The 72,089-nt window shown below is 38.6% G+C and overlaps 1 long non-coding RNA gene across 1 annotated transcript; it reads left to right on the top strand.

Annotated features, from left to right (window-relative positions):
* The first annotated feature begins 29,821 nt into the window (after nt 1-29,821).
* Nucleotides 29,822-61,055, top strand: LOC126085352 (uncharacterized). The gene is made up of 3 exons (XR_007519258.1): nt 29,822-29,863; nt 52,131-52,312; nt 60,989-61,055. It is a non-coding gene; the product is annotated as an uncharacterized LOC126085352 (long non-coding RNA).
* Nucleotides 61,056-72,089: the final 11,034 nt, after the last annotated feature.

The following is a 72,089-nucleotide window of genomic DNA, read 5'->3' as shown; positions in this document are numbered from 1 at the left end:
CGGTCTATAATTTAATGCAATTCCAATCCAAATCCCAATGACATTCTTTAATGAGATGGAAAAACAAATCACCAACTTTATATGGAAGGGAAAGAGGCCCTGGATAAATAAAGCATTACTGAAAAAGAAGAACAAAGTGGGAGGGCTTACTTTACCTGATTTTAGAACCTATTATACCACCACAGTAGTCAAAACAGCCTGGTACTGGTACAACAACACATACATGGACCAATGGAACAGAATTGAGAATCCAGACATAAATCCATCCACATATGAGCAGCTGATATTTGACAAAGGCCCAAAAACAGTTAAATGGGGAAAAGACAGTCTTTTTAACAAATGGTGCTGGCGTAACTGGATATCCATCTGCAAAAAAATGAAACAAGACCTATACCTCACCCCAGGCACAAAAGCTAACTCAAAATGGATCAAAGACCTAAATATAAAATCTAAAACAATAAAGATCATGGAAGAAAAAATACGAACAGCGTTAGGAGCCCTAATGCATGGCATAAACAATATACAAAATATTATAAAGAATGTAGAAGAAAAACTAGATAACTGGGAGCTCCTAAAAATCAAACACCTATGCTCATCCAAAGACTTCACCAAAAGAATAAAAAGACTACCTACAGACTGGGGAAAAGGTTTTTAGCTATGACATTTCTGATCAGCGCCTGATCTCTAAAATCTACATGATACTGCAAAAAGACAAATAACCCAACTAAAAAATGGGCAAAAGATATGAATAGACACTTCACTAAAGAAGACATTCAGGTAGCTAACAGATATATGAGGAAATGTTCATGATCATTAGCCATTAGAGAAATGCAGATCAAAACTACAATGAGAGTTCATCTCACTCCAACAAGGCTGGCATTAATCCAAAAAACATGAAAGAATAAATGTTGGGGAGATTGGAACACTTTACACTGCTGGTGGGAATGTCAAATGGTACAACCACTTTGGAAATTGATTTGGCACTTCCTTAAAAAGCTAGAAATAGAACTACCATACGATCCGGCAATCCCACTCCTTGGGATATATCCTAGAGAAATAAGAGCCTTTACATGAACAGATATATGCACACTCATGTTTGTTGCAGCACTGTTTACAATAGCAAAAAGATGGAAGCAAGCAAGGTGCCCATCAACGGATGAATCAATAAATAAATTATGGTATATTCACACAATGGAATACTATGCATCGATAAAGAACAGTGAGGAATCTGTGAAATATTGCATAGCATGGAGGAACCTGGAAGGCATTATGCTGAGTGAAATTAGTTGCAAAAGGACAAATGTTGTATAAGACCACTATTATAAGAACTTGAGAAATAGTTTAAACTGAGAAGAGAACATTCTTTTGTGGTTACGAGAGGGGGGAGGGAAGGAGGGGACAGAGGGGTATTCACTAATTAGATAGTAGATAAAAACTACTTTAGGTGAAGGGAAAGACGGCACACAATACAGGGGAGGTCAGCACAATTGGACTAAACCAAAAGCAAAGAAGTTTCCTGAATAAACTGCATGTTTTGAAGGCCAGTGTAGCAGGGGCAGGGGTCTGGGGACCATAGTTTCAGGGGACATCTAAGTCAATTGGTGTAATAAAATCTATTAAGAAAACATTCTGCATCCCACTTTGAAGAGTGGCGTCTGGGGTCTTAAACGCTAGCAAGCAGCCATCTAAGATGCATCAATTGGTCTCAACTCACCTGGATCAAAGGAGAATGAAGAACCCCAAGGACACAAGGTGATTATGAGCCCATGAGACAGAAAGGGCCACATGAACCAGAGACCTACATCATCCTGAAACCAGAAGAACTAGATGGTGCCCGGCCACAACCGATGGCTGCCCTGACAGGGAGCACAACAGAGAACCCCTGAGGGAGCAGGAGATCAGTGGGATGCAGACCCCAAATTCTCACAAAAAGACCATACTTAATGGTCTGACTGAGACTAGAGGAATCCCGGCGGTCATGGTCCCCAAACCTTCTGTTGGCCCAGGACAGGAACTGTTTCTGAAGCCAACTCTTCAGACATGGATTGGACTGGACAATAGGTTGGAGAGGGATGTTGGTGAGAAGTGAGCTTCTTGGATCAGGTGGACACTTGAGACTATGTTGGCATCTCCCGCCTGGATGGGAGATGAGAGGATGGAGGGGGTTAGAAGCTGGCGAAATGGACGGGAAAAGAGAGAGTGGAGGGAAAAGAGGGCTGTCTCATTAGGGGGAGAGTAATTGGGAGTGTGTAGCAAGGTTAGCAAGGTGTATATGGGTTTTTGTGTGAGAGACTGACTTGATTTGTAAACTTTCACTTAAAGCACAATAAAAATTTTAAAAAAGTTAATAGTAATAATCAAAGCGGAAAATATCAGACTGCATTTCAGGTAGTAAATGTTAGCCTCATTTCATAAAATCTCTGTTTCAATGCATATGTTTATTGAAATTATTCTGGCCCTCTACAATATGTTTATTAAAGTTTTAAAAGTGAAACTATGTTAGGAGGCAAATGTCAGAAGCAATTACAAACAAACCTCAATTTTTAACAATTTTTGAAAAATGTACAAAATCGACTTCCTTTTTGCTGGCAAGTAATATATATTTTTTGTACTGGGCTATGTGGTAGAATGTATTTCTTACTAGGCATTGTGTTTTAAAAGTTTGAAGGCTGCTCCTCCTCTAAGTTTCTGGCCAGCTCTGTATTTTATGGTTCTCGGGAACAGAAGGGACATGCCGGCTAACCCCATGCCCATAATACTCATATGCAGCATGTCTTAGCACTTACGGATTCCAGGCACCCTGGTAAATACTTTCCATGGATCATCACATTGAACATTCCCAGCAAGCCTATGTGTTAGGTTAATCTTGGTGCCATTTTTACAAGACTAAGGAAATTAAGCAATTTTGGAGAGGTTCATTTCATATAGTTGGCAGGAGAATCAAATCAAGATTTGAAACCAGGTAGCAACCCTTCTTAAATTTTCTTATAGTTTGCTGCCAAAACCATGTTGGCTTCCGAGCATCACATATGGTATATGTGGGAGCAGGCCTTTTGCCTGGATTTCCATATGAAGGATGGTGACCAGCCATCCCCCTCCCTCTTGACTAGGACAAGGTACATTGTGCCCTCAAAAGCCTGCCTAGCCCTGGGGGTCAAGGGAGGGACGTTATTGCTATGAATTTAATTTTACTCATCTATAAACTGGGGTCCCTGAATCTCCATGAGTATCAGAGAAAGCAAAAGCTAGAAGCAAAAAAAAAAAGCACAATATAAAGCCTTGTTATTCTCACAAGTGTCCCCACCCTGTCTGAGGCTGAGAAGAGGAGGGTAACTATATTCATTGCAGTGAGAAGAAAACTTTAGCCCAAAGGGACATGCAAGGTTTCCACAGATGCACTTACAAACCCTGGGTGAAATCTTCCTTCTCTTCTAGCCAATCCTCACTTACCCACTCCCCTACCACCACCACCTCCACAAATGCATGAATGCTGGCCTGACCTTACAATAAGTCAAAATAGGCCTCTGTGTGTAGCCTTGATTAAAAGGGGAAGAAATATTTCCCTTCTAGAGTTAGTAAGTCTCATTGCTCTATATGAAATTTCACTATCAGTCATTCCTTTGCTGTAAGACATCGTATCTGCAGAAATTCCTGATTAAAAATGAAACCTTTCTATGGTTTACATACAATGTAATTAATAGCCTAAGTCACAATTAGGTTATCCTATAATCTACGAAATTTCCAGCGGTACACAAAAAGGTAAGTTCAGTTGAGGGTTGGGAGGAAGAGTGATATTATAGGGCCTAGCTTGTAGAGTCAAGCTTCGGTGGTGGCCTAAGTGGAATAAGAAACCCAGAGTGGGAAGGGTCATAAAAAAGCATTAAAGACAACCAACACTTAGTCTTGTTTACAGTTTGGGGAGAGACTGTAATACTTTAGGATCATCACGATCCCTTCATATAGAACATTCCAGTTTACAAAGTGTTTTACATGTGTTATCCCATTTGATCCTCATCGTATCCATTTGAGGTAGCTATTTCCTGAGGAGGAAACTAAGGATCAGAGGGAGGTGACTTGCCCAAGGTCACCCAACTGTTAGATGGTAGGTCTCATAACTCCAGAGCCCTCTACCTCAGGCACAACTCTTTCCTGAGGAGGGGGACTCTACCTCAGTTGTCCACATCTGTGCCTGAGCAATTCTCCTTCTGAGTAAAGGCAACTCATGCTACTTTCGACATACGTCAGAAAACACAGAGATGTAGCAAAGAAAATAGAATTCTGGCTTGGATCCCTACTGATTAAGTAAAAGATCAGGGATGTGTATGTGTGTGGCATGGACACACACACACACACTCACACACTCACTCATACAACACACATAGGGAACCACTGAGTATTGGTCGTAGGTCCATAATTCAACGAAGAGTTATCAGAGATTAAAACAATTGAGCTTGTTCCCATCTCGGATTTCGTCTTGACATTCAGTTCTCCATTTCTTTCTCCTTTCCTCCCCGCCCACTTTTTAGTGGCCTTTGTTCTTCATTCCTGAGCCATCTGGTTGCAAAGTACGGTAGGCACACAGTGCAGCAGGCACATGAAAAAGCAGTGCAAAAAATAGTAGGAGTAAAAACAAAAGACAAGAAAATCCTGAATTTTTTATTTCTCTTTTCAGATTGAAATATTACTGCTCGTAGTTCTGCTGCAAAAGTGGAAAGAGTGCCTTGGGTCTTCAAACAGGAGATTGACGTGTGTAAGTGAAAAGGACTGCCCCAGGCCACCCTGGGGGTCAAGGCTGGGCTCAGGCATCTCTGCAAAACCAAGCGCGTCACTCCTAGGCCTGGGACGTGTCTCAGAGGAGGCACAAGAGAAGCCACAGTTGGCACACTTGTTTCAAAAGGTCCCCACGCCACTGTATACAGCCTTTCACACCACAGAACTTTTTTCTTCTTGGAAGCTGAGGCTTTGAATATCTACTTGCCTATAGAGAGCATATATGTTTATGTCCATATTCTCCACCATGTGAAAGCATGCAGCCACAACCTCAAATATCATAAATCCTCTCTCTCCCCCTTTCTGTCTGCCTGTTTATCTACAATCTGTCTATTTAAATTCTTTTTAAACAAGAAGGGAATATCTTTATGCCTGTTTGTAGGAATATTCTACATCCATCTGTTATTTACATCATTCGTTTTCCTGAGGTGTCTCCAACAAATCCTGGCTGGATGCACTGTATGTGTTATTAATAAAACAGCTGTAAAAATATTAACTGTACGGCCTAATTGTCAGCCCTGATTAAGAGCCAAGTTTATCCCCGGACGGATGCGGAGACTCAGAATATGGGCTTCCATCCAGATCTGACCCTTGCAGTTCACTTTACATTTGATTCTTTGACCATCGAAGCTGCTCTGGCTTCTTTTTTTCCCAGGGATCTGTGCGCATCTGGCCCACAGGCCTCCTGGCTCCTTCAGGTGGCTCTACTCCAGCTTCCTGACCAGTCATGACTGTGACCTCTGCCCTACCCCTTTGTTAAACCTAGCCACATGCATAGGGGCTGTATAGTAACTTAAATAGAAGTTTTGCATGGCTTCTCTGTGTACACTAGTAGGAAGTTGCATTTGGAAAATCTGCATTAGAAAATACACATCCCGATTAAAAGTCATTGGGTTAAAATATCAGAAAACCCAGAGGGATTGTCTGTAAAAGGCATTCCCTTAGTACCTGGAACTAGATCAATCTTTCAGCCAAGCCTTTTGGATATGAAAAGTAAATGAAGAAATGATACTACATTTTCTTATTAATAAAAAAGTTCAAAAAAAAACAAAAACAAAAAGGGCAGAAGTTGGCGAATGAGACACTTTTTGTTAAGGTTCCCTCATCATACTTGGATTAGCCCTGGCTGGCAAGTTACTTAAGGGAGTAGCTGGGTGATGCAAATGGTTAAAGCCTTTGAGTACTAACCAAAAAATTGGCAGTTCATGTCCTCTTGGAGGTGCTTCAAAAGAAAGGCCTAGTGACCCTCTTTCAAAAAATCAACCCATTGAAAAATCCATGGAGCACTTCTACTCTGACACACGTGGGGTCTCCATGAGTCAGTGCCAACTCAACAGGAACTGGTCCTGCTTGGCTAGTGCCTAAATGGAACCAAGGTGTTTACTGAGGGGCAAGAGAAAATTGTGGAGGAAAAAACGTGATTTCACTGGTGCCCAAAAATCCTTGGCAACGTCTGTGTCATCTAGTTCTTAGCTTGACGGGAAAGCAATGGGAGAAGACTGTTAGATAGGCTGGTATGATGGTTTGCTTCATTGCATATGAAATACAGAGATTATCTGCCAATATTCTATAGAGTGAAGGATTAATGATACTATTAAAGTTTACTGTACAAGTAACACTTAGCTGTTATTAACTGTTAAAAAGTTGTATATGATACGATGTTTTGCTTGTAAGGTGTCACTCTTTTATTAACAGGTGATTAACCAGTAAGCACTGGGATGCCCTGGCCTACAGGAAACGAGGTTTCACATCAAAGCTGTGGTGAAAACCAGCTGAAATTGTGTACTACAGATTAGTAAGTAAGCACAATTAAGCCCGTGCATACTTTACTTATTGGATAATCCGTCCCTGCTTCTATAGGGGATTTTCTTTATGATTGTAATACTCTACTTCATTGGAGTGCTTTGTCAATTCTATAGGAATGACCTTTGATTTTATTTATTTTTTCCAGGAAGATTTTAAGCTGGTTTTCCAGCCATATCAGATTACTGCCTAGTTTATCTTTAACCAAACCCTGGTGGTGTAGTGGTTAAGTGCTACAGCTGCTAACCAAAGGGTCGGCAGTTTGAACCCGCCAGGCGTCCCTTGGAAACTCTATGGGGCAGTTCTACTCTGTCCTATAGAGTCGCTATGAGTCAGAATCGACTTGACGGCACTGGGTTTGGTTTTTGGGTTTGGTTATTTTTAACCTCACAAGCTCCAGCACATCCCTACAAATGTTTCCAAAAGACAGCACGTGCTGGGGTCACCATCCTGCTTCAGATCTCATGATCATTACTATAGACAGTCTGGAAGGATGCTAAAGGTTTGCTTGACTTTTACATTTTCAAACAATTACTTGTAAGGAGAAACCATATTTTTGTCTCTAACAGAGGTGTTGAAAATTTAAGAAACTAAAAACTTCTCATTACCATTTCTTAAAAGAAATCATGGCAGGACAGTAATGGAATCATGAAATGCACTACTGGAATGCTGACTGCAAGAGGACGTTCAACACTCCACTGTCTTTGCTTTAAAATATATATATATTTTAAGACATGGTCAATTGCCTCCCAAGAGTGTCTGCATTGTAAAATGTTTCTAACAACTGGCCTTGATTATAATGACTTTGTGGAGACAAACTGTTTTTAGCCTTGAAAGAATTAGTGGTTGCTAGATGTTTTAATGGAAGCGAGCTTCTTTTTCTCCTCTGTTTACTACAAGGTTACATAAGTTTAAATATGTTGACGTTTCATGTCCCACATTTATAAATGTGTGACAAATAGGGTGCCTTTTCAATAAAGCAAGAGGAAAATATCAACCTTAACTTTTATGAGAGTCAGATCACGCCTTATCTTCCATGTGAATCTCCCACAGCTTCTAACAGACAACTGTATACCAATGGGACTCCATATTCATTGACTAGTGACCAGGTTGTCTCTGGATGGTACAAACAGTTAAGTGCTTGACTACTAGCCAAAAGGTTGCTGGTTCAAACCCACCTAGACGCATCTTGGGAAACATGCCTGATGATCTGCTTCCAAAAGGTCACAACCTTGAAAACCCTAGGGAGCACTTCTGTCCTTGCACACATGGGGTCGCCATGAGTTGAAATCAATGCAAAGCAACTAACGACAACAACAATGACCAGGTTAACCAAATTCCCTGCTTGCCACAGCATGGAGAACTAAATTCCCCCATCTTTCAGCTTCTATATCTCACTCTCAAATGATAAAAATGCTTTCAGCGAGACTTTATTTTGCTCAGATGCTCTACAGTATTTATTGAGTACCTCCTATGGTGCTTAGCACGATGCTATGTACCAGGGTGGGTTTATAATAAGCCCAAGACATGCTTCCTGCCAGTAAAAATCTTACAATTTGTTTGAAGAGCATTATTACATGAGGGAGGCATTGTATAAACTGATGGCAAAGGTAGATACAGCATTTAATCTTAGGGAAAAAAAGTGCTGTGGAATTAGTTACAAGAAAAAATGTCATGTGAAAGACAAATTTTGAGCTGGGCCATGAAGAAAGCAGAAAATAGAAATGTAGTTTAAGATTGAATACTTGGTAGGCTCCACACATACATTGCAGAGTTTCTTGTCCTACAGGCCTAAACCTATTAAATAACATATTTCTTCTCCTTAATTTTTTTTTTTTTTTCCAATAGGTAGAGGCTGGCTGGTGAGTTCAAACTATGGCAATGAAACAGGATTTTCTAATAATCGATGCTTGTAATACAAAAAAGTCTACACTCAAGCGTCTGTTATGCATTAGTAACTTACTGAACATGTTTACAACAGACCAAACTTCATGTTATCATTAATATCTATTCAACCTCAGGATTCAGAGAAGGTGAGAAGTTAATTTTTTTTATGGTGGCTCCTGGAGATGGATAGAATATATGGCCCTCGGGGTGTTTGGAAAGGAGCCCTGGTGGTACAGTGGTTAAAGTGCTTGGCTGCTAACAAAAAGGTCAGCAGTCTGAACCCACCAGCCACCTGCATGAGAAAGATGTGGCAGTCTGCTTTTGTAACATTACAGCCTTGGAAACCCTATGGGGCAGTTCTACTCTGCTCTATAGGGTCACTGTGAGTTGGAATCGACTCACTGGCAATGGATATGGGTTTTTTTTGGATTTTGGGTGTTTGGCTACCAGAGAGAAGGATGCTGAGGGGAAAAGTTTAACCAGTACCATTCTGGAAATCTCAAGTGAAAGAGTTTTTAAAATGACATATACAGGACATGCAAGTAATTGAAAACAACACACTGACTTTTCATTATTCTGCCTGGTAAAGAAACGGAATTATTAATCTCAGAGAAGTTAGTATTTCTTTTAGGAAAATATCTTGATGGGCCTTTTGTCATATAATAGTGTTCCTGCGGAAGGCATTGTCTTAAAAGATAGGATGAAGAAAGGGAGAGCTAAGCTGCACTATATAAGATGTTTTTGGAATCTGGGAATTAGTCACTGGTGGTAGGAGAAAACCAAGAAACTTGGCAAGAGGCTAGGAGCCTGAGAAGAAAAGACAGCCAATGAGAATGTCCAGGGAGAGTGGACAGCTGAGGGATTTTTAAGAATATTGGTGATTAATGTTCAGTTTTCAGTTATTTCCTATTCTATGCTGGGCTGAAACCACTCTTTCCTACCATGAACCTTTCAGTAAAGGTCTGCTACACATAGATCTGCCTAGAAGTTTGTCCAAAGTGTTGGAAGAGAATGGCAGAAATGGAGAATTATCCAGCCTGGGTCATGGCAGTGCAGAAGAACAGTGGCTATGGGAGCTAAGAGATGGTTTGAAGGCTGACCCACGAGAACATAAGCCTTCCCTTGGGAATCCTCAGAGATTTCAGCAAGGAGGTGGAGGACTTCCCACTGGACATGAGATGGAAGCTTGAGTTCTTTCATTTGGACAGTGAAGAAAAGGGAAATGTCAGGCTTCTGATATCTAGGTTACTTTTTGTCATTCTGAATCACCTGACAGAGCAGAACAATAAAAATATATCCATCCATCCATCCGTCCATCCGTCCATCCATCCATCAATCCATTCACAAATCCATCCATCCATCCACCCAGTAAGTATCAAGATCTTACTATCTGTGGAGTACTATGCTATAGGAGACACAGTTTCTTCCAGATTTTTATTTTTCCCCGTTGGGAATTAACACACATAGCACACCAAAAAAATAAAAACTATTTGAATACTAGAGTGGGTAGCATGCAACATATGTGGCTAGAACACAGAGGAGAAAGAAAAGTTATTGGCTGGTGTAGTCGTGAAACGCATCAAGGAGAAGGTTGAGCTTTAGATGGGCTTGGTCACTTGGTCAGTCGGTGATTGGTGGCCACTTGATCAGTGACTTGAATTTGGATAAAAATTAAAGTAACATAATATTCGTAATAATTCTTCATATTTACATGCCAGTTTACAATTAACCATGTAATTTCATGTATCTTATCTGTTTTATCGTCACAACTACTCTTTGAAGTGGGTATTATTATTCCCATCTTTCAGATGAAGAAACCAAGGCTTCTGGTTTAAAGGACACATACAAAATCATAAAGTTAGACCATATGGTTTGGAGCACTTTGAGATGAAGTAAGAACAACTGAGTCCACAGGAAAGGTAGGAAATTCCTTAGATGGCAGAAGAGAAGAGTGATGAATTTTCAGCAATAGCCTGACAGCAGTTCACGTTCCCGTGAAGAATCGCTGTGGCATGCTGTGAGAGAGAGACTGGAAACCACGTACCACACTGGTCATGAAGGCAGCAATGATCTTCCCGTGGGTGTGACTGTGGTCAGTTTGGTTGATTGCTGAGAAGGATCCTCTGCATTTTCCTGGAGTAGAGGCCTGGGTGATGCATAGGGATAATGCAATAATGGTGTCCACCATGGGCCAAGGAGGGGATCTTCCCTCTCCTTTCTCATAGCATACAAGCAAATAATAATAATAATGCTTTTTTAATAAGCTAATGGAATTTTTCACTAGTCAGGTGTGTGTGGGTACTCAGAGTAGATTTAATTTTATAATGTCTACAAACTTTATATATGCTATTTCTTGCTTTTTTTTAATTGTGCTTGAGGTGAAATTTACAGAGCAAATTGGTTTCTCATTAAACAGTTAATACACGAGTTGTTTTGTGACACTGGTTGTCACTGCCTGCATGTGTCAACACTCTCCCCTTTTCCACTCCGGATTCCATTTCCATTTGTCCAGCTTTCCTGCTCCTTCCTGCCTTCTCTTCTTTCCTTTTGGGCTGGTGTGCCCATTAGGCTCATATACATAATTGAACTGTGAAACACATTTCTCACATGTTATTGTTGGCCTTATAGACCTTTCTAATGTTTGGCTGAAGGGTGAACCTCAGAAGTGACTTCAGTACTGAGTTAAAAGGATGTCCAGGGGCCATACTCTTGGGGTTTCTCCAGTCTCTGTTAGACCAGCAAGCCTGATCTGTGTTTTGTTTTGTTTTTGTGAATTTGAATTTTGTTCTATGTCTTTCTTCCACCCTGTCCAAGACCCTCTATTGTGATCCCTGCCAGAGCAGTTGGTGGGGTAACTGGGTACCATCTAGTTATTCTGGGCTCAGTCTGGTGGAGGCTGTGGTAGTTGTGGTCCATTAGTCCCTTGGACTAATCTTTCCCTGTGTCTTTGGTTTTCCTCATTCTGCTTTGCTCTAGCCAGGATGGGGTCAGTAGATTTATCTTAGATTGCCACTCCCAGGCTTTCAAGACCCCAGACTCTACTCACCACAGTCAGCTATAGAACATTTTCTTTATAGAATATGTTATGCCAATTGAGCTAAATGTCCCCCGAGACCATGGTCCCCAGCTCTTAGCCCAGTAGCTCAGCCCCTCAGGGCGTTCGAATGTGTCTGTGAAGCTTCTATGACTTTGCCTTGTCAAGTTGTGCTGACATCACCCGTATTGTCTTACCCTTCACCAAAGTCACCAGTTATCTACTATCTAGTTAGTGTTTTTCCCTCCCGACCTGTCCCCTCCCTCATACCTATCAAAGATTGTTTCTTTCTGTGTGGAAACATTTTCATATGTTTTTATAATAGTGATCTCATACAGTGTTTGTCCTTTTGTGATTGACTTATTTCACTCAACGTAATGCCCTCCAGATTCATCCATGGTGTGAGACGTTTCACAGATTCATCATTGTTCTCTATCCTTGCATAGTATTCTACTGTGTGTATGTACCATAGTTTGTTTACCCATTCATCTCTTGACAGGCACTTAGGTTGTTTCCATCTTTTTGCTATTGTAAATAATGCTGCAATGAACATGGGTGTGCATAGGTCTATTTGTGTGATGGTTCTTATTTCTCTAGGGTATAGTCCTGGGAGTGGGATAGCTGGATTATACAGTATTTCTATTTGTAGCTTTTTAAGGAAGCACCATATCATTTTCCAAATTGTTTGTACCATTTTGCATTCAGCAGTGCCTGAGTTCCAAACTCCTAGCAACCTCTTCAATATTTGTTATTTTCTATTTTTTTTTTTTGATTCGTGCCAGTGCTGTCAGGGTGAGATGACATCTCATTTAGTTTTGATTTGCATTTTTCTAATGGCTAGCAATTGCCAGCATTTTCTTATGTGTCTGTTAGCTGTCTGAATGTCTTCTTTGGTGAAATGTCTATTCACCAAATTTTTAATTTGTCTTTTTATTGTAGAAGTGTTGGATTTTCCTATAGATTTTACAGATTAGAACTTTGTTGGATATATGATAGCCAAAAATTTGTTCCCAGTCCGTGAGTTCTCTTTTTACTCTTTTAGTAAAGTCTTTTGATGAACATAATTGCTTAATTTTTAGAAAAGCCCAGAAGCTTATCCTGTGGTGTTTGTGTATTGTTAATTATGATTTGTATCCTGTCTATGCTGTATATTAGGGCCCCTAGTGTTGGCCTTATTTTTTCTTCCATGATTTTTATAGTTTTTGGTTTTATATTTAGGTATTTGATCCATTTTGAATTAGTTTTTGTGTATGGTGTGAGGTATTTCATTTTTTTATAGATGGACATCCAGTTTTGCCAGGACCATTTTTTAAGGCTGTCTTTTCTCCATTTAATGGGCCTTGGGCCTTTGTCAAAGATCAGGTGGCTGTGGATAGATGGATTTACATCCGGTTTTCAATTCTGTCCCGTTGGTCAATGAGTCAGTTGTACTAGTACCAGGCCATTTTGAATACCATAGCTGTATAGCAGGTTCTGAGGTCAAGTGCTGTGAAGCCTCCTACTTTGTTCTTCTTTCATAATGGTTTACTTATCTAGGGCCTCTTTCCTTTCCGTATAAAGTTAATTATTAGTTTTTCCATCTTGTTAAAGAATGCTGTTGGTATTTGGAAAAGAATTGCATTATATTTGCAGATTGCTTTGAGTAGAATTGACACTTTCACAATATTGAGTCTACCTAGTTTTTTTTTGTTTTTTTTTTAATCCATGAGCATGGTATGTTCTTCCATTTATGTAGGTCTCTTCTCATTTCTTGTAGTAGTGTTTTGCAGTTTTCTTTGCATATGTCTTTTACGTCCTGGTTAGATTTATTCCTTAGTATTTTAATTTTTGGGGGGCTATTATTATAAATAGTATTGCTTTTCTGATTTCTTTTTCATAATTCTCTTTACTGGTGTATAGGAATCTAACTGATTTTTGTATGTTTATCTGGTATCTTGCCACTCTGCCGAATCTTTCTATTAGTTCCAGTAGTTTTCTTATGGAATCTTTTGGGTTCTCTATGTATGGTGTGGAAACCCTGGTGGCATAGTGGTTAAATGCTACAGCTGCTAACCAAGAGGTCAGCAGTTCATATCTGCCAGGTGCTCCTTGGAAACTCTATGGAGCAGTTCTACTCTGTCTTGTAGGGTCGCTATGAGTTGGAATCAACTCGACAGCAGTGGATTTGTTTTTTTTTTTAATTTTGATGTATGGTATTATATCATCCATGAATATGGATAGTTTTTCTTCTTCCTTACCAATTTGGATGCCTTTTTTTTTTCTTTTTCTTACCTCATTAATCTAGCTCAGACTTCCAGCACAATGTTAAATAGAAATGTTTATAAAGGGCATCTTGTCTTGTTCCCATTCTCGGGGGAATGCTTTCAGCCTCTCTCTGTTGAAAATGATGCTGGCTGTTGATTTTGTATAAAAAAAAAAAAAATAGATACCCTTTATTATGTTGAGGAATTTCCCTTCTATTCCTATTTTATTGAGAGTTTTTATCACAAATAGTTGTTGGACTTTATTGAATGCTTTTTCTGTGTTAATTGAGATGATCATGTGATTCTTTTCTTTCGTTTTATTTATGTGGTGGATTACCTTGATTGATTTTCTAATGTTGAGCCATCCTTGCATACTTGGTAGGAATCCCAACTTGGTCGTGGTTTTTTGTTTGTTTGTTTGTTTAGTATGGTGCTGAATTGAATTGGCTAGAATTTTGTTGAGAATTTTCAAATCTATATTCATGAGAGATTGGTCTCTAATTTTCTCTTTTTTGTGATATCTTTGCCTGGTTTTGGTATCAGGGTTATACCAGCTTCATAGAATGAATTCAGAAGTATCCCTTCCTTTTCTATGTTCTGGTGCGAACTCTTCTCTGAATGGTACAATTCTCCATTGTAGCCATCTGGGCCATGACTTTTTTTGTTGGGAATTTTTCTTTTTTTTTTTAATTACCTTTTTAATCTCTTCTCTTGTTACGGTTCTGTTCAGATTTTCTACCTCAGTTTGTGTTAGTTTAGGTAGGTAATATATTTCTAGAAATTTGTCCATTTACTTAGGTTTTCATATTTGTTGGAGTAGTTTTTCATAGTACTCTTTTATGATCCTTTTTAGTTTGGTTGTGTCTGTTGTATTGTCCCCCATTTCACTTCTTATTTGGGTTATTTGCTTCCTCTCCTGTTTTTCTTTTGTCAGTTTGGCCAATGGTTTGTCAACTTTCTTGACCCTTTCGAAGAACCAGTGTTTGATTTTGTTGATTCTATTGTTTTTCTATTCCTTATTTCATTTATTTCTGCTGTGATCTTTATTATTTCCTTTCTTCTGGTGGCTGTGGGCTTCTGTTCTCTTTCTATATGTTCAAGTTATAGGGCTAACATTTTGATTTTGTCCCTTTCTCCTTTTTCGATGTGTGCACCTATTGCTATAAATTGATATCTGAGCACTGCACCTTTGCTATGTCCCAAAGGTTTTGGTATGATGAGTTTTCAATCTCATTTGATTCTAGAAAATTTTTTATTCCATATTTGATTTCTTCTATTACCCTGTGGTTTTTAAACAAGGTGTTATTCAGTTTCCATTTTTATTTTTTTCTCTTGCTCTTCCTATTATTAATTTCTACTTTTACAGCATTGTGATCAGAGAAGATGCTTTGTATTATCTCAGTGTTTTGGATTTTGTTGAGGGTTGTTTTGTGGCCTAAGACGTGGTCTATTCTGGAGAATGTTCCATGTGTGTTGGAAAAGAATGTATACTTTGCTGCCATTGAATGAAGTGTTCAACAATGTCTACAAGGTCAAGATTGTTGGTTGTGGCCTTTAGATCTTCTGTGTCTTTGCTGAGTTTCTTTCTAGATATTCTATCTTTTACTGAGAGTGATGTGTTGAAGTCTCCTACAATTATTGTGGAACTGTCAATTTCTTTTTTCAGTGCTGTTAGAGTTTGTTTTATGTATTTTGGAGCCCTGTCATTGGGTACATAGATATTTATTATAGTTATGTCATCATGGTGGATTGTCCTTTTAATTATTATATAATGTTCTTCTTTGTCTTTTATGGCAGATTTTGCCTCGAAGTCAATTTTGTCTGAGATTAGTATTGCCACTCCTACTCGTTTTTGGTTGCTGTTTGCTTGACATATTTTTTTCCATCCTTAGATTTTTAACGTACTTATGTCTTTGTTTCTAAGAAGTGTCTCTTGTAGAAAGCATAATAATGCATCATGTTTTTTTTAACTATTCTGTCACTCTCTGTCTCTACGGGTGCATTTAAGCCATTTACATTCAGTGCAATTATTGATAGGTGTGAGGTTATTGTTTTCACTTTGTAGTTTTTTTTTTTTTTTTTTTGTGGTGCTGACGTTTTCTTTGTTCCTCTTACTCTCCCGTGCTACGTTTCTTTTGTTTGTAGGATTTCTTTTTGTTTCTTTTGTTATTGTAGATTTTGTGTTACTGAGACTTTGTTTTTCTTCTTCATTTTGATGACTAGTTTTGTTTACTTTCTTTGCAGCTACCTTGATATTTTCCCTTATCTTCCTAAGTTTGAACCAGCCTTTTTGTTGTTGTTGTTACTTGACATCACTTTGACTTCCTCCCCTTTTGAAAGTTCTATATCTATACTGTGTATTCTCCTTTTAATTGTTCTGACATTGCTGTCATTTATAGATTGCCGTCTCTAGTTCCTTGTTTTAAGTCTTGTTTTATCCCTGAGAGTTCATTGCCTACCTACATCAGTATCTGGCTGATACTAGCCTGTGTCCTAGATTCAGGTTGTTGTCTGATGTTGCTGGTTTTCTAACTGAAGGACTCTCTTTAATAAGTCTTGTGACTTTGGTTTAGTTTTTACAAAATCTCTTAATTTCTGCCTATCTGGAAATGTCCTAATTTCACCACCATATCTGAGAGAGAGTTCTACAGGATGTATTATTTTTGGTTGGCAATTTTTTTCTTTCAAGGTTTTATACATGTCTTGCCTGCGTGGCTTCTTTTGAGTAATCCAAGCTTAGTCTTATTGTTTCCTCTTTATATGTGACTTTTCATTTTTCTTGAGCTGCTCTTGGAGTTTTTTGTTTTTTTTTTTTGCCTTTAGTTTTGACAAGTGCGATTATGATATGTCTTGGTGACTCTTTTGGGGTTTAATCTATATGGGGTTCATTGAGCTTATTGGATGGTCAGCTTTTCATTTTTCATGATATTAGGGAGCAAATCTTAGTCAGCCAAGCTTTGGTTTTATTCCAAGATGGTCACAATGAGTCATATTGTTTGATCAGGAACCTACACTCCATATCTCTATTCCTTCCTCCTTTTCTATCAGTTTCTTCTTCTCCTCAGTGACTTCCAATCGACTTTATCCCTTCATTTAAGGTTTGGGGTTCCAGGATTGATGTGTGTATCTGTTTTACTTGGTTTTTCGAGTCTTTATTGCACTGGGATGGCTTAGTGCATCTGACTAGTCTACCATCTTGACTCCACCTCTACAAGTGTTATTTCTTGTCTTTAAGGGTTGTGAGGTAAAAGTCACACACATTTACTTGTACAATGATGTTCAGTGCAGCACTATGCACAGTAGCCAAAAGGTGGAAAAAACCCATGTGTCCATCAGCAGAATAGTCAAAAAAATGTGGTACAAACATTACTTAGCCATAAAGAGAAATGCTTTTCCTTCATACATGCTATGACATGGATGAACTTTGAAGACATTATGCTGAATGAAAGAAGTCAGATACCAAAGGACAAACATTGTATGGCCCCACTTAATATGATATACCTCTAATAGGCAAATGTAGATACTAAAGTTTATCAGTGGCTACCAGGGCTTATAGGAATGGAGGAATGGGGGAATTATTGCTTAAGTGTTACTGAGTTTTTGTTTGGAGTAAGGAAACATTTTAGAAATATATAGTGATGATGGTTGCACAACATGCTAAATGTAGTTAATGTTACAGAATTTTACACTTAAAAATGGCTAAAAGGGCAAATTTTGTGATATATATGTGGCTTATATGTATATATATTTATAGACAAATACATATACATGTATGTCTGTATATATATTATATATATATATATAAAACCCAGTGCTGTCGAGCCAATTCCGACTCATAGTGACCCTATAGGACAGAGTAGAACTACATCCTAGAATTTCCAAGGAGCACCTGGAGGATTCGAACAGCCAACCTTTTGGTTAGCAGCCATAGCACTTAACCACTATGCCATCAGGGTTTCCATATACATATATATATATTTATATACACACACACACTTATATTTATCTACAATAAAACTTTTTTAAGTCACACACATTTATATGTTTATCTATCATTTAACTCAGTCTATTGTGTGCAAGGCATCATACTAGGTATCAGAATAAAAATAGGCACTAACGTCTGCATATTCCACCACCTCCTAATATACTGCCACCATATCACATGCTGCAGAGCAGAATTCAATACAGGTTTTCACTAGCAGTATGTCTTGGGCTTCATCCAGAGGAGGCTTATTTCTAGAAGTGAAGGAGACAGTTATAAAAAAAAAAAAAAAAAGTTATAAGGCAATCTCATTTATAAGAAGACCCTGAACAAGGACCCAGAGGACAGCTCTGATGACATTTAGTGTGTGGCTTCAGTGTATTTGGATTCACTGCTTCCTGCTATAAACACGGCTCTGGTTTTCCAGTGGGTTTCATGAGTATCAGAGCTCGGATGAGACTTGATTTGCGGCATCCCAGCATAGGAGTTTATGTAAACACATTGTAAAAATAATAAGCTTGACCCTTTCCAAATGTTGTTGTTATTGCTGTTAAGTGACTTAGACTCGGTTCTGACTCAGCAACACTATGAACAACAGAGCGAAACACTGCCCAGTCTTCCAAATGTAGGCAATGTTAAGAAATGAAAACAAAAAGCACATACAACCTATGATTATGGGAATGTTAGTTTTGCACCTGTATAAATGAAAACTGACAAGTTTACAAAATGAAAGTGAAAATGATTGGTGATAATTGGCTTATCAAAGGGAGGAATCAAAAAAGTCATCCCTTTGCTATTGGGCCATCTTTAAGTCCTAGGGCATTTTAACTCAAATTTGATATTTTTTTCACAACTATGGAATTATTTTGCTAAAGATGCAATTACAGTGCTCAGATAAACCTTGTGGGTGATTGGGCTTGAGCTCTAGTGTGTTTTCGAGGCATGGGAGCCCTGGTGACACAGTAGTTAAAAGCTTGGCTGCTAATCAAAAGGTCGGCAGTTTGAATCTACCAGCCTCCTTGGAAACCCTGTACGTTGTCCTATAGGGTCACTATGAGTCAGAATTGACTCTATGGCAATGGGGTTATGAGCAGCAAAATCATAACTAAAATGTAATAAGTCAATAAGGTGAGTTCCAAAGGGAAGAATGTGTGCCCATTTTGCCCTTTACTCTATCCCCAGAGCCTAGAAAGATGCTTGGCACGGGGAAGGCACTCCATACATAATTACTGAATTAGGTCTGTTTAAAATTTTAATCCACCACCCATCTGTGAGTTTGTCACACTGTGGTAGCTTGCGTGTTGCTATGATGCTTGGAGGAGAAAGATGTGGCAGTCCATTTCCATAAGATTTACAACCTTGGAAACCCTATGGGGCAGTTCTACTCTGTCTTATAGGGTCGCCATGAGTCGGAATTGAGTCGGAATTGACTGGCAGCAACGGGTATGATGCTGGAAACTATGGCAACGGTATTCCAAACACAGCAGAGCCACCCATTGTGGACAAGTTTCAGTGGACCTTTCAGAGGTAAGGCACCTTTGCAACGGAAAGGATTGATCACTTATTGGCCGGCAATAGAAGTCTTTTTGCATCGGGTTCTCAGCTTGTTTTAGCACGGATATCTTTGAGGATAAACCAGTTGCTGTCAAGTTGACCCTGACTCAGAGTGATTCCATGCGGTATGTATCAGAACTTCATTTCTCTTTTTGGCAAAATAATATTTCAGGGTATGTATGTGCCACATTTTGTGTATCTATTCATCTGTTGATGGACATTTAGGTTGATTCCATTTGGGGGCTATTGTGATTACAGCTGCAGCTAACATTGGTGTACATGCATCTGTTTGTGTTTCTGCTATTAATTCTTTAAAGTATAGACCTAGGAGTAGAATTGCTGGATCCTATATCGATGAAAAAGAGGAAGACCCTCAATGAGATAGATTAACACAGTGGCTGCAACAATGGGCTCAAGCATACCAAGGATTGTGAGAATGGCTCAGGACTGGGCAGTGTTTTGTTCTGTTGCACATAGGGTCACCATGAGTTGGAACCAGCTCTACAGCACCTAACAAGAATAACAACAACAACATGGTAACCAAGCATGTTTTCAAACTTTTGGATTGTTGCCAAACTGATCTGTGAGAAATGGTATCTGAGGGTATTATAATTTACATTTCTCTTATTAGGAGTAAGACTGAACATATTGTCTTATGTTTAAGAGACATTTGCTTTTCTTTTTTAGAGGAAAATCTGTTCATTTCCCTAGCCTATTTATCTACTGAGATGTGGTCTTTTTCTTCTCTATTTTTAGAAGTTCTTTATATATTAGACATGTTAATCCTCTGTGATAAAAGTCACAATTTTCTTGTCATTTTATTTTTATATTGCTTAGAGTTATTTTTCCTTGCAACTGTTTCTGAGTTTTGTTTTTTTTAATGCCATCAAAATTACCCATCTTTCTGCCTTAATGCTTCTGGATTTTGATAAATAGTCGAGAGCATTTTCCTTAACCCAGCTGCTGGAGGAAATACCCTTGTCTTCTCTTTGAACATGTATAGTTTCATTCTTATTTTACATTTAGACCTGTGAGCCTGTTGGAATTTATCCTGTTGTACAACGTGAAAAACGGCTCCAATTTTATCTTTTCCCGTATGGCTATCCAGTTATCCCAACATCACTTATTTAAAAGTCCATTTTTTTCCCCATTAATTTGAAATGTTACCCTTACTGTGTATTCGATTTCCATATGAAGTTGGGTTTACTTCTGGGTTTTTATTCATTGATCTTTCTATTACTGTGCCTATACTGTACTATATTAATTACAGAGCTTTGTAGTATGTTCTAGTATCTAGTAGAGCCAGCCCACTCCTCACCTCTATCCTCATTGTTTCACCTTTGCAGGATTTTTGGACTGTTCTAGCTTATTTTTTTCTTCCAAATTAACTCTATGGTCAACTTACTTAGTTAAAAAAAAAAAAAGAACTAATGGTATTTTTTGGATGACATTAATGTTATAAATTAACTAAGAGACAACCGACACCTGTCTATCCAAGAAATGGATATGTCTTTCCATTTCTTCAAGCCTACTTTTGCATCCTCCAGTAGTGATTTTAGTTTTCTTCACATAAGTTTTGTACAACTTTTTTTTATGCCCAAATTTATTATTATTATCACTCTGGTCCACATATCCCCTAACTACTTTCAGTTTGTATATATAAAGGTTGGTTATGGTTGTATGTTGATTCTTTTTTTTTTTTTTTCTCTCACTGTTACTTTACTAAATCCTCTTATTACTTGTGGCATTTTTTCCATTGAGTCTTTTGGATTTTCCAGATATATAATGATTTTTTTTTCTGCTAATAGAGGTATTTTTTCTCTTCCTTTCTATTTCTTATGTCTGGCACATTTTATCCTACTTATTTATTTTTACTAACCATTATATTTTGAGCACTCTGTGACATCATTAATCGGTCCTTAAATGCAAAGTTTTAATCGTTACATGTACTTTGTCAAATGGCTCATATGGGTATGCCATAAGTTATTTAACAATTTTCAACTTGAAATTCAGGTTTTCTGCTTTTTACTTTTATAAATGTTGCAAAGAACATTTTTGTTTATATGTATCTGTGTACATTTCTGATTATATCTTTAGTTTAAATTGCTGGGGATGAAATCATTAGAATCAAATAATGTGCCAGTTTTAAAGGCTTTTTAAGTACATATTGACAAAGGCCTTCCAGAAAAAATGAACAAATGTACCCTTCTACCATCATGGTTGTCCTCCTTCACTGTACCCTCACCAACCTAGGTATTTAAAAAGTTATGGCAAATCAATAGGCAGACAATATTACACCGTTATATGACTGGCTCATTGAGCAACCTCAAGAGAATATGGGTACATCCATGAAACAATTTTATTAGCAGAGAGCAGTGTGAGGGGAAAGCACCAGTATCTTCTTACTTATGTGGACCTGAATGCAATATTCTTTATGTGGTATGTTGCTTTTTTTCTGGATTAGACTGACTTGACATTTTTATCTCTGAGTGGTGGGGATCCAGGTGCTGGTTATTCCAAGGGGTAGATGTGAAGTCTTTTTAGGTTCTTTGAAGAGTCTCTGGGTGGTATAGTTAACTTGCTTGGCTGCGGATTGAAAGGTTGGTGTTTTGAGTAACCAAAGATGCCTCAGAAAAAATACCTGGCGATCTACTTCCAAAAAAATCAGCCACTAAAAGCCCTATAGAGTACAGTTCTTCTTTGACACACATGGGATTACCATGAGTTGGGATCAACTAGACAACAACTTGTTTTCTGAGTTCTTTGGAAGGCTTTTCAGTGCCTTCCGTCTTCCTATTCCCATCTACAGAAATCTGGCTCAATCTCTCCTCTCTCTGATGCGTGGCACCGTAACACTGCCTGACCATTCTCAACTTGGGTTCCTTTTCCCTCTTGTCTCCTTCTCAGTTCTCTGCTTACATGATGGAGAGGTGGGGATGGGGTCTGGCTGCTCTTTCACATGCCGAGTACTTAGCACCTGTTGTTTTTGGCTATGGTCCTAGAGCTGACTCCAGAGCAGCAGTAAAAGTCCCACTCCACATCCTGCTATGCTTGTTTTTATTTGTATTTCTTTGCCGAGTAGTGAGATAGGATATTTTTCATATGTTTATTAATAATCATATTTCTCCTTTTATGAATTGTCTGCTTATGGCTTATTCTTTATTCTTCCAGCTTCTTCCTTTTTATCTAGTGAAGCTTTCTCTTTATGGAGTAGGCTGACCTGAGTTCTCTAGGCTGCATAACTTGATGGCCTCACTGGTTCTGAATTTAACAGAATTGCTTTCCAGTGGTAGTTTGTGCCTTTAGGGTGTCAGTATTAATATTCAAGATACAATGAGCTAAGAAACAGGATACACAGATCTACTATTTGATATTCAGCAGCTGGTTTATAAATTTATGCTAAATATGCATAAACAGCAATACACATATCTACATGTATGCATGAATACCTATTATATAAAGATATAATATGATGTTCAAGATCAGTTTTTGCCTTATATTTAATTTTCCTATAGCCTAACAGCCAATCATTCGACCTAATAACAGCAATCTTAATTAAAGAATCAATTTATAACCATACCAGGTGGCAAAATGCTTCTCCAAATGACCTCTTGGGAGTTTCTTCTGGCTATCTTCTGGAAAAGAGGAGATTAAAAACATGTGTGTTCCCACAACACTGCATTCTGAAGATGTTTCATCAACTAGTTAAGCCCCTGTGTAAGTTATATTAAAAAAAAAAATTTTTTTTTTTTTTATAAGACTACTGAAATCAACAAAGAACAATCCATGCCTTGACTGGAATTTTTGTTGTTGTTTAAGGACAGTCCTAAAATTGGAGGACTGACTTAAATGGAAGCTGCTCTTATATACTGTCAAGCTCATAAAAAATTCACTTTTGACTTCTCTGCAGAGCATATAAGTGGATAAGAATTCTTGGTATTCTATGAGTTCATTAACTCTTTGATATGGAAATAAAATGGACTTAATTAAATATCCTAAAATCTCAACCGCTCGGAGCTGAACCTGGGACAATTAACCTGAAATATAGGGAGGGCTGGGAAGAATGGTTTCCAAGCCTATGTTCCCAAGTTGAGTGCATGCGGCATTTTGATGTTACTATGGGGATTGCTATAGTAACAATTCTACTCACCCTTCATTTATTAAGTTATGCTGTTGTGGAACCGAAAGGTAAACAAAACATCCAGAGAAACAATAGCTTTAAAGAGATTTCGTTGTTCCTGCAGCCCATGCTGAATGATTCAATAAAAGTACTTTGAGTAGAAAGGACAACATTGGCAGAAAATTTAACATAATTGAAGAAATGAGATTCCTCAAGGTTTCTTCTGAGACTGGAAAAATAACAGTTGATATACATCATAATACAGTGCTGAATTTGAGAATCTACCAGTCCTGATACACAACCCTCTGTGGCAACAGTGAAATTACTCCCACTCCTCCACACCCTTCCTTGCTCTTTTATTCTTTTTCCTTCACCTCTACGGAAAATAGTCTTTTATCTTTTCCATAAATAGAATGGGAAAAATTAACCTGACCAGAAAAATGACCTTCATTTTCATGGGCTTAAAGTCTTTAGGGGAAGTTCCAACCCAATCTGGACCTTAGTAGTTGTATGGTCTACATTTGAAACAATTAGAACGGGGAGGAATGAGAAACCCTAAGAATGAAACTAAGGTGGAATTTCCTGCCCTTATCCAAAGGTATCACGGAAGATAGGCTTGGCAAACTGCTCCTGTAAAGATTTTTTTAAAAAACCAAAACTGTTGCTGTCAAGTCAATTCCATCTCAACCAAAAAACCCTGTGGAGCAGTTCTATTCTGTAACACATGGAGTTGCCATGAGTCAGAACCAACCAAATGGTAACTAACAATAATAACTTCTTCCCTTGGGTCCTTTATTCCTGGTCCCTTGGGGACCTCTGCCAGCGTGGGTGAATTATCCTGGAAAATGTCATAGACTTCATAAAAGCCAAAAAGGGAGATTGAGAGAAAGTATGTGTTTTAGGGGTCTGCCCTATTGGAGTGGAACATTGTCATAAGAAACTACTTGGTATAAATAGACAAAAAAATCAAAGGATAGAAAAAAACATATCAAGCAAACAGTAACCAAAAAAGAAGAGGAATGGCAATATTAATCTCTGATAAAATAAATTTTAAGGCTAAATCCATCATAAGAGACAAGGAAGGGCATTATACAATGATTAAAGGGTCAATACACCAGAGAACATAATAAATACAATAAATATTTCCACACTCAATGACAGAGCTCCAAAATACATAAGACAAACTTCAACAGTGCTGAAAACAGAAATAGACAACTCCATAATAATAGTAGGAGACTTTAACACACCACCTTCAGTGAAGGACAGAACAATTAGAAAGAAACCTAACAAAGATACAGAAGATCTAAATAACACAATCAAATAACTTGACTTCAGAGACATATACACAGCACTCCACCCAAGAGCATCACAGTACACATTCTTCTCCAATGCATAGATCATTCTCCAGAATAGACCATATTTTAGGCCACAAAGCAAGCCTCAATAAATTCAAGAACATTGAAATAATACAAAGGATCTCCTCTGATCACAATGCTATAAAACTAGAAATCAACAACAGAAAGATGAAGGAAAAAAAAATCAAATACATGAAACCTAATAACACCTTGCTTAAAAACCACTGAGTAATAGAAGCAATTAAAATGAAAAAAAAAAAAAAAAACTCCTAGAACCAAATGTGAATGAAAACACAACATACCAAAACTTTTGGGAAACAGCAAAAGCAGTTCTCAGAGGAGAATTTATAGCAACAAATGCACACATCAAAAAAGAAGAAAGGGCCAAAATCAATAGCTTAACCCTACCGCTCAAACAAATAGAAAAAGGGCAGCAAAAGAAGCCCGTAGTCACCAGAAGAAAGGAAATAATTAAGATTAGAGCAGAAATAAATGAAATAGAAAATCAGTAGAAAGAATCAACAGGACTAGAAGTTGGTTCTTTGAAAGGATCAATAAAATCAACAAACCACTAGCCAAACTGAGAAAGGAAAAGAAAGAGAAGATATAATCAAAATAGAAAATGAGATAGGTGACATTACAATAGAACCAATTGAGATAAAAAGGTTCATAACAGAATATTATGAAAAACAGTACTCCAACAAATTTAAAAGCCTTGGAGAAATGGATAAATTCCTAGAAACACACTATCTACCTAAACTAACACAAACAGAAGTAGAAATTGTAAACAGACTCAGAACAAAAGAAGAAATTGAAGAGGTCATAAAAAAAACTCCCAACAACAACAAAAAATCCCTGGCCCAAACAGCTTCATTGGAGATTTCTATCAAACATTCAGAGACGATGTCACACTGATTCTACTCAATCTATTCTAGAGCATAGGAAAGGAAGGAATACTCCTTAATCCATTGTATGAATCCAGTGTAACCCTGATACCAAAGCCAGGCAAAGACACCACTAATAAAGAAAATTGTAGACCAATATCCCTCATGAATATAGAAGCAGAAATTCTCAACAAAATTCTAGCCCATAGAATTCAGCAATATATCAATAATAATAATAATACATCGTGACCAAGTTGGATTCATACAAGGTATAGAAAAAAATTTTTTTTTTCCTATGCAAGGATAGTTCAACATTAGAAAATCAAAATGTAATTCACCACATAAATAAAGAGAACAAAATCACATGATCATCTCAATCGATGCACAAAAGGCATTTGATAAAATCAAACACCCTTTCCTGGTAAAAACTCTCAGCGAAATAGGAATAGAAGGAAAATCCTTCAACATAATTAAAGGCATATATGCAAAATCAACGCTAACATTATTCTCAACAGAGAGAAACTGGAAATGTTCCCCTTGAGCACAGGAACCAGACAAGGATGCCCTTTTTCACCACTCTTGTTCAACATTATACTGGAAGTCCTAACTAGAGCAATAAGGTAAGAGAGGAAAATAAAGGGCAGCCAAATTGGTAAGGAAGAAGTAAAACTATTCCTATTCACAGAAGACATGCTCCTATACATAGAAAATCCCAGAGACTCCACAAGAAAGTTACTGAAACTAATAAGAAAGATTCAGCCAAGTGGCAGGATTTAAGATCAAAGTATAAAAATCAGTTGGATTCCTCTGCACTAACAAAGAGGACTACAAAAAGGAAACCATGAAAACAATACCATTTACAATAGCCCCCTAAAATATAAAATACTTAGGAATAAATCTAACTAGGACATAAAAAACTAATACAAAGAAAACTACAAAACACTACTGCAAGAAACCAAAAAAGACCTACATAAATGGAAAAACATACCATGCTCATGGATAGGAAGATTTAACATTATGAAAATGTCAATACTACCTGAGCAATCTTCAGATACAATTCAATCCCCATCCAGATTCCAACAACATTCTTTAATGAAATGGAAAAAACTAATCTCCGACTTTGTGTGGAAAGGAAAGAGGCCCTGGATAAATAAAGCAGTATTGAAGGACAAAGTAGGAGGCCTCACACTTTCCGATTTCAGAACGTACTACACAGCTGCAGTAGTCAAAATAGCCTGGTACTGGTACAACAGACACACAGACCAATGGAACAGAATTAAGAACTCAGAAATAAATCAATCCACTTATGGACACCTGATCTTCAACAAAGGGTCAAAGTCCCTTAAATGGGGAAGAGATAATCTTTTTAACAAATGGTTTGGTGCTTCCTTAAAAAGATAGTAATAGAAATACCATATGATACAGCAATCCTAGAGAAATAAGAGTTATGACCCAAACAGACATATGCGCACCCATGTTCATTGCCACATTATTCACAATAGCAGAAAGATGGAAACAACTTAAGTGTCCATCGATGGATGAATGGATAAACAAACTGTTGTAATACACTCAATGGAATTCTACACAACAATAAAGAATAATGATGAATCTGCAAAACATCTCACAACATGGATGAATCTGGAGGACGTTATGCTGAATGAAATAAATCGATCACAAAAGAACAAATAATACATGAGACCACTATTATAAAAAGTCAAGAAATGATTTAGACACAAAAAGAAACAATCTGTGATAGTTACCACGGATGGGAGGGAGAATCACTAACTAGGTAGTAGACACGTTAATTCTAGTGATGGTAAAGGCAATACACAATATGGAGGAAGTCAGCACAATGTGACCAAGGCAAAGGAAGACACTAAAAAATAAGCAAGAATGAAGGAAAACTACAGTAAATATTATAACATACACAATCCTGCAACAACAATAATAACAAACAGTAATTTACGAGTGGATACAAAGGTAGATATGTATGCTAAATAGGTGTCGGAGGTCGTACGGGAGTATGTTGTTGTAGTTAGGTGCCATCAAGTCAGTTCTGACTCATAGTGACCCCATGTACGACAAAATGAAACACTGCCCAGTCCTATGCCATTCTCACAATCATTGTTATGCTTGAGGCCACTGTTGCAGCCACTATGTCAGTCCATCTCGGTGAGCATCTTCCTCTTTTTTGCTGACCCTCTACTTTACCAAGAATGATGTCCTTTTCCAGGAACTAAAATACTTCACCAAAGTATTTTAGTTGAAGTCTCACCATCCTTGTTTCTAAAGAGTATTCTGGCTGAACTTTTTCTAAGTTAGATCTGTTCATTCTTCTGGCAGTCCATGGTATATCCAATATTGTTTGTCAACACTGGAGCATACCCACATGCATATATAGGTATGGTTGGGGATATTTCTATATACATATTTGTATGTGAGGGATGTATATTCATATATATAATAGAGCACATAGGGGGCACAGCTATGGAAATTTATTAAACATAACCAAATACCTTGTCGGAGTGAGTTATTGGGCTTGAGGGCTAAGGACCATCATCTCAGGAAACATTCAGGTCAGTTGGCGTAACAGTTCAAAAAATAATGTTCTACATCCTACTTTGATGAGTAGCGTCTGGGGCCTTAAAAGCTTGCAAGCGGCTACCTAAGATACAGCTATGGGTCTCGTTCCATCTGGAGCAAAGGAAAGTGAAGAAAACCAAAGACTCAAGGAAGCAATTATTCTAAAGGACTAATGGCCCACATGAACCACAGCCTTCTCCAGCCCTTGACGAGAAGAACTAGATGGTGCCTGGCTACCATTACTGAACGCTCTGACCAGGAACACATTGGTAGGTCCTGGTTAGAGTGGGGAAAAAATGTAGATCAAAACTCAATTCACAAAAAACACCAGGCTTTCTGGTCTGATAGAGACTTATGGAACCCCCAAGAGCATAGCCCTTAGAGACGCATCTAACGTGGAACTGAAGGCACTCCCAGAGATCACCTGATTTCAGCCAAATAATGGAGAGGCCCATGAAATAAACAGTAGTGTCCGAGAGGACTGTGCTCCTTAGGGCAATCAACTGTACAAGACCAAATGGGTAACATTGCCCAAAGGCAAAGGTGAAAAGGTAGGAAGGGGCAAGAAAAATGGACAAATGGAAATGGGGAAACCAGGCTGGAAATAAGGAGAGTGCTGACACATTTTGGGGATTACAGCCATTGTCATGGAACAATTTGTGTACTAATTATTGAATAGGAAACTAATTTGCAGTGTAAACTTTCACCTAAAGCACAATCAAATGATTTTGATGACGTTGTATAAAAGAGAAGGCAATGACAACGGAGTAGCTAAGAAAGGAAATTTTGAAAAACTAGCCAGCATCCATAGGAAAGAATTAAAATGTGAAAAATTGAAGCTACTAACCAGTTGGTTTGACCTTCCACTCCCCAAACCTAAGGGCAAGGTTTCACTGCTTTAATGCTTGTCATCGTTATGATTCAATCCTTCAATTGCTTGTTTAGGTATAGTGAAGACAAGCTTCTGTACAGAAGCAGTCACCCAGATAAAAGATCCAGATAAGTGGAGAAAAGACCTATCAATGTGGAGAGCTAAAAATAGAGGACGTCAGGAAAACAGTAAGAGCAAATGTTATCCTAAGTATTTTGCACAGTTAATTCAACTAATTCACACACTAGCCCTTTGAGGTAGTTACTATCATTATTCCCAGCTTTCAAATGGGGAAACTAAGATACACAGAGGATAGATGAATTGTCTAAAATACAACATTCAGGAAATAGAAGCAAAGGTATCAAGGCTTCAGCTCACTTAATTTGGACACGTCATCAGGAAAGACAAATTGTATGAAAAGGACATCCTGTTTGGTAAAGCGGAGGGTCAGCGAACACAAGGGAAACCCCTCAATGAGATGGATCGCCACAATAGCCACAGCAGTGGACTCAAAACGTAAAAACGGCACAAGGCTGGGCAACATTTTGTTCTGTTACACGTAAGGTTGCCAGGAGTAGGAGCCAACTATTCAAAAGCAAAGAGCCATGTTTGGAACCCAAGCGGCTGATTCCAGAGTCCATGCTCTTACCCATTACACTACACTGCTTCTCCAGGCCAGTATGTGCAAAATGGATGAGGCAAATTTCAAAGCCGCTTTCTAACAAGTTGGAGGAAGAGCAGATGTGGGAGAGCACGGAGGAGACTTGGCTAATGAAGGTAAGGTAAGGGCACTGGGGCTGTGTGGGCTGAGCTGAAGCAGGGAGCCTCCAAGGGACTAGAAACGAAGCCTGGAAGAAAACCTTGAATCTTGGATGAGGAAAAGCAGACACAGGACAGCCCTTAGAAAACTCTGAAATGCACTGAGGTCTAAACCTCTTTTCTCCTAAAATCAAGCTAAATCCTCTGGTTTCCCCTTGTGTACCCTGTTTACAGAACAGACCAACTGATTTTTCCCTTTCTTGTACCCTTAACAACTTGGAAAAGTCAAGCCATCTAGAAGAAATCCAGCATTCAGATTCTGTATTGAAACCATCAGAACTGGCATGAGCAGCTCAGAAATATACAAGTCTGTAATAGAAGCACATTTAAAACCTTACCTGCACATTCCTGGCACCTTCAAGGAGAACCAGAAAAACATTGAAAAATCCTGGCCTCTTTTTTCTATTATACTTCAGGAGCCTTGGTGGTGTAGTGGTTAAAGTGCTCATTTGCTTGGCTGCTAACCAAAAGGTCGGCAGTTCGAACCCACCAGCTACTCCTCAAGAGAAAGATTATACATCAATGAAAATTTAAAACAACTCCTGGCCTCATCTTCAGCAAGATCCCAGTTATTTTATTTATTTATTTATTTGTTTGTTTGTTTGTTTATTTATTTATTTATTGGGATTACTTGTTATGTGTGGTCTCTAAAAGCATCAAGGCTTTCTCCACCAGTAGTTTAAAAAATTAAAACGAGGTTGGGAATAGGCTTGTTTGGGGAGAAGATGAAAGGATATGATTTAAAGGTGCTGACTGACTGAGGGGAAGGAGTGACGGGAAGTCAAGGAGCCTCCGATGAAAACTCAAGTATGGATGGTGCGTGAGGGCATGCGTGTGTGTACAGATGTGTGCATGTGTGGGCACGTCTGGGTGCATGTGATGTGTGTGTATGTGTGCATGTGTGTGTGTGAGTGCTCATACATGTATGCATGCGCATGCATGTGTGTGCATACGTGGGCAGAGGCAGCTGTCACTGAGGAAGGCAAAGACTCCCCTTACTGTAATTAAGCTTTCTGTAAGGGGTGGTGGTTAGTCACCAGGCACGTTTCCCCAACTCTCAGAGCTCCGCTAATCATGCGAAGTCTTTTGTGCCTCAGAGACTCCAGCTCTCCCTCCCACATGGCCAGAGCCTGGGAAGCCCCACATCATACTAAGTAGGAAGTTACTGATCTCCTAGGATGAGTTAATACAGAGAAAAAAAAAAAATTACAGCCCTTGGGAAGTCTCTGGAAGCCACATATCCAAATGCCTGGATGTGGAACATCAGGGAAAGAAAAAGACCAGGAGGAGAAGGAAGACAACAGAGAATTAAACATCGCTAAATGTCTTTACATTTTACAAGGTGCAAACATGAAGCGAGCTATACTTTGCCACCACACTGTAAATACAAGATTACTAGGCAATTATATTTAAACATTACAGAATCTCCAAAAATAATTGCCATGTTCAGGGCAGTTTTTCAATCCCTTGATAACACTATAGTTTAATGGATAGAAACAACTATATCATTTATTCCTCTTACATAAAATGCTGCCAACCATGTAAGTACATGATCAATAACAGAGGTTTACTGTGGGTGTGCAGCCATCCCGAGAGCTACAGCTTCACGTGAAGTAATAAGAGGGAAAATGAGAAGCACAAAATACAGAGAGGAAGTGCTTCAGCAGAGCAGGGACCCAAATGGCCTCTCAAGTGCTTTTATTTTTATGATAAGGAACAATGTCAAAGCTAAACTTGCCATTTTTAAGGGATTTGTAAATCAGCTGTAACGTATTATCCCTGGATTGACTTTTTCCATTTAAGGTTTTGGATATAATTGAAAGGAGGGTTGGGCTGGTTGGACGACTTTGGGGATGAGTAGAGAGAGGGAGATGAGAACTGGAGATGACAACATTTGTCTTTTGACTTCTGACTATTTTCATTTTTCACATACCTGGGCATTAGAAAGAAAATTAAAGTATTGGTTTGGAGGCAGGCCTGGACCCTTTGCAAGCATTAATTTTACTGAAAACGATATTCCCAGGCCAGCCCTTATGTACCTGAGTGACATTTCTAAAATTGATTCAATAATTGACTGCTCTCCTGAAAAAGGACAGCAGAGCTACTAATGGGAGGCATGAGGACGGGGTGGCTGGAGATAGATTAAGAAAGCAGAGGTGGAGAAGGTGACCTGCTTCCATAAATCATTTCCCTGACATTCTCAGTGCATCATTCCTTCCTTGGGAAACAAAAGCCCCCTCCAAGATCATCTGTTTGCGCTGGCTCCCCCTCTCAGAAGTCTTTCCCTCCTTGATGATTGCTAATGATTATCAAGGGCTTTCTATGTTCCATGCACTGTGTTAAGCATATTAGTTGTAGGCCCTCATTAAATCTCCATGACAATTCCACAAGGTATGTAATAGTATTATTTCAGGCATTATGCAGAGAGAATTGAAATTCAGTAAGGTTATGGTGCAATGGTTAAGAACTTGGCTGCTAACCAAAAGTTCGGCAGTTTGAACCCACCAGTTGCTTCTTGGAAGCCATATGGGGGAGTTCTACTTTGTCCTATAGGGTCACTATGGTTTTTTTTTAAGGTTATCTTATATGGCCAAAGTTACAGAATGTGTAAGTGGTAGGTCTGGGATCCGGCCCCCAAAACCAAAAACCAAACCTGTTGCTGTCGAGTCAATTCAACTCATACCGACCCTATAGGACAGAGTAGAACTGCCCCATATGATTTCCAAGGAGCAGTTGGTGGATTCAAACTTTCAGCCTTTTGGTTAGCAGCCAAGCTCTTAACCACTGCACCGCCAGCGCTCTGGGATCTGGCCCAGGCCCTTTGAATTCACAGCTTTCACTATTAACCACTGCCACTTCCCTTCTTAACAAATCCAGTAATTGATTCCATTGAGAGCCAATGGAGGACAAGAGAGACCATTGCCTACATTTACCTACCTGTGGCTAATGCTACCATTGTGCTTGTTGTTTTACATATATGAGCTTATTTAAAAATTAGAAATAACCTGTGGAAAATTGATTATCCCTACTGTATAAAAAAAAAAAAAAACTGTATAGAGCAAACAAATCAATGTTAGAAGAAATACAATCAGAATGTTCCTTATAAGGGAGGATGGCGAGACTTCAGCTGCTTACTTTGGATATGCCATCAGGAAAGGCCAAACGCTAGAAAAGGGCATCAAGTTTGGTCAAGTACAGGGATTGATACAACAGCTACACAGTGAACAATGAACTCAAACATACCATGAAGATGGTGCAGGATGGGGCAATGTTTAGTTCTGTTGCACACAAGGTTGCCAGGAGTTGGAGCTGACTCGACCGCAACTAATAACAGCAACTACTGAATGGAAGAGGAAACTAAAGCTCAGAGAGGTTAACCTCACTTCTAGTAGGAAGCAACACAAACTTCTAAGCCGGCTCAGCCTGATTTCCAAGACTCTGCTATTGCCCCTGTAACAGGCGCCTTTTATAAAACTAAAATAGCCCACCCATTTCACCATCAAAAGCCAATTTGCCCAAACTCAGATTTGCATTAAGGAAAACAAAAATCTGCCTTTTTGACTTGTATTTTGGGGTGTCAGTGAGATAACAAATATTTTGGAGCACTCGGTAGGGAGGTTGATGTACTTCTCAGCTCTGCATTCCTCTGTCAAGTCAGGCCAAAGTCTTCCCTGGTATCATAAAGTGCTTCTTTGCTTGTAAGATCTACTCGCTTTCCCTGCATGAGCCACCAGGAATGAGTCTTCCAGACCCTTTTATTCTCTGGAAAGTGGTTGGTATAGCTTCTCCTGGAAACTCAATGGAGACAGATCCCTCAATGTTGAAATCTTCTCTGCTCCATTGGGATTTGTCTCTTCAACTATGGCTATTCCTTTTTTTCCACGATTATTTCCCAAATATATCCCATTCATAGATGTACTCATTTCTTTCTCAAATCATTAGGACATTGTTCATAAAGATCTATGTCTTCAAAAGTGAACATTTTCTTAGACCCAAGACAGTCAATAGCTATCACCTCATTGATAGTCATGCATAGCTATTTAACTTAAAATTACTTCCATAAAATCTGCAACATATTCCTTTTATTGGGTTCCATACTGACTGCTTTTGGCTAGATTCACACCCTAAAATTCCAATGGGTGTGAGCCAAAGCTGCATAGTTTTGTGGCTAATAATAACAATAATAATGAGCACATTTTGAAAGTGCTAATTACAAATTCAATTGGATTGTGTTCTCATTATAAATGCTACAGGTTTTCTGCCAGGTTGGTACTTGACAACAGTATGTTTTCAAACACCTGTTTACCTTTATCATCACTAGGTAGATTCAGAAAGAGAAACTTTCAAAAAGTTGAGACATATTAAATTTCCAGTGTCTTTCTAAAATTTGGGATTTTTTACCCAGAGTCCTTTACTATAAAAATTGAGGCAAAACAAACAATTATCTACACTTTAGGTAGACAAAGAGCATTAGTATTTTAAAAACTCTTCATTTATCCAATAGAATCCAACAGAGGATTTTTGTGGGTTAGAAGGGAAAAATTTATCCTTGGAATTTTCTTATACCAAAGAAATTTTACTGGGTTTAATTCTATACTCCAGGTGCTGTGGGAAAGTAAGGTGGCAAAGGTGGAAAAGACACAGCTACTGCTTGCACTCTGTTGAAGATTTCCCCATAGACAAATGTCACCAGGCCTAGAAGGGAAAGCTGACTATGAACTCTGCCTGTATGACAAAGACCTAACTTAAGATATTAAACAGAGGCATTGGGGTTAGGGCATGAAAGTATTTTACTTTTTAAATTCAGTTCTGATCACAGAGTTAATGGCGGACTCTTCCTTGAATCTGAGGGCAAGAACACACAGCAATGATGGAGCCACCTTGCCATCTTGCCCTACTTGTGGTCAACATTAGAAATTCTTACTCAAAGAAAGCAGATCAGGATTTTTTTTTTTTTTTAAACCTCATCTCAGCTACATGATGGATGAATTAGAGAGCGGTTCTCAGTCCTGGCTACACATTCGACTACCTGGGTATCTGTAAAAACACCAATGCCCCAGCCCAGACAGGTGAAGCAGAAACATTGGGGTGGGGCCCAGGCATGAGTAGTTTTTAAAAGCTCCCCAAGTGATTCTACTGTAAAGGTAGGGTTGATAATTACTATATTAAGATATGGGGAGGTGTAAGATTTGTAAGTGTCTTCATAGTTCTTTATTTATGGCAAACAATTTGCAAGAAAATGTTTGTGCATGATTCATGGAAAGGAGACCAAGATGGAGGTCAGCATTCAATCACTGGCTTTCAAAAAATAGGTCAGGCTTGAAAGGGCACCAATGGCCTAAAGATGGGATAGCTTGAGCATGATCACTAACAGCAATTGCAATTAATCGAAACTTATTAATTACATGAAAACCTGTGAGTTCAAAGGAGTCCTGGTGGCACAAACAGTTAAGCATTCTGCCACTAACTGAAAGATTGGAGGTTCCAACTCACCTAGAGTCTCCATGGGAGAAAGACTGGCAATGTGTTTCTGTAAAGATTATAGCCAAGAACACCCTATGAGGTAGTTCTACTTTGTCACATGGGGTCACAATGAGTCAGAATTGACTCAAAGGCAACGGGTTTTTTGATATATTTTATATATATATAAAACCAAACCCACTGCCATCAAGTCGATTCCAACTTATAGCAACCCTATGGGACACAGTAGAACCGACCCATAGGATTTCTAAGACTGTAAATCTTTATGGAAGCAGACTATCACATCTTTCTCTTGCATAATACATACATAAAAAACAAAAACCAAATTCATTGCCATGGAGTTGATTCCAACTCTTAATGACTAGGTAGGCCAGAGTAGAACTGGACCATAGGGTTTCCAAGGAGCAGCTGATAGATTCCAACTGCTGACCTCTTGGTTAGCAGCTGAGCTCTTAACCACTGCACCATCTCATATATGCCAAAGAAAAAAAAAAAAAAAAACCCCTTGCCAGTAAGTCAATTCTGACTCATAACCCTAAAGGACAGAGTAGAACTGCCCCAATAGGGTTTCCAAGGAAAGCCTGGTGACCTTTTGGTAGCAGCTGTAGCTCTTAACCATTATACCATGACTCTCCTCGTGTATAGTCTCACCCCCTGGAGGAAAAAAATCTATGTAACAGTGGCATGCTCTTCACCTCTTAGGACCGTGATAGAGGTGGCATCCAAATAGGAAAATGTTAAAGTGCACATGGAAGTCATTCCTGCACCCCCAGTCTTTAGTTTGTCTTTTGCAGAAAGGCAGTAGCCTGGGCACACATGAATAAAAAAAAAAATTCAGTAAGCACTTGAGGTCTGTTTGCAGAGAGCATTCATAGCCTCCCAGACTCTTCCAAGGTTTTCCCCACTAAGTTTACTACAAGTTAGAGCAGAAAAAACAAAAAATGGGTAAAAATGGAGGGTTTATAACAGTCAAAAAGTGGAAACAACCCAAGTGTCCTTGGGTAGATGAATGGATAAACAGAATGTGGTATGTTCATACAATGGAATATTATTTGGTCATAAAAGAATGAAGCCCTGATACATGCTACAATATGGATGACCCTTAAAAACATTATGCTGAGTGAAAAAAGTCAAATACAATAGGTTGCATGTTGTAAGATTCCATTTATATGAAATGTCCAGAATTGGTGAATCCATGGAGATGGAAAGCAGACTAGGGTTGCCAGAAGTTGGAGGGCTTGAGGGGATGGGGAGTGACTGCTGAATGTATATGAGGTTTCCTTTCGGGGTGACGAATATATCTTAGAACTAGATGGAAGTGAGGGTTGCACAACCATTGTGAATGTGCTGAATGCCACGGATTTGTACATTTTAAAATGGTTAATTTTATGTGACTTTTTACTTTAAAAAAATGACAGAGGGTGGTGTTCCATTGCATCTTCCTCTCCAAGTAGAAAAAAAAAACTATTAAAGGGGAGAATTAGTCCATCAACAGCCATTTTTAAAGCACCTTTTTTTTTTTTTTTTATGAACAAGGTGCTGGGCTGGGTACTGGGTGGAATTCAAAGGCAAGAAAGGAAGTTAGCAGTGATTGTTAACTTCAAGAAGCTTACAATCTATTTGATACACAAGACAATCACATGAGACGTAAATGAAATAAGACAAAACATTAAAAGTCTGTCATAAGTTTTCTTAAAACCCGATAATAGTTTAGCTTAACTAGTAAAGAATGTCTGCCTTGAGCATTATGCTCTTTCAAGAGCTATCTATATGGGATCAAACTGACAACAGTGACCCAAAATATTAGGTAGGAAACTTAGGGGGCAGTGAGTTTATGCTAATGGAGGAGGAACAACTCAGAAAAGTAGGGTGAGAATGGTTGCACAACTCAAAGAATCATAATCAGTGTCACCAAATTGAACATGTAGAAACTGTTGAATTGGTGTATATTTTGCTGTGTATGTTCTCAAGAACGAAATAAATAAAAAATTTTTGAACAAGAGCTGTCATGAGGAAAAACATGACGAATTATCAAGTAAGTAATATGGCCCAATGGTTCTCAAAGTTCTTCAGGTGGAGGGCACAGAGAATCACGTCTTTATGGGATGTTATGAAATACTAACTTAAAAAATCTATTTGCTACTTATTTTATCTCAAATACTCAAATACTAAGTTTATATCAAATAAGGTATTACCCGCAATAGACTCCAGTATAGATAAGCATTAGCAGGCACAGATGGTGTATGACACATTGGATAAAATGGGAAACATCTTACTTATTAACATTTGCATGTTTGTGCAAACTGGGAAAGACCAATCTTGTTTGACTCTTGTACTGGAGCACCTTGATCTGACTTGTGGATATCAGTGTTTTCGAGTATAGTCATTAACTTAAGCAACCAACTAATATTTATTGAATGTTCACAATGTGCTGAGAGCAGGGCAAGTCACTAGGTAAAACATAAGGAATTAAAGAGAAATTGTCGCTGTCCTTTTGTAGCTCACAGTAGAGGAAGGAGACAGCAAATAAGCAAGCAAGTGAACAAATGTTTATACATTAGAGAAATGTTGTGAAGAAAATGTCCAGGGTAGTATAGCAAGAGAGAATATTGGGGAAAGGATATGCATCCCAGGCAAAAGGCATGTCATGTGCAAAGGCCCCGAGGCATGGAGGATCTAGAAGTTTTCAGAGTTCTGAAACTTAGTTTTGCTGAAGGTTCAAGGATAAGAAGAGTGCCATAGGATAAGACTGGAGAAGTAGGCAGGGGCCAGGTTAGCAGAACATTGAGTGTCAGAGTAAGGAGTTTGAGTTTTATTATTAGTGCAATAAGAAGTCATAGAAAAAACATTTTAAGCAAGAGAATGCTATGATTAAATTTCTTTTATAAAGATTAACTCTGGCAGCTATGTAAGAGTAAATTAAAGAACGACAAGGTGAAAGCAGAGGGAATCTAGAACAAAATGAGTGCTATTGAGTTAACTCTGACTTCTCTCCCTTAAATCCTACTTTCTGAAGTAAGCTCAAAGCAGCTAGCCCCTAGTGCCTATCCTCCAAAACCCATTTTGGTGCTTCTCAGCATCCAGGTGCCCCCAAGACTCCCAAAGCCTCCCAGACATCCAGAATACCTCCATGGCTAGAAATGTTAATATCCAATATACTGCTTCAAAACAAAGTAATTCCAACAAGCAAGAGAGCATTACCGAGGAAGAAGGAGAGAATTAGTCTATAAAGTGCAAAGACAGTGCCTGGGCTTCTGAGCCCTTGGACCTGAATTTGACTCTGAGCATTGTGTGATGTTCACCTATAAAACAGGTTATGAGAGGGCTACATAAAATGCTAAGTGCCCAGCATACAGCAGGTACTCATAAATATTTTTGTTAGTGTTTTGAAGTCTTCACTTGGACCTCAACTGGGATTCACAACGATTGTATATGATGAAATATTGAGTAGGGTTGCCCTCATGAGATACTGAAAACCTCCAGAGAAATGATTCATTTTAAGGTAAGAATGAGATCAGAACACCATGTTCAGCTCCATCAAAAATAAATAAATAAATATGCCACACAACTGTAGGAAGAAGTGACTATAAGTCATTCAAATCTATTTTAGAAACAATCCCGTGGACTCACTCCTTGGTTGTGGAATGACGGGAGTCTATAAATAAACTGAAATAGCTGCTTTGCTAAAAAAAAAAAAAAAAAAAACAATAATACAAAACATTTTTGCATGGATGCCCCTCAAACTAGAGATGAATTTCAAAAAGTCTAAATCCGAGGCAAGGGTATCAGCCAATCAGAGCAGAACGAATGCCAGCCAGGAACAGCCAGGAACAACCATCAACAACCCTGAACTGTGAAGAGCAAAAGGTCATGATAACCAAAAGATATCACAGAAGGTGAAGAGAAGCTATCACTACCACTCTAATGGCCACTTTGCTATTGTCACAGACATCTTTGGCAAAGCAGATGTTCACTTCAGTGTGATACCACTTGTAGCCATGATGTGAAAGAGCTTCGCATTTCTGTTGGCTGGCTCCTTGACATGTCTCAGTTGCCTGCTGGAACACCTCTTTGAGCCAGCTGGAAGGGGGCAGGCTGAGGGACCCACATTACCAACAAATTCATACAATTTGTTGAAAAAGATGTAGGGATATAGAATTTTAAAACTGTTATACTTTAAACTGCCATGGAAGGGCTTTTACTTTTCATGAAACACAAAACTATTAAACTGGGTGCATGGAATAGCTGCACTGTCAGGCTGTGTAATTAATTAGGATGCTTACCTCTGCAATGGTGGAGTTGCTTCTAAAGCTAAACCCAGAAGAGAATATTGAATGAAAGATTTAACTGTATTTTTCATTTATAGTTGTAAATCAGGGTGCTGGAGAGGGTCACCCATCCATCAGCCAAAGATAAAGGAAAGACAAACAAAATGTCCTGTACTCCTGGTATAATCTCTTTTCCTAACCCAGCATCCTGAGACACTCATATAGGCTGGCACTGAATTTAAGTTCCAAATCACTCAAATCAAAAAGAGCTACTCTCGGTCTGTCATCAGGAAGCCAGCTCTCCAAGGTGTATTTTTATCCCAGCCTCATCTAAGTTATGACAACTCACCTGGCTGGTTTCTGCCATTTGAGTAGAGAAAGGCATCAAAGTGACAGGACATCAGTCTCCGTGTTCCTCATGAGGTCTGACAGAGAGGAAAAACAAACCTGGGGAAACAGATTTCAGAGTATTTTCAAGATGTCTCCAAATTGGAAAGAGAGGGATAAGGCGCTGTTCTCGATTTTTCTTACCCAGGGCTCTCTTCTGAGATTGAACCTCCTGGGTTAACTCTACCTGCCTCTCCTGTAGGCACTGATTGTATTTATTTGTTGGTTTGTTTCATTGCTTTGATCTTGCCTCATCTTTCTATACTTCTAGTTCTTCTCATTTGCAGCCCTAATGTTGTTCTCCTGGTCATTGCCTCAAACTCTGGTTTTCTACGTTGAATACTCCCCCCATTTTCTGAGCCGTCTCCATTACTGGGCTAATTGGCTTTCTGGAGGTCAATATCCTTAGGCCACATTTGTTTCACACATTGGGAAATGGGTGACTCTAATGCCTGCTAATTCACATGAAGCCTTACACACACACACACAGATGTTACAACTGTCAGGGACCTTAAAGCTTGTCTAATCTAGCCATCCCTCTCACTTTCCAGTTGAAATATATTTTTGCTGCCATTTTTGGTATGATTTTAGTCAATTTAATTGATGATCATTGAACACGTATTTCAGCTTTTTTCCATTGTATTTTTTTTTTACATTCTATTTTCCATACTTTTTTGACTCTTTTTTCCCCCTATTTCCTGACTTTTTTTGAAGTGACTGAGTTTTCTTTATTTTCATGTTTTCCTCTACTGGTTTGGTAGATCTACATTTTATTTCTATTATTTTAATTATCATTCTTAAGATTTTAACGTGCCTCCTGAACAGAAGAAAAATTAATCTTTTTGTCCAGCTACAATATGGCAAAAGCCTTACAAAACTTTAACTCTGACCACCTCCTTGAAATAGCATGTTGTTTTGTCCAATGTTTTAGTTTCATCTGTTTGTATATCCTACTGACTGTTCGGAAACCCTGGTGGTGTAGTGGTTAAGTGCTACGGCTGTTAACCCAAAGACCAGCAGTTTGAATCCACCAGGTGCTCCTTGGAAACTCTCTGAGGCAGTTCTACTCTGTCCTGTAGGGTCACTATGAGTCAGAATTGACTAGATGGCACTGGGTTTGGTTTTTTTTTTTTTTTTTTTTTACTGACTATACATCATCATTGTTGTTGGTGTTTTATATGATCAGGGATTGTCTTTATAAACCCACATATTTGCCAGTTTCCTTGCTCTTGATCTTGCATCTCACTTGTTCCTTTGGAGTTTAACTTCCTTCTTCTGAGACACACCCTTAATTTATGCTTTAGCATGGGTCTGATAGTGGTAAGCACTCAGTCTTTATCTGAAAATCTCTTTATTTCACTTTCATTCAAGAATGATAGTGCAGTTGGATATAAAAATCTTGCTTGACAGTTATTTTCCTTAGCACTTTGAAGACATTATTCCACTGTCTTCCGTTTCCCGTTGTTGTTATTGAGAAGTCTATGGTTAGTCTGGTTGTCCTGTGATAGGTGGCCTATCTTTCCTCTCTTGTTTTCTTAAGATTTTCTGTTGATCTTTGGTAGTTCTGTAAAATGTTTCTGTGTATTACCTTATGCTACTTGGCCTCCTGAACCTGAGCTTTGATGTCTTTCATCAAATCCAAAGGATTCAAGGTCTCTTTTCTCCACGTACTTCCTCTTCTCCATTCTGTTCTTTCTTTCTACACTCTCATCGGAATCCTCTTTCTCTCCTCAATGTTCTTAACCTCTTTAGGGTATTTTCTTTGTCTTATTTTCTTTGTAATCTCTCTGTGTAACATTCTGAGAAATTTCCTCAAATCAATCATGTGTTTTCCTAATTCTTTGTTCAGGTTCTCTTTCTGATTTAACTGAAATGCCATTTCCATTAACAATGAAAATCATCAAGCTCTATGAAAACTGTACATTTTGCTGTTGCTGTTAATGGAGGAGATTTCCAGTAGAAGAGGTTCTAACTTAAATATTATTAATCCCATTTTGTAAGCAGCAGATCCAACATACGCACCAGGCCTCTTGCTTCATGGCCCAGGGCCTTTATTTTTTTAAGCCTATTGTCCATATTAGCTAGAGTTTGCAATTACTCTATATCAGCTCTGTCACTGACAGTCATTTTGCCATCAATACATTTTCCCAAATCACATATTTGTTCTGAATACCTTGTTTATGCTTTCAAGAAAAATGTGATTGGCCAAAAATATATGAGATTTTGGTTTCAGATTGAATGTTAAACAGTTCACATTTTTCCATCTGTTTGTTTCAGGTTAAGTTTTCATGTGGTTGATTGATAGAGACAAAGTTCACCACTTAATGAAAACTATCAAGACACATCTTAGGTACTGTTTGCCTCTTGAAACAAAATGGTGGCTATTTAAATATTACTGGGGGAAACCTTGGTGGCATAGTGGTTAAGAGCTATGACTGATAACCCAAAGGTCAGCAGTTTGAATTCACTAGGAGCTTCTTAGAAACCCTATAGGGCAGTTCTACTCTGTCCTATAGAGTTGGTATGAGTCGGAATCAACTCGACAGCAGTGGGTTTTGGGGTGGGCATACCTACCATAACTTTTAACAGATTTCAATGAAATTTGAAAGTGACAGAGATTAATGTCTTAAATGAATCTGTAAATTCATTGATAATTTTCTAATCAATCCTACTTTTATTAAATTATCTTTTGAAAATTTAATTAAAATTTTAATTAATTCCATTTATGAACCACAATAATGTCTCCTAATTACATGATTACACCAAGTGAAGTTGGCTGTTGGCAGAATTACTGGTTAAGATGTGTAAAATCACAAGGATATCTTTTCTCTACAATATACTTAATCTAGAAAATCACCCTTGTGATTAGTGCTCTTTATGCTTCACAGAGTGCATTAGCAGAATCTAAAGTGCTGATACTATAACAAGTGAACAGGTACATAAGCCGTGCCAAGGGAAATTGGTGCCAAATGTGTCCAGCTTTCATTGTGGCAAATTCACAGAAGACACAAGGTAGTTAAGGAACATGTGCTTTATTGTGAGGAAAACTTCAAAAATCACAGCATCTTGGGTTGGCAGTAACTTGAAAGATGGTCTCCTTCACCCCCAACCCTGCCTCCGTCGTAGGCTTTACTTGATGTGGGATCACAGCCGTTTTGCTGCTCTAACTTGGTAGCACATTTCAATTCCAGCAATCTGCTAGGCTCTTCACAGGCTGGTTCCAGAGGAGGATAAGCAGGCATGCTGCCCTTGGCGATCTCAGGATCTACGAGCGTCTCTGTGAATTTCCCACAGGTTGCCTGAATTTGGCAATTTGTTTCCCCGCAGAAGTCAAACAGGAGCATTAAGGCAGCTCAAGTAAGAAACAGAACAGTAAAGATAGAGTTCAGGTTTTGCACTACGTTTACTGTAGGTTGGAGAAGTAGAGAAGAGGATGGTGAGACCATCTCCAGCATACATTTACAGAACCGTCCTATGAGGATAAAACTAAACGAAAGGAAACCCATCCTCTGTTCAGTCCTTGAGAGAAATGGAGTGCTGTTTGTCAAAGTACATTTTCTTCTTCTTGCAAAACATCCTCCTATTTTTGTACTAGGGGCACAGCTCTAAAGTTTGTCTTCTCATGAAACTTATGCTGCCCATAATATCACAGCAGTTTAATTTCTACAAAGGGAGAGGATGCCATCCTAAACCAGTCTTTCATTAATGACAATAATAGCTAAATCAGACTTTTGTTAATAGCAATGGTTGTTGGTTGTCATCAAGCGATCTCCAGTTCACAGCAAACCCATGTACAACAAAAGGAAATATTGTCTGGTCCTGGGCCACCTTCACGATCATACTGCATTATTGCAGCCACTGTGTATTTTGAATGCCTTCCAATCTGTCGTGACCCATAGGATTTTCAATGGCTAATTTTCAGAAGTAGATCTCCAGACCTTTCTTCCTAGTTTGTCTTGGTCTAAAAGCTCTGCTGAAACCTGTCCGCCGTGGGTGACCCTGCTGGTATTTAGCAGCAACATGCAAGCCAGCACAGTATGTCAAACTGACAGATAGTGGGATGACAATGGTAGCTAACTTTTATTCCAAATTGAACATAGCATGATGCTGTGTCATTGAATTTTATATCCCATGAAGTAGAATTGTTATTTCCTTTTTACAGAGGAAGAAATGAAGATTAAGAGAGGTTAGGGGACTTGCCCCAGGTCTTCCTACTTGTCAGCTCTGGAGCCAAGGATTCAAATCAGGCAGTCTCATTCCTAAAGCAGGCATCTAAGAACCCCTAACTAAACTGCATGAAATTGTAGCAGGAAGATGGGGACGGCCGCAATGCTAGCACAACCACCTGCCCTCACACCTGGCCCGAGTTCTTGGAATTCCAGACACCCCTCAAAGCACGGGCTTATGTCAACACGAGTTTTCTAGAGGAGCTGAGGTTATCTGGGAATCTGGCTGCCAGCATTCGTTCTCTGATCTGCCTTACTCCATCCAACAACATAGACCCGGCTTTCTTGCCAGCAGCCAGCAGTGCAGGGTAGCCAAGACTAACAAGTGTAGGCACTGTGCAGGGGATGGGGCACATGAATAGCACTATTCTTTGCTGACCAACACTGGCCCCATTGTTTAAGGCAATGAATAGAGCTGTGTGGAAAAAAAAAAAAAAAAATTCACACACGAAGCAAAAGCCGCAAAATTTGTCTCTTTGTGATGGTTTCAAGACTGGGTGAAAAAGTCGTGCTTCACCTGGTGCTACTTTACATATTCTTTCACAAACAGAAAGCACTTTCTGGCAAAGGAAGAGCCTTTTTCTTAAAATTAAAAAGTTACAGGTCACAGTGCAGGTGGGAGAACTGGGAGTCGACCTCAAAGTTCAAGGGCATTCATTCATTCAATACAACACTGAGGAGATCGAGAGTGATGATACGTCACTTTGATTTAATGGAGTTGAGCTCTGCTCCCACAGTCGTCTTGATCTATTCAGGATACATTTTCCCAGATGACAGAGGGAAAGTTAAACACACGGGCATTAAACTACTGTATGTAACGGGGCTCTATTCAAGCCAAATAATTGCCAAAACTTCTTTTCCCTTTGACAGAGCTGGGGTCACTTGGTCCCAGAACCATCTGTGGAGCGGTGTTGCTGGGCTGCAGAATATCATGACCGAGGAATCTATCCCTAACTATTTTTGTCCTCTGGGTACCATTAGATGCAGTCAGAGCCCCACAGGCCAATCAAAGCCACTACATTACCTTCTACACGCGGAGAACTTACTCCTCTCAGAATGGCAGGAACAAACCAACAGTGCTGATACGGGCCCATGCCCTCTACACATCATCTCTCGTTCTCGTTCTCCAAGCATTTGTATCATTTGTAAAATCACCGTTGGAGGTAGATGCTTTGCAATACAAATAGTCCTAAATAGAATTCTGGGTGAATTAGGATTTTGCATATCCTGGTATCTTACAGTTCTGTGAATTTAGTTTCTCCAAATTGATGGTGTATTGAAACAGAGAAATTTTAGAGGCAACTGAATGCAGTGACGAGAGTATGTTTGGGCTTGAGACACAAGCTAGTGTAAATCCTGGCTCCACCATTTATGCAGGTTGACTATTTGTTAGCTTGTCCTGGAAAGACTCTGTTTATATCTGATGCCCTAGTGTGACAGTCAATATTGCCGTTTCAAGAGTGTTCCTGTTTAGACAACAGATGATACCATGTGTCTGGATCATGCAAATTGTTAACGAGTTCAGCTGCTAACTGAAAGGTTAGAGGTTTGAGTCCACCCAGAGACACCTCAGAAGAAAGGCCTGGTGAATCAGAATAGAGTCCATGGCAACTGGTGTATAGTTATGTCACCAGGGACAAGCAACTTAACTTCTCTCAGCCTTGCTTTCCTCATCTATTAAATCAGGACAATACTGTCTCCCCGTAGGATTAGTGTTAGCATCAGAAAGAATGTATGTAGATCTCTTTGTATATTGTTTGAAGCATAGCAGGGACTAGATAAAGAGTGGCAGAAGTCCCTGATGCAAACAGCAGACAGTTAAGCACTCAGACTACTAGCTAAAAGGTTGGTGGTTCGAATTTACCCAGAGGCTCCTCAAAGACAGGCTTAGTGATCTGTTTTCAAAAATCCACAACCTTGGAAACCCTGTGGAGCAGCTCTACTCTGACACACAGGGTCTTCATGAGGTGGAATTGGCTTGAGGGCAACTAACCACAACAACAGCATTGTTAGAATTTTCTCTGGAGATATTGCCTTAGAGCCGTAGTTCCAACTATTTGAGAAATCACGGACCTCTGACACAAAACTAAGGTTAGAAAAATAAAAAATGAAGGAGTGACTTTGTGCCTCTCAGGTTTTATTTAACAAGTAAAGACATTAAAGAAAAAAAAAGTCAGTAATTATAAACATCTTTGCAAGAAAGAAAGGTTATCTTAAAAGCTGAAAATGTAGGGGAAAAAATCTTAGACTGAAAGACTGTGATATAATTGAAAGTAATTACCTTTTTTAAAACATATTGCTTTTATTGTATCTCATTTAGCAATGGCTTAATGAAGCTCATGGAATAATAGGGGTCAAGGGCAGAGAACTGGGGAAATATTGCCCTGTTGTTCGGTGCCATGGAGTCGATTCTGTTTCAGTGACCCTGTATGACAGAGTAGAACTGCCCCATAGGGCTTCCTAGGCTATAATCTTTAAGGGAGCAGACCACCAGGTCTTTTTCCTGTGGAATGGCTTACGGGTTCAAACCACGGACCTTTCAGTTAGTAGCCGAGCACTAAACCATTGTACCACAGGGGCTCCTTAAACAGTGCCCTAGAGCCATCTTATTTGTCTTGTACTGTTTGTTCCATTTCTGACCACGGCCTTCCCTTTTATTCTGTCATTTAACCCCTGCACTTCTCAAGCATTATTTTTATTTTTACTTCACCATTTGATGGTGCTGGGTTTTGTTTTTTGTGGTTTTTTTTTTCACCATTTGATATCTTCATGATATTCAGCAGTCTTCACTGTTAAACATAGTGCTTAAAAAAAAACAACATAGTGCTCAGTAGGATATAAATTGTTGTTGTTAGGTACCATCGAGTTAGTTCTGATTCATAGTGCCCCTATGTACCACAGAACAAAACACTACCCTGTCCTTTGACTTGCTCACAATCATTGTCATGGTTGAGCCCATTGTTGCAGCCACTGTGTCAATCCATCTTGTTGAGGGTCTTCCTCTTTTTTACTGACCCTCTACTTTACCAAGCATAATGTCCTTCTCCAGGGACTGGTCCCTCCTGATAACATGTCCAAAGTATGTGAGATGAGGTCTTGTCATCCCACTTTTAATGAGCATTCTGGCTATACGTCTTCCAAGACAGATTTGTTCATTCTTTGGCAGTCCATGATACGTTCAATCTCTCTGCCAACACCACAATTCGAAGGTGTCAATTCTTCTTCAGTCGTCTTTATTCCTTGTCCATCTTTCTCATGCATATGATGAGACTGAAAATACCATGGCTTGAGTTAGGTGCACCTTAGTCTTCAAGGTGACATCTTTGCTTTTCGACATTTTAAAGAGGTCTTTTGCAGCAGATTTGTACAACACAATGCGTCTTTTGATTTCTTGACTGCTGCTTCCATGGCTGTTGATTGCGGATCCAAGTAAAATGAAATCCTTGACATCTTCAATCTTTTCTCCGTTTATCAGGATATGAATAGTACTGCTTCCATCCATGTATTTTTGAAGCAGTCAAGAAATCAAAACACAAATTGCATTGGACAAATCTTCCTCAGTAAATATTCCAATTTTGCCAGCATAGTTAAACATGATTGTTACTCTAATTCACCTGTGTATTTTTCGGTAAGCTTTATACACTACTGGAGATTCCAATCAATATAGCAGAAATTTAGGTTATTCAGTGAAAGGAAAAAAAAGAGGTTTTGTCTCACGCCTGTAAAGACAATTAATGTATTTATTTCTAGCAGTTTCAGCCTCGCCTGGGCTTAGTTTTGGCTTTCAGTCTGTACGTAACTCAGAAGCAAAAACTCTTAATTTTTTGATTTCTCAAACATTCCCCTTTGACAAAAAGTTGGGAAAAACAGATTCAAGTGGAACGGCTTGTCAGAGAGGATGAGGAAACTCTCGAAGGGAGACTTGCCACCTCCATTCCATTTTTGCAGTAAATGCCATTTAATGTCTACAACTACTTCCCTAGCATTTAACCTAACAATGCTTTTAAAGATTTAATATTACCCTCTTTTCCTTCAAATGATATTTGCATAAGCTATAATTAAGTTTTTGGAGTCTTATTAAAAAAAATTATTGAAAGACATAAAGTGTGAGGCAAACATGGTAAATTGGATTAATCACACACAAAAAAAACGATAATAGCTTCCAAACTGTAAAGTTAAATTTACTTATATTTCCTGAATATTATGACGGTTAATATTTTAAGATCTATTTATAATGAGATGTATCTTTGCTTTCTAATTTGCTCCTTTATTCGAAATGGTCTTTAACAACTAAAATCTTGTAACCCAATATCATAATCAAGCCATTGAACTTTTAAATTGAAGCCAGGTTCTTTTTAAGCACCTTCATTTGCAAACATCAGGAGATGAAAAGCATTTATTCTTGGATGCAAATTTTTTAATTGTTTAGGAAAGTAGAAGCTTCTTTGGACCTGAAATACCAATATGAACCACCCTTTAGCAAATATAAATCTTTTGAAAAGATGCAAATTCGCCACTATCAGTTTAACTCTACCATTAAGTTTCTATTTAATATAAAATACTGCATTTCATTGTATTACCATTTTGTATTTTTGCTTTATTAATGTTCTCAGCGATTTAACAAATCCTTCAAGGAGCAAAAATGTTCCTTGCTAGCTGTGCCAGAAACAGAACTCACACAATTTGTGATCCTACAGTACATGTCACATGAAGCTGATAAATGGCAAGAAACACAGTTTTTTTCAGCAACATTTACTTCAATCATTCCTCTGTGACTGGAACGTTTTCTACAGGACTTACCAAAGTTCACTGCAACATTGAAAAAAGGAAATTTGGGATGAACAACCGACCAGTGTTAAAAAGTTAATCAAAACTCAAAGAATTGAAACATAAGGTTTATTTTGAACAGCTATTCTATATGCATAGAGGAAGACCATTCTAATTCCATAAAAAAGCAAATGGTTCGAAGTAAACTACTCACAGTGAGGATTATAAAGAGGATGGAGAAGACTAGAAGATCAACTACTGCCTAATCTTAACATGATTGATTGAACGCTGCCTCCCCCTACCCCCTTTTACTGAGATCAACTGATATCAGGTTACTTCTGGCCTGACTGCTAATAATTTGGCCCTTCACCTTCCTGCAGCCAGGAGACTTTTGAGATTTAAATTAGGAATGCCTAGAGTTGTTCAACTGCTAACCAAAAGGTCAGCACTTCGAATCCAGCAGATGTTCCTTGGAAACCCTATGGCGGCAGTTCTACCTTGTCCTATAGGGTCACTATGAGTCAGAATTGACTCAAAAGCAATAGGTTTGGTTGTTTTTGTTTGTTTGTTTTTAGGGTCTTTTTCATTAAATCAGGGGTAATGATTTGTTGACTATCCTTTTCTAGCCGAATAAGACAAATTTACATTGGTCTAGAGCGTTTCACCCTGGTGGCCTAGTGGCTAAGTGTTATGGCTGCTAACCAAAAGGTCAGCAGTTCAAATCCACCAGGCGCTCCTTGGAAACTCTACAGGGCAGTTCTACTCTGTCCTATAGGGTCTCTATGAGTCGGAATCGACTCTACCACTAAGGGTTTGGTTTGGTTTTTAGAGCATTTCTGGCAGGTTTTCGTAGTTTAGGTCAGACTGTGAATGGTTAATATTTGGTTTTGTGAATAAGAATAACCTTAAAATCAAAGTAAGATGTCTGTTATTAATTTCCCTCTTCAACACCAGGATGCATGGAAAATATGTCAATAATGAAGGAAGATCATCAAGGTTGAGGTGCCATGGTTGCCCTTGGAGTTCGTCTCATTTAAGTCCTCCGAACACAATGTTTTCTCAGAACTTTGGACCTAAAATTGCATTAAAAAAACTGGAGCATTTGTGGCTTCTTTTTGAAGGTGGCAGTTATTTTCAACATTCTATACAACAAAATGATAAAATGACAGGAACTCTAAATTAAACCTTAGCAGGCTACCAGACTAAGCTTTGTGTGCACTGCTGGGCTGGGAATAGCCCCGCAGACATGTCTTTTATTTTTTATCAACTTAACAAATGTTTGTTTTCAATTTGCTTTTGACAATGGACTTAATAAACTCTTTCACCTAGTTAAGATTTATGAAAAGTATTTCTCCCCTTATTTATCTCATTTATAGAATTTTTCATTTGCATAATGGTAAGACAGGGGCATTTTCATTCCTGCCTTTCAAGCACTTCCATTCTAATTTTCCTGGTAATAGTAAGTGCACTTAACAACAATGGTCCATTGATCCAGCATGTCTCCTACCTGCCCCGGAGCAACTGGGCAATTGTTAACCATAGAAGCCACAAAACAGATAACGGAATGGACCATTAGCGCAAAAGCACTGCCTTAATGGTTTCAATAATAATTAATATGCAGGATAGCTAGTCCTGTCACACACCATTTCAGACTGGAATTGCATCTGTCAGTCCAAATCCTGACTCCATTCGAGGCATCCAGCACTGAATCTAGTTAGACAGCTAACTGAATTAAAACAAAAATCTACAGATGCATGATAAACGCACAGGATGCGATGTCACACGTGAATGACTCCCGTGCAGGCCAAATGACAGATGTATTTCCGCGACTCCAGGCCAGGCTCCAGCAGAAAGCACTCTTCATTTATCAATAATTGGGCCTTAATTTCATTTGGCAGTGGTGGGGTGGCATGCTTAGCTTCCTCTCCAATAGACAAACACTAATTAGACATTTTTGGGAGGCGGTGGGGTGGGGAGCAAGAGCCTCGCTCATTAGATTTTATTTCGAATAGTCAACCCTCAGCAAAGATAGGCCTTATCCTTTGGAAGGGAAAGGTCTGTTTCACCCACAGCTCATTATTAGTGATAATCTCTTGCCATGGGAACCCTTTAATTATTAGTCTTCCATTTTGATAAAGATGAGAAACTGGAGAGATTGGGTGGGAAAAGAAATGTGAGGATGGGTTGCATTTATACATCAAGTCCCTGAAAGCACTTGCTAACTCTTCTTAAAGAACTCTGCTGAAAAAGTGTTTGCTTTGCCTTTTTGGTCAATGTGTGTGTGTGTGCACACGCCCAAAAGAAAGAGAGATAGAGACACAGAGAGAAGGAGACAGAGAGATTTGCAAATATCATAGACAGATGGACTGGCAGTGTGAAAAGGGAAATTGTAGAATGATTCTTAAAATTGTAATTGTAAAGGAGAAAACTATTGGGATTATTTCCTCAGATTATTATATGAATTTTCAGATAAATTTTAATGCAGTTGCTCCTATTTTAGGTGAATTCATTGCTATAATTAGTAAAATACCTGATCAGTTCCTATAAGGGTTAGTGTACCCCACCCCCATCCATATAAGAAACAGCACTCAAAGTATTTACAAGCATGTGTACAAGAGAACAGACCAAATCTCTACTATGTGTCGTATGAAACACCCTTTAATTACCAAAGATGTGTGGAAACATCCACATTTTGGCCACGTTCCCCTTCTATCTACATTGTGGGGATTAGCGTTCCTCTTTCAATGCCTGCAGAGTCCACATGTTCATCTGTTCCCGTTTTTAAGCAAGAGGCATATTGGCATGGCAGACCATGTGCTGCGGCCGTCCCCCTGAGTGGACCTTTCTCCATTTAAGGAGGCATTACTAGTTGCTCATTTGGGCTTTGAACTGGCCCTGTTTTCTGTTTCTCTTGAGCTTCTTACCGCTCCCTCCAAATCCTACCCCATAATGAGTGAAAAATGGGGCTCTTGTTCTTCAACTTCCACACAAAGCTGATGTCAGCATGGAGCCCTATTGCTTCACTCTTGGGTCTATGCTACTCCCTGCCACTCAGACGTCCCTAAATATTGCATTTATTATTTTTTATTGGCATAGGTGAAGGTGGTGATGTTGTCCTGAGGACTGATTTCTATGCCCAGATGATCCGTTGAAGCTGGCTGCCTGATCCAACATACAGCGTAATTGAGGAGGATGAAGACCAGAATCCTTTCCTGTTTCACCCCAGTAGCCATGCCAAATTCAACAGAGAGCTCTCCATATGGCCTAACACAAGTGAGGTAATGTGTATATTATGCAATAATAAATGAGGTCTCATAGATTTCAATGGCTCGTAGTAGCTATCAGAAACCTTTCCGAGTAACTCATGGGAAACTGAGCAGCATGCCATAAATGGGAAAGCCATAAATAATTTTGCAACTCAGCCACTAGGGCTGTGGTGAAATGCTGTGCTTGTATTATTGGTTCTAAACACTGACAGACATGTGAGCTGTCTGCCATTTTGTAAGCAGGCACCCCTGCAGAACACCGGAGTGTGGGAGAGTTGGCAATTTATTTGGGAATGATGTGAATGCTTAAGGAGTTTTGAAGACTGTGGCCTAAATACTATCCTATTTGTAATTCCAGAGTAACAGAATTTTTAAAGACTGTTGGCATTCGTACTACTCAGGAGATTTTTAATGAGAAGGATAAAACAGAGTACTCATGGGTATATTGTATCATTATTTAAAACACTCTTTGACTTCCCCTGTGGGAGGATTCTACTTACCGGTTCCCCCATTGAGGAAGCTTGTTCACTTGCCTTGGATGGCCAATGAAAAGTGATTGAAAAAGTCACATGCCAATTCCCAGCAGGAGTTTGACAAGCAACCATGTGATTCTGTTTTGTTTCTCTCCAACATGAAACCAATAAAATCCCACACAGGGGATACCCCATCAGCCTGGGTCCCAGAGGGAATATATGCGGAGCAGAGTCTATGATAAATGCGTAATGTGAGCAGAGTTAGATTGTTATAATTATAAACCACAAAGATTTAGGGATTATTTAGTACCGCAGATTACTTTAACTTAATTGTTAAGAGATCATAGCACATGTTTAAGATAATATGGATTATTTACTTCATTTTTTAAGATATTTTATTGTATTTTTGGTGAAAACATACACAGCAAAACATGTTCCCAATTCAACAATTTCCTCACATAACATTCAGTGGCATTGGTTACGTTCTTCACATTGTGTCAACATTCTCATTATTTCCATTCTAGGTGTTTCACTCCCCTTAACTTAGTCTCACTGTCCCCCAAACGTTTCATCTATGCTTTAGAGTAACTGTTGTTCATTTGGTCTCATATAGATAATTTTTTTTAAAGAGTTCAGTACTTAAGGGTGACATTCTTTACTTTTGCGCTAACCAGCTATTTAGTTAAAAAGGTGATTTTGAGGCTTTAAAGAGATTGCTTATTAACCTTGATTGGCTTTTAATTGGTATAATTTTGAGGAAAAGGGTCAGCTTTTCCAAATTGTTCCTGGTTTTCATAGCTTCTTCCTTTCGTCTACACAATACTTCCAGTTTTTTTTTCCCCCCCCTTTAACCTTCTTAGGGAAGGCAACCTACCTAATTCATATATTTTCATGGTCCAGTTGAAAAAAAAAAAATCAGTGATAACAAAGAAAATTTTTTAAAAAATGTCTTCAAGGAATAGTTTTGCTTCAAGGTTTAAAGATTATCTCAGGGCAATATCCTCAGGGATTCCTCCAATTATATAGGTCCAATAAGTCTGGATTCTTTAAGAATTTTAAGCTCTGCTCCACATTTTTCTCAGTTTCTATCAGGATCCATCATCTATTGTGTCCCTGATCAGAACGGTCGGTAGTGATAGCTGGCCATCGTCTAAACAATTAGTCCTGTTGGGTTATTTAATTCTAATTACCTTAGCATAAGCATTGCCAAGCCATGAACCTGGACAAATGACAAGAGAATTGGTTTTCAGTTATTAAATACAGATAATGATTTCTGCTACTGTTGACCCTTCTTTATTTGCACATGATTCCTTGAACTGGCCTACAGAAGTTTGCAACCAATATGTACTTGCCATCACTTTGGAATATAAAGCCGCTTGTGTATATTTTATGCCCTATCTGTGCTACCTCCTTTTCATGCCTCCAGGTTTGCTTAGCACTCTTTTCCCCTTCTTGTTCCATAAAAAAATTCAAAGACCTAATATGGAGTATTTCAAAGTTTTCTGATCTACACTAGAGTAGATTAATAGAACATAATGATAACATGGTCATATTGGGCTCACAATCTGTCATGCCCAGAAGGGATCAAATTGCTTGTCCAAAACCTCTTCTAGAAAATGCAGGCCTGGGGACACCTGACTTTGGTAGAGGTTCTTGGAACTTAGGTTGAAGTCAACGGTGGGTCAGACTTGGCTAGAGGTCTACAGAAGCTACAGCCATGGACTCCGGGGATAGATTCCAAGAATCAACACCTACATAAGCACACAGAGGAAAGAGTGGGAGCTCAGGTATGGAAAAGAAATGGGAGACCAGAGTTCTAAAACTGTATAAAGTCCCTAGGGCTGTCAAAACAAAATACCAAGAAGCGGTGGCTTTAAAGAACAGAAATTTATTGTCTAGTAGTTCTGGAGGCTGTAAGTCCTAATTTAGAGTATGAGCTATGTTGCTCCTTCCAAGGGCTTAGAGAGAGTATCTGTTCCATGTCTCTCTCTCTCTGTTCTGTCTGGGAGATTCTTTCCTGTCTCTTTCAGCTTCTGATAACCCTGGGTGTTTCTTGGCTTTCCTTAGCTGTAGATGTTTCCTCACAGGGTGTCTTCCCTCTGTGTGTCTCTGTCTCCGTGCCTGTTCTCCCCTATAATGAAACACTAGTCATATAGGAATAGGACCCACCCTACTCCAGTGTGACCTCACTAACTTCACTGATAATGTCTTCAAAGACCCTATTTTCCCAAACAATGTTACATTCACAGGTACAGAGGTTAGGACTTCAATATATCTTTTTTAGGGGAAAGAATTTGATCCATAACAGAAGTAGCTTAGGAATGAGAGTCAAGAAGCTCCCAGAGGTTCTCTAAACTAGCACCAGGGCACTGTGTAATGTGCTCATTGTGTTACCCTTGCCTACGGAGGTTTCTGTTAAAGATGCAAAGCCAGTTAAGCCCCTAATCACTGAACGTACTTACAGAACAAAATTGTTTTCAGCCCTTGGATAAGTGAATGTAGTTGTGGTCAGCCTGCAGACAACATGAGCCTGGAAAACATAACCCAACCTGTGTGCATCCTCTGATTCTCCACAAGATGTCTGACCTCTGCCTCCAGGGTATTGTTCAGAGACATAGAGCTACCTCCCATTTTTTGGACCAGCAGTTGTTTTTCTTGCAGCAAATCAAGGACAATACAAATACAACTCATAGGCCTGAGAGGCACTCGCCATTTTAACAACAATAACGTCTTAATTTAAAAATCATTTCATAGTAGCAAAAATTGACTCTGCCTAAGAGTAAAGCAGTCATTAAACGTTTGGTTTCTAACGAAAATGTCGGTTTTTCAAATCCACCAGCTGCTCCTTGGACGCCCAATGGGGTAGTTCTACTCTGTCCTACAGGGTCGCTATGAGTCAGAATCGACTCAGTGGCAATGGTTTAAGGGTAAAGCCAATTCTGATGGAATTGCCTTGAGTTTTGTCATGAGGGAATCTAACAAATCAGATTGAATGACCTTCTTGCAAATTTTTGAATGTTAATAAACCAAAAACCCACTGCTGTTGAGTCGATTCCGACTCACAGCGACCCTATAGGACAGAGTAGAACTGCCTCATGGAGTTTCCAAGGAGTGCCTGGCGGATTTGAACTGCCAACCTCTTGGTTAGCAGCTGTAGCACTTAACCACTATGCTACCAGGGCTTCCTTGAATGTTAATAGGAAGCAAAATTCTAGCTTCTAATCATATTACCATTTCCAGATCATTCGCCAAGACAAGCAGTGACTGAGGCTCGTTAGGACTCTTACAGTTCCAGTTGGGAACACCAAAGAAAAAAAAAGTTCCACTTGAATATCTCTACCCCTCGAAGTCAATCCCGACTTAGTCAATCCCATGTATATCAGAGTAGAACTGTTCTCTTAAGGTTTTCGGAGGCTGATTTTTCAAAGGTAGATCACCAGGCCTTTCTTCTGAGGTACCTCTGGGTGGATTCAAATCTCCAAACTTTCAGTCAGCAACTGACTGTGTTAGCTGTTTGCACCACCCAGGGGCTTTGAATACTCTCTCATGATATTTAATTAAGACAATAGTCTCAATATTTTAAAGTCTTACCTGAAAGCTAACATAGCTTTTTACTTTTTATAATTGAATGCCTACAAATTATCCCATATGGCCTCCACCACCCACTGCCATCGAGTCGATCTGGACTCATAGTGACCCCACAGGGTTTCCTAGGCTGTAAATCTCTACAGAAACAGACTACGACATCTTTCTCCCATGGAGCCGTTGATGGTTTGGAGCTGCCCACCTTTTGGTTAGCAGTTGACCTCATTAACCACTGTGCCACGAGGGCTCCTTATATGTCCTAGTGATCACCTTAAGTCAGCAAACCTGTTTCTAGATGTAACTGTAATAGAAAACTTCTGAAAAGAAACATAAACCTGGTAATGAAAGAGTCTATTCTATCTCATTCAATTTTTGATTATTTAAGAATATTTGGATTTAATGTTATAATATTTTGTGCACTGCCACCAAAAAATAATATTAATAATTTTAATGAGTTTTTAGTGCCATAGGCCTTTATATTCCACAGTACTGGGTTAGACCTTTATTGTCTCTTTTTTTGTACACATAGCCAATTTATTTTTCAGCAAAGTAGAAAAAAAAATTTTTTTTTTTTACATTGTAAAGGTGAAAACAGATTATTACAATAGGATGTGTGACTTTTACAAAAGGGAATAAGTGCCTTGTTTAAATATATTATAATGGAATATGGTAATAGAGTCATTAGTTCTGTATTTCCAGCAAATTATTTCTTACTGACCATTCCTCATGCAGGTTCCACACAATTTAAACAGAAGCAAAACACAGAGTGATAACCTTAGCTTTCTGAGCCCTTGATAATCATCTGCTCTTTCTTCTATTGATTATCTTGCCAACCCGTCAGGTCTTGGATGCCTTGTGCAGGGGATTAACATCTGACAGCCAGCAGGCAGGCAGGAAGGTGGGCCATAGGGGATGTTAGCAGGAAGACTACTTTTGTCCCCTAATAATCAACTGAATTCCTCTTGAGACTTTCCTGTAGAGTATGTGGTCTGAGCTTGGAATGAGTCAGCCTCCTCGGAAATACATAGTGATTTGGAAAAGCTGATGCACATTGAACAAACTCAAAGACACCGGAAGTATTCTACCTGGGAATTACAAAAGAATGGAGGAGGAAGGGGATTGGGTCTTTGCAAAGCTGAAGGCCATAGACTTCACTCCACCTATTCCTACCCCATCCCCTTCGCCATTAAAGTGTTTCAAAAAGTAATAGGATTACCTGAGATTGGAGAGCCAAGCTGACCTTAGTTCAGTCCCAGGTCTGCTATGAGCTGGCTGGGGGGACTCCTTGTGCAAATAGCCTGTCTTAGTCACCTAGTGCTGCCATAACAGAAATACCACAAGTGGATGGCTTTGACAAAGAGAAATTTATTTCCTCACAGTCTGGTAGGTTAAAAGTCTAAATTCGGGGCATCAGCTCCAGGGGAAGACATTCTCTGTCTGTCTGCCTTCTCATCAATGTTCCCCGGGACTAGGAGCTTATTCACAGAGGGTCTTCAAGTCCAAAGCATGAGTTCTGCTCCCGGTGCTTCTTTCTTGGTGGTATGAGGTCCCCTATCTCTCCTTACTTCTATCTTTTATATCTCAAGAGTTTGCCTCAAGACACAATCCAATCTTGTAGGTTGAGTCCTGCCTCACTAACACAACTGCCACCCATCCTACCTCATTAACATCATAGAAGCAGGATTTACAACATATAGGAATGTCACCCAATACCAGGAATTATGGCCCAGCCAAATTGATACACATATATTTTGGGGACGTAATTCAATCCATGACATAGCCCAACCTCTCTCAGCTTTGCAGTGAAATTGCGAAGATTAAAAGAAATAATAAATACAAAGCATTTGGTCTATAGTAAGTGTTAAAATTTAACTTCCATTAAATGGCACTTCACATGTATTAATTCTAGACACACTCTTAAGAAGGTATTATTACCAATCATTGTGTAGTTGGGGACATTAAAGTTCAGAGAGGCTGAATAATTTGGAATTTGAATCTTCTGAGTCCAATGTCTATGCTCCTTAGGGTGTAGGTTATTTTTTGCTCATAAAGAATTAGATAAATTGGCATAATAAAATCTATTAAGAAAACATTCTGCACCCCACTTTGGAGAGTGGCATCTGGGGTCTTAAACTCTAGCAAGCAGCCATCTAAGATGCATCAATTGGTCTCAACCCACCTGGATCAAAGGAGAATGAAGAACACCAAGGACACAAGGTAATTACGAGCCCAAGAGACAGAAAGGGGCACACAAAGCAGAGTCTACATCAGCCTGAGGCCAGAAGAGCTAGATGGTACCTGGCTACAACTGATGACTGCCCTGCCAGAGAACACAGCAGAGAGCCCCTGAGAGAGCAGGAGAGCAGTGGGATGCAGACCCCAAATTCTTGTAAAAAGACCAGACTTAATGGTCTGACTGAGACTAAAAGCACCCAGGTTGTCATGGTCCCCAGACCTTCTGTTAGCCCAAGACAGGAACCATTCCCAAAGCCAACTCTTCAGATAGGAATCGGACGGGACAATGGGATAGTAAATGATAGTGGTGAAGGATGAGCTTCTTGGATCAAGTAGACACATGAGACTCTGTTGGCATCTCCTGTCTGGAGAAGAGATGAGAGGGCAGAGGGGGACAGAAGCTGACCAAATGGACACGAAAGGAGAGAGTGAAGGGAGGGAGCGGGCTGTCTCATTAGGGCGAGAGCAATTGGGAGTATGTAGCAAGGTGTATATAAGTTTTTGTGTGAGAGACTAACTTGATTTGTAAACTTTCACTTAAAGCATATTAAAAATTAAAAAAAAAAAAAAGAATTAGAGCCAGTCTGTTAGTTTAAGTCCTGCACACCATACTAAAATTGGAGGTATCTGCAAGAAAGCATTCAAATTCAGTAATCTCTGATAAGAAGAAAATCAAGAAGGAAGTGTACATACCACCGTACTAAATTATGGCTGAATTACATTTGAAGACCTTGCATTCCAAGGTGCCCTGCCATGAAGGTATAGGGAGGACCATGCGGCCTTGCTAGCATCTAATACCATTGTTGGGTTCGTTTGTGAAACCAGACACTATGTAACAGTTAAATATATGGTAATATAATAATAAAATTGGTGATTCCAAAATGTTTATCATGAAAACAAATTCGAATTCCAGAAATGTATATCAATTATCAAAATTTCAGAAATGTTCTGTTTGTCTTTATAGTAATAATTATTTTTATAAAGTCATAGTAACAATATAAAAAAAAAAAGACTATTTACTAGCCTGGCATGCAATGGCTAAGCACTCGGCTGCTAGCCAAAAGGTTGACAGTTCGAACCCACCCCTCCACAAGAGAAAGGCCCAGCGATCTGTTTTCATAAAGATTGTTGTTGTTGTTAGGTGCTGTCGAGTGGGTTCCAACTCATAGCAACCCAATGTACAAGAACGAAACACTCCCCAATCCTGTGCCATGCTCACAATCGTTGTTATGCTTTAGGCCACTGTTGCAGCCACTGTGTCAATACATCTTGTTGAGGGTCTTCCTCTTTTCCGCTGACCCTGTACTTTACCAAGCGTGATGTCCTTCTCCAGGGACTGATCCCTCCTGACAACATGTCCAAGTATGTAAGACCCAGTCTCGCTATCCTTGCTTCTAAGGAGCATTCTGGTTGTACTTCTTCCAAGACAGATTTGTTCATCCTTTTGGAAGTCAATAGTATATTCAATATTCTTCACCAACACCACAATTCAAAGGCATCAATTCTTTTTCTGTCTTCCTTATTCATTGCCCAGCTTTCACATGCAGACTAAGAAGAAGGATCCAGAAGTCTAATTTTGAAAAGAATCAGCCAGTGAAAACCTTATGAATAGCAGCGGAACATTGTCCATAAAGATCACAGCCTAGAAAACTGTATGGGGCAGTTCTACTCTGTTGCATTGGGTCACTGTGAGTCGAAATTGTCTCGACCACACACAACAGCAACAACTAAGAGTACTAACATTATTTTATTATCAGGCATACCAGTAAAAAAGAGGAAGAACCTCAATGAGATGGATTGACACAGTGGCTGCAACAATGGGCTCAAACAGCAATGAGTATGAGGATGGTGCAGGACCTAGCAGTGTTTTGTTCTGTTGTACATAGGGCCACTATGAGTTGGAATCAGTGTCACCTTACAACACAACAACATTAAGCATATGCTAATGATGTTTCGGAGAACCCTAAGACATTGTTCAAGAAGAAAGGCAAAGCAGTGCAGTGGGAATTCTGCTGAACTTGAATTCAGGTGATCCGCGATCCAGTCCCTATTCTCCTATTAATGAGTTTTCTGGCATCGGGCAAATCACAACCTGTCTGGACCTTGGTGCTGCTATTTGTAAAGTGGGTCTGATCGTTTCTTAGGCCCCTCCCAGTTCTAGTATTTTATCATCTGCAATAGCTAGGAGGTATGTTAAGGAAGGTCATGTGGTTGTTTCTCCAACTCCGCAGATAATAATGTGCTAAGAATTAAAAAAAAAAAATTTTTTTTTTTTTTTTTTTAATTCTTAGCCATCATGACCACATATGAAAGAATGAGAAATATTCTCTTTGTTGCCCGTTTGAAAGCAGAACAATTCTTCACTTGATTGTCCATGACTTTATATTCTTCACAGGGCCCGGGACACAGCAGGCACTTCATTCACAAGAGGTCATTGACCACTGCCACTGCTGCTACTGATGATGATGATGATGAAGAAGATGATGACGATCATAATCATGATGGACTGGTACAGTGAGGTACAGACGAAGGGAGCCTAATAAAAATGTTTCTGGGGAAACTTCTTGTGTGCCACACTGCTCTCTAGTAACACAAATAAGCCCGTGCGTACCTTACTTACTGGTTAATCTGCCCCTGTTTGCATATACCGTGTAAAAGACAGTGGAGGTTTTGGGTGCTGTTGGCAGTGCTAGAATTGCATCTCTGTAAGTCATAATTCTTTAAGAAAAGGTTTCTTTTCTAAATACCAGTTTTTATTCTTGAGAGACATGTATTTGTTCTTTTCCAAACATTGAGTGTCTAATAGGTACTGCAAGGCTGCAGTTTGGAAACGGAAGTGGATCTTCACCACTCAATATCATGGTTGAGGCTTCATCCATGCTGGGGAGCTGGGAGGCAACCCATACTGTTCTGTTGAAGTCCCTTATGTACTGTTTCGGAATCCTGAATGGTATAGAATTTGTGGCGAGGTGATTAGAGCGTTGGGCTGCTAACCGAAAGGCTAGCTATTCAAACCCATCAGCGGCTCCATGTGAGAAAGATGTGGCAGTCTGCTTCTGTAAAGAATGCAGCCTTGGAAACCCTGTGGGGCAGTTCTACTACGTCCTATAGAGTTGCTATGAGTTGAATTGACTTGACGACAATGGTTATTAATGTCATATATTACTGCATTCCAATGGATTGCACTAAAGGGAAATATACCAGACCACCCCCCCCATAATGATAATAGTAATAACAGCAAAGTCCATAAAAAACCAGAGCCTTGAAAATATTCCCTGTACATCCTTAGAAACACATGAATGAGGAATTTTGGACATCTCTTAGTCAAATACAATGGAAGTTCAATCTCTTGTAATTTGGGCATGAAAGGAAGTGTGATCTCACAAGACGGTGACATCTGGGACAGGTCAGTAATACGTGGAAACAGTTATTTCCCAGCAATTTCATGTTAGAAAATGCCATATTACTTATTATTCTTGGAAGGCTTGTATTTTTAAATTATTTCTGTATATTTTTGGCTCTAAAGTAGAATGTTTAAGTCTCTTCATGTTAAATGGTTACTTTCTCTTTCCTCTATGTCCCTTACACAAGAACCCACTGCCATCAAGTCAATTCTGACTCATAGCAACCCTAGAGGAGAGTAGAATTGCCGCATAGGGTTTCCAAGGAGCAGCTGGTGGATTCTAACTGCCAACCTTTAGGTTAGCAGGAAAGCTCTTAACCGCTGCTCCACTAGGACTCCTGTTTAATGACTTTCTTTTGCATAAATAACTGAAAGAAAAAAATCTCAACACGTGAAGATTGAGTGCATTCTCATATCCCAAATAAACCAATGTAGGAACTAGAAAACCATTTCTTAACTCACGAATATCTCACCCTACTCGTTCTTTGCTTACATTTATGAACTCCAGGAAACATTTTTCATGAGTCTTGTCATTTATTTGTTTTGTCTAGTTACCTATAGCAGTGACTGTAAACAGTCTTTGTGGTTTTGAGGTAAACTATACTTATAGTAAAAACAGAATACTTTTTTTTTAATCATAATTGTCCCATAATTCATTGTCAGGTCAATTTTCAATGTTCTTGTAGATATTAAGACGAAAGACATGGCATAATTTTCAACACTGCACTGTATTTTATCAGCAAGTCTCTACTCTCGCAGACCTCTTAAAAATAATAAAATAATAACCAAGCAACCAAATAATGAGTGAACAGGCTGAGTCTGAAAACCAAGTCTCCTGAATTTCCAATCCTGGAGCAGACTGCTACTTATGTAACATATTCAGAAGCTTTCTCATAATAAATACTTTAAGGACATAAATTATAAAATGGTCATTAGTACTGGTGGTGACAACAGTATTGCCTGGGATACAAATGATCTAATCTATCGCCCTGTAAACCCTAGCCCTGTCTTCTGGTTAGGAAACGAACCCTCACCTGTGTTCTTATTTGTTCATATTTGCTTATTAATGCTGAGAGGATGTTCACTCCTTACATAACCGTTAGATAACATGCTCAGTGAAATGACATTTGCAAATTCTCCTTTATTCATGGGTTTTCCTCTTGATAGCTAATTTTCCAAAGTGATTACAAATGGAAACCATTTTCAAGACCTTCTTTCTATGCCTTAAAAATGTTTAAAGAGAAAAAAATGTATATCGTTTATTGAGGACCCAGGATGTGCCAGGTAGTGTGATCTACAAATATCATCTCAATTAATTGTTCTCCTTGAACAAAAGAAGACTGATAGCAAACATGAAGTGCAATGATTTAAATGGCATTATTCACAGCAGTTTCTTCTTTGCAGTGCCTCAGGATAGCAACCAGAGCTGAGATTCTTGTCACCTTATAGTCTGTGGATGGTGAGTGAAAATGAAAACCTGAAATTACAATCCAAAGGTTTTAGTCCCAAGTCCAAATATACTACAATAAATGTACCTTTAAGGAAGAATCTCTGAGAAAGGATTTTTCTCTTCAAAATGAAAAAACAGGTTTTTGTATCCAGACTCATTCAAAGCTAATGGTTCTCACATTGAAGTGGAAGGATTTCAACTTAGAATCTGGAGTTGTTGACTTGACTTTGTTGTGTTTTTAAGAGGGCTTTTAAAGAAGCTCAGAGCATCTCTTTGACATCAACAAGGTGGTTTAGACAGAGTTTTGGAGAATTCTATGTAAATTAATCAAAATCATATGGAATAAACTTCAAAAAATACACACAAGCTTAAAAAAAACCTATTTGTACAAAGTTAAATATATTTGGGGAAAAATAGATACATTGGACTATTGACTGTTAACGAATATAGGATTTTTTGTGGGGGTGGGGAGGCTACTGAAGATGTTTTGAAATTAGAGAGTGCCCTGGTGGCAAAGTGGTTAAGAGCTATGGCTGCTAACCAAAAGGTCTGCAGTTCAAATCCACCAGCCACTCCTTGGAAACCCTATGGAGCAGTTCTACTCTGTCCTGTAGGGTCACTATGAGTCAGAATTGACTTGAAGGCAATGGGTTTGGTTTTGGTTTTGGATAGTTGTACAACATAGTCAGTGTACTAACAACTGTTGAATTCTGCATTTTAAAAGAGTGGGTAAATTTTATAGTATGTGACTTACATCTCAGCTAGGCTATTATTAAATAAAATAAGACCTTGTTGAAACAAATAGTTGTTTCTATATTGCACATAGTTGAGGATGATGCATCCCCAGGTTTATACAGATAGTTGCTTTTTGCAACCTTGCCTCTCAGGACAATAATTTGGACAATTCAGGGCAGAGAGGAGGTGTTGAATCAGTAAAGCCTAATGCATAGTATTAAAACTATCAACTCAAGGACCAAATGTTCATCTTATAATTGGTTGTCATGGTACTGTAGAGACATCGCTTTATTTTAAAGTCTACAGAAAGTCTCTATTCCTAACATCTGCAGGAGACACTAGTGGATGCCTCTGCTACTGATATTTCCAAGAGAAGCCAAATCAGCTAATGATCAACTACAATTAGATTGCACTGGATATAGTTAAACCCCCTCCCAGCTTTAGTTCTCTTTGTTATCATTTCCCCATGCAGAGAATTATACATGTAGCCATTGAATTAAATAGTGAGACATGTATTAAATCAAAGCAAAAATTCAAATAGTTCTGGGGAGAATGTTTGTAATCATATCCAATCTTTTAGGAAAAATGGCTATTTTAATCTCAGACATTATTTTAGACCATCAGTACAACAATACTTATTGTGAAACTTTGAGGAAAACATAGAGAAACTAGAATTTTGTTCAACCTTATCATTCTAAGATTTTATAATTTTACATATATATATAATCAAAAAGTTGATCTATATTCAACCATATGGGGCATATATAAGAATCTGAGTAAGTGACCTCTTTTATCAGAACTTAATAGTTCTAGAAACAAGATCCTAAAACTCTGTGTAACTAGGTGCTGAAATAACCCATTCGATCCAAGTTTCTTTGAAAACAAGCTACTAGTAGTTTGTGAAACAGGTAAAATTCTTCATTATCTGTAAAGACATCATCCTTTGGATAGACCCCTAAAATGTGAAGTTAGATGACTCATTAAAGCAAGGATGTGACTTTTAAAATAAGCCGTAGACACTCTTAGGTCATCTATATGAGTCAGGATTGCAGATGTATAGTAAAATTGGCTTATTAACACAATACGCCTGCAGCTCTGCCTAAGAAGCTGTTCTTTAATCTAATGACGATTTACAGAATAAGTCCAAACAGGAACCAAGGATGTTTTTGAAGGTTAAACTACAACCCCCGTCTGAGAAGCATTGTTGCTATTCCAAGAGGATGCTCAGTATGGAGGGATCCTATATTTTTCCAATAGCAACATGGTAAATGTTCCCACTCCCTGCTGATGATTGCTGTTCAAATGTTTCCTTCTGAGGTAATTCCTTGAATGTGTGTATACACCACCAGTCTCCATGGCTAACACATACATATGCATGGAGCCAGGAAGCATACGGAACAGATCTGAGGTCATTTAGAAGCTAAAAATACTGAGCTTTCACACTTGCCCTGAAGCAAGTGTTCTCTAGCCGAAGTGTCAAAGGGATTTTAATAAAATCAATCAAACAGCCAGTCTCTCCATTAGCATCTTGTGCTGTATGGTTATCTAAAACAGGTTGAATGTCTCATGCCCCATACTTCAGAAGAGTGAAGATTTCATCTATTTAGTCTTTGGTTTATTCCAAAAGCATTTATTGAGTTCCTTCCACGTGCCAGAATCCATGCTATGCAATGGTGATGCCATGATGAACAAGACAGCCCTAGACTCAGGAGGCTCAAAGCTGAATGAGGACAACAGATGCCGAAATAATAATCATAGGGAATTGTTATAAGGACCCTAATAAAGATATCTGCAGTGGTTTTGAGGACACAGTGTCTCACACTACTATGGGTAGGGAGGTCTTCATGGAAGAATTAATGCTCCTGTGGAGTTTTGAAGAAGATCTGGTGATTGCCAGGCAGAACAATGAGAAAAGGCACTCTAGAAAGAGGAAACTGCATGTGCCTGTACAAAAGCAAGGGGGTAAGAAAAGGTAACGGTGGGAACCAAAGGCTGCATGGGGGAATAACACAAATTAGGTTGAGGGGGGCAAACAAAAGTCGGATTGAAAAAGTGCCTTGACATTTGCTTAAAGAACCGAAAATTGAAATCAGTGGAGAGCCATTCATGGATTTTTAATAGGAGAATGACTAATTAAGGGATTTTCCCTATTTGTTTCAGTGTCATTTTGTTTTTTAAAGTTTAGCCTGATGGCATGTGGGCTGGGTGTGGACTACGTTGGAGGTGGGCAAAACTGAAGGCAAGAGACATTATGAAGAGTATTCTGGTAATTCAGGGGAAAGGCAGTTGGAGTCATAATGAGACCATAGGAAATGAAATAGAAATAAGCAGATGTTTCCAAGAAATAGGTAAGAGGAGAATCCACTGGGCCACAGAAGCAAATGAAGGAGAGGAAGAAATTAAGTATAATTCCCAGAATTTCCCTAATGAAGACAGTAAATAATGGAGAATGTTTTGGGGAGAAGAAAAGTTATGTTGTTGATGTGCTGCATTTGAGACGTACAGTAGACAGCTGCAAACATGATTCTGGAGTTCAGAGGGATGTCTGGTTAGAAATATGTATTTGGGATATGTTAACATATTTAAAATATTGGAATAAATGAAGAATTCCAAGAGATTAAAAATAGGCAACCCTAGGGGTATCAATGTATAAGGAAAAGATAGTGAAACAGGAGCCAGTGAAGAAGTTTGCCAAGGTGTTATCAGGAGTTTGAAAAGAAACATAAGAGAGCATTAAATAGAAGCAAGGAAGAGTGGTGCCCTCAAAGTCAAAAGAATAGAATGCACCAAGAAGAAACAATGATGTAATCTACTCTTTGAGGGAGGGGAAAACTCTTCCAGAGAATGAAGTAAATAAAACAGGAAGAAAAAAAAAAAAGAGTGTTACCTATTGGGTTGATTCTGACTCATAGCAACTCTACAGGACAGAGTAGAACTGCCCAGTAGGGCTTCCAAGGAGCTGGTGATGGATCCAAACTGCCAACCTTTTGCTTAGCAGCCAAGCTCTTAACCACTGCGCCACCCGGGTTCCAAACAGAGTAGATAGGGAGCCAAAGCAATGGTTTTGTTTATTTGTGTTGCTATCTGAAGAGATTTTCAAATGTTCATAGAATGGGAGGAAGAGGCCAAAGGAGATGGAAAAGGGTGAACACACTACCTAGTTGAGAAGAAGAGATGTACAAATAATGTAGCCTTAAAGAGCAATACAAAACAAATCGGTATAAGACAAGTGTTATACAAATAGGATAGAAGAAGATTATGTTCATTTGGAGTAGTCACAGAAGGTTTCAGGAAAGACAAAGCATAGGCACTGTACTGAATGTGGTCTGTTTTCCCTCTTCACTTTTATCTCCAAATTAAGTGACTTTGGAGGTAGCAATGCCTTTGTTTGTCTTGCCTTGATTCTTCATGGTTATATATGATGATATTTATGTGATAATAATATCTATGATGAAAGCTTATTGTGAGGATAAGATGATTAAAAGCAAGTAGAAAGGTGCCTGGCATAGTTAGTATTTAAAGCATATTATCTGCTGTCTTTATTCCCAGGAGACCTCCAATCAATGTCTCTTCTGCACACTAGTCAAGCTCACAGCAAGACCACCCTCTACCCTACATTCTCCATGAGTGTTTTGATGATGGATTGTATGTTCTGCAAAATGTGGAGATGCTCTCCTCGATGCTACTTTAAGAATTGTTCTTCTAACATGGTTCATCAGGTATTAAACTAGGTAGAATAACGATAAGAAATTTTTCTTGCATGGAGTTTTTTCTCCATTGACTTTCAGCTTGGTGAAGAACATCATAAATCATTCTGACAGCAATAGTGTTTGGTCCAGAGGTGGTTTGCCAAAATGGAGAATTAGGAAGTTGTTTGAGATTCTCAAAATATTATCCCATTTCTACTCCTTGGGGTAACACACAGATTTGTTCTTGATACATACATCCAAGGAAATGAGGAAGTAAGGAAAGTTGGGGTTTTGTTGACAAGGCTACAGAAACTTTATCTGAATGCTGATGGAGTGAGATAAATAAATGGAATAGCGGGCACCAGCACGATCAAAAACAGTTCGCACTAAATAGTGTTAACTATTATAACATTATATTAACATTAATATAAGACATCACAGCACATTTGCATGCATCACAACTCTTCTGATCCTCATATCAAATATGCATTAGTTACTTTTTCCCTGTAATACCAATATGGGAACTAAGAATACCAAGGTCCTATATCTAAGGTGTGGATCCAAACTTACCACCCGCCCATCCCAGACTTCTGCCCAAGCCTATCTATACTCTTTGGACCACGTCATACTCATTACTGCTTTGGTGGATGTACAAAAGAGGAACCTCTTCTCTGACGGTTGCTGCTCATGTGCCTGCTGTAGCCCTTGCTGCGTTCAGATACTATAGTCACAGCTTGCTTTCAAGGGGGCCTAAAGATATACCAGGCCTTGCTGCTCTAAGCTTTTTATCTTAAATCTATGAAGTAAACACAATTGTAACCCCCATGTATTAAAACAGAATATAAAAGCAAATTTTGAAATGTTTATACTGAAAGAAGGGGGGAAAAAGTAAGAAAGCCTAAAATCAGAAATTGTTCATCCATCTAAGACATATTTGTTGGGTGCTTGCAATGAGACAGACACACAGTAGTGAACACCTCTATACCGCTTACATGCAAAATGTTAACATGAACCACTATTATTTGGGGTTTTTCTATTACAGCAGCTAAACCTGTATCCTAACTAATATAGATAATTACAAGAAATCTAAAGCAGACATCATGATATTATTTGTGATACATAAAAAGTCTCCTCATTAAAGGCAAGACTGCCTACTATTACTGCTAAAATTAATATCATATTAGCAAACTAGCCAGTACAATAAGAAAAAAAAAGAGAGAGAGAAAGGTACAAAAGAAACCAAACTCTCACTATATTCAAATGTATGGTGGTTGATCAAAATTTTTGAAAGCAACAACTGCAAGACTATATAGATGCTCCTCCCAAAATCCAATACAAGGTCCATATGAAAGTTTCTGTACACAGGCAACAAGCAATTTAAAAATGCAGTGGAAAAGAATATGAAATTCATTATCACAATAGAACTTTAAAATGTCTAGGAATAAATCTAACAAGAAGTAGACAAGACCTGTATGAACAGAAACATAAAACTTTGCTGAAGGAACTTGAAGATAACCTGGCTAAATGAACAGACATGCCGTGTGCCTTGATTTAAGACTCAATATTACAAAGAGGTCTATTTTCCTCAAATTAGCATAAAGGTCCAAAACAATTTCAATCAAAAACCCCCAAAATAATTTTTAATGGGTCTCTACAAGCTGATTGTAGAATTCATTTGCAAAGAAATACAAAAGATTCTGAAATTTTTGAAAAATAACATTTAAAATAGGCTTTCCTCACCAGTAATCAAAACATTACTTAAACGCCATTAATTAACACGATGTCACATTAAACCAAAACCAAACCTACTCCTGTCAAGTCCATCTCAACTCATAGGAACCCTATAGGACAGAGTGGAACTGCCCCATACGGTTTCCAAGGCTGTAATCTTTACAGAAGCAGACTGCCACATCTTTCTCTTGAGGAGCGGCTGGTAGGTTTGAATTGCCAACTTTTGGTTAGCAGCAGAGCATTTTAACCGCTGTATGACCAGGGCGCCTTCCATATTAACATAGGAATGGGTGAATAAACAAAAAAAAGTCCAAGACTATGTTGTCCACACATACATGCACGTACATGAACACACACATACAGGAGACATTTCCAATTAGGGGGATAGACTATTCAGTTATTGAAATTGGGAAAACTGGATACTCAGTAGGAAAAACAAATTAGATTTTTCCCTCACACTATACACAAACTTTAAAATTCTACATGAATTAAAAGTTTAAACATTTTTAATCTATAAAATTATAGAATAGAAAATTAGAAGAGAATCAGAGGACAAAAATAAAAATCATGACAGGTTTTATCACATGAAAATAAATAACTTCTGTACAAGGAAAGATGATAAAATTAATGATAAATGACAAAGAAGAGATTGAGAGAAAATACTTGCAAAGCCTGTAACTGACAAAAGCTTAATATATGTCATGCGTAAAGACATAAAGTAAAATTAGCCTAACTTAAAATTAAGAAATGATTATGAAGAGACAACTCAAAGAAGAAATGCAAATGGTCACAAACAGCGGAAAATATGTTTCACTTCACCAGTAATTAGGGAAATACAAATTAAAACAACATTGACATGGTATTTTTCACCAGATTGGCAAATATTTTAAATTTTCATAACATCCAATGCGAGGAAACAGAATTTCTCATTCACTGTTAATAGGAGTGTAAATTGGTGCAGACTTAGTCTAGGACAATTTGGCAGGAACTCTAAAAATTAAAATTATGACTACCCTTTCATCCACATTCTAGGAGCCTATCCCAGAGAGAAGCTCTCAAATAAGCACAAAGACATCTTCAAACATTTATTTTGGTATTTTTTTAAATCATAATAACGTGTTTAAATGATCCTCTAAATATCCTCCCACAAAGAAATTTACTGGTATAATAAGTTTTCTCCCTTTCCTCCTACTTTTTAAAATGAAAATACAGTCATGTATGTATGCATTTAAAAACACTGTTATATGATGTCATAATGTTAATAAAAAAAAATGAATAGGGGCTGTGATTCACCATGTTCTTTGATGACAAGATTAACTAGTCCACACGAAATCCCTAAATTGAGTGTACACAATTAAAATGTCATCAGAAATTTTAGGAACTTAACAAAAGAGTTCTAAACTTTACTTGGATAATTAAAAAAAAAAAAAAGTTGCCAGTGGACTGACCACAGGTGACCCCATGTGTGTCAGAGTAGAGTTGTGCTCGTAGGGTTATCAATGGCTGATTTTTTCCGCAGTAGATCACCAGGCCTTTCTTCTGAGGCGTCTCTAGGTGAACTCAAACATCCAACCCTTTGATTAGCAGCTGAGCACATTAACCATTTGCACCACACAAGGACTCCAGATCCATGAAACAAAGCAGAAACTGAGTAAAAATCCTTGATATATGTACCCATTTCATACAGGGCAATGGAAGACGCACCCAGTGGAGAAGGGACTTGTTAAGCTGACAAGCAATGTTGCAGAATTTGGTTAGTTATTGGCAGGATGGATTGTGTGAGATCTGGCTTAGATATATATATTGCCCCATATTCATTAAAATAAATTTCAGACAGATTAAAGAGATATAAAAAGTTTCAAACCACAGAAAACCTAAAAGAAAATAGAGATGAATATTTATAGACTTTCTAAAGGGTAAGAACTTTCTTCTAAGTTTATAATCAGTGAAGGGTATCACCAAGGAAATGATACTATGGCTACTATAAAATGTAGTATTTCTACATCTGAAAATATAACTAAAATGGACAGCATAACAATAAAGTGGAAAAATTATTTGTAGCAAATACGTCGGGCAAAAGACTGATGCCTTTTATGTAAATAAAAAGTGCAAATAAATTGATAAGAAAACAATATCTTAAAAAAATAGGCAAAGAACTAAAATACAATTTTAAAAAAACGGTTCAATTGCAACTGAGAAAAAAGAAAAACAAATTTTAAAAATGCAAAGTAAATCGACATTTTAATTATAATTTTGTCTGTCCTATTAGATAATGATTAATGAATTATTGATTAATAAAGGCAACACCTCATTCCAGAAAATTTTAGGAGCTAATTTGGTATTTTGCATCAGAAGCCAATATGAGTTCTTACATTGGCATTTACTTCTGGGAATCCTTCCTGAGGAAATAATTCTTAACACATAAAAAATCTGTATGCGCAGTGAAATTTGTGGCAGCATTAATTTTAATAGCAAAAATTGGGGATCA

This window comes from Elephas maximus, chromosome 11 (assembly GCF_024166365.1).
Source record: "Elephas maximus indicus isolate mEleMax1 chromosome 11, mEleMax1 primary haplotype, whole genome shotgun sequence".
Lineage (NCBI taxonomy): Eukaryota > Metazoa > Chordata > Mammalia > Proboscidea > Elephantidae > Elephas > Elephas maximus.
Note: the sequence above shows the minus strand (reverse complement) of the source record. Positions and strands in the feature narration are given on the sequence as shown.